Source organism: Manihot esculenta, chromosome 4 (assembly GCF_001659605.2).
Source record: "Manihot esculenta cultivar AM560-2 chromosome 4, M.esculenta_v8, whole genome shotgun sequence".
Taxonomy (NCBI): Eukaryota; Viridiplantae; Streptophyta; class Magnoliopsida; order Malpighiales; family Euphorbiaceae; genus Manihot; species Manihot esculenta.
The window spans coordinates 7752295-7824383 of NC_035164.2; the positions used below are offsets into that span (position 1 = coordinate 7752295).

Below are 72089 nucleotides of genomic sequence, written 5' to 3' on the forward strand. Positions count from 1 at the left end.
TTAATAAATTTTTTATTTTTACATTTTATTTTTAATATTTTAAAATTTAATTAAAATATTTTAAATTTAATATGATCTAATATTTATATTATTGAAAATAATATATTATTATCACTAATCTGTTCGATTAAATTTTTTTTTCCTGATCAAAATTGAACCGAACTGAAATAACAAAAAATTTTAAAATTAAAATCTGAACTGAAATGAATAAAAAATTAAACTAAAATTTTAAATTAATTTAATTTGTTCGATTTTTTTCGATTTGAACCAAATATTGCTCTATCCTATTTAAAATATTTAATAATTAATGTTGAAAATGTAATTAGTTAAAAATTGATTAAAAATCATTATTCTTTTAAAATAAATAATATTTATTTATATCTAATTACCTGTGCAATTAAATAATTACTTAGCATTATTTATAATATTCAACAATCAATAATGAAAATTTTCATTAATTTTATTTCTATCAAATATTTAATAATTTATTTTAAAAATTAATTAATTTTTATATTTTACTATTATCTTACTAAAAAACCTTAATAAACATATTAATATTTAATCCTTCATTATATGTAACAATAAATTTTTTAAACTCTTATTTTATATATTGAAAATTTTTTCTTTTATTTCTAAATTAAAATTTAAGTACTATTTCAAAAAAAAAATTAAAATTTAAATAATCATTTTAAATAGCAAGTATATAACATAATTTAATAGTAGAATTTAATAATAAAAATTTATTAAAAATAAATATTTTATTAATAAATAATTTTATCAATTAATTAAATATAATAGGTGCGGAAGAAATAAAATGAATAAAGAATTCGTAACTTGGAAACCTGCCACACTAGGTTAGGGTAATTTTTTTTAAATAAAATTAAAATTGAATGATTTCATTAAAATAATTTAAAGTAGATAAAAAATTATCTCCAAATTATACCTACGTATGAATGTCGGACTAATTTAATTAAAATTTAAATATTTATATTAAAATATAAAATAATATAAAGGTTAAATTTTTTTATTAACTAACCTATAAAAATAGAAAAAATGAAATTAATAAAAGACAGAAATAAAGGAGTAATTTTATTATTTTAGTATATAGTAACAAAAACAACAATATTAATTTTTGTTGTTCCTCCTTAATCGGTTCTTATCCGTTAGGCCATTTCCAACACTGCACACTATTTTTATATTATTTTAATATAAAATATTAAAATAATACAATATCATCTCTAATTTTGTACATTATTTTTAATATAAAAAAATATTTTATTTATATTCTTCACTTTCCTTAATATTATATTATTTATTTTATTTTAATTTTATTTATCTATTTCACTCAAAAATTTCATTCATTTTATATATACATCCCATATATATATATTTTATATTTTAATTCAATATTCAAATATTCAATTATATTAGAGATAAATAAAAATATATTAATTATAAAAAGCATTAATTAAATATTAATTATAAAAATATATTAATTAAATATTAATTATAAACATACATTAATTAAATATTAAATAGCAAAATTCAAAATAAAATAGAGTCATACATATTAAATTATCAATAAAAAAAATACAAACTAATTTAGATGATCATTTAAATTCGTATATTGCTCCAACAAATGCTAAATTAATGCATTATAAAGTGCAAAATGAGCATTTTTATTCTTAATTTTTTTATGTCAAGCTAAAAATTGTTAGAATCGAGTAGTTTTATCGACAACCATTTCAACGGTTGGAGCTGAAAATTCTCTATTGTCTTTAATAGGTGCACTAAGGTCATGTTCATCATCGATTATCATATTATGCATGATAATACATATAGTTAATATATCATGCAATACTTTTTTTTTTCTAAAAACGTGATGGCTCTACAACTATTGCAAAACGTGACTGCAACACTCTGAAAGCACGTTCAACATCTTTTCGACATGATTCTTGTTTCATTGCAAAATACCTATTCTTCTTTGTTTGTGGTTCACGAATAATTTGCATCAGATTTGACCATTTTGGATATATACCATCAGTCAAATAATAACTCGTATTATATTCTTTTCGTTAAATAACATAATGAGCAGGAGGAGCAATACTTTTAGTAAGGCCGAAAAATAAATGCAATATCGTTATTAGAGCCAGGCATTCCAAAATATGTATGTCATATCCAAATGTCATAATCAGCTACAACTTCTAAAATAATTGTTGGTGATCCACTACGACCTGTATACTAGTCAGTCCATGCAATAGGACAATTTTTTCATTTCCAATGCATGCAATCAAGACTACCTAACATTCTTGGGAAGCCACGTTGGTCACCAATATAAAGAAGCCTAGCAACATCCTCGGCAGTTGGTGATCTCAGATACTGCTCACCAAATACCTCAACGGTAACTCGATAAAATCTCTTTAGATTGTCAATTGCAGTGGACTCTCCAATTTTCATATATTTGTAGGTAGCATCCACCGGCAAACCATACGCTAACATTCGAAATACAACTGTGATTTTTTTTTAGAGTAGATAATTAAATTTTACCTACTGCATCTCTTTATTGTTCGAAATACGTATCATGCACTTTTATTACATCGACAATACAAAGGAATAAATTTCGAAATATTCTATATCATCGACGAAATATTACATTATTGAAGCGTGGATTATCTGAAAAATAATTCAGAAATAAATTACGATCAGCTGCTTCATGATCTCAATTAATTACTGGAAGACTTGGAACAGAGTCACCTCTAGAAACTCAGTGTTGATCTTGTATTTGCTGCAAAACCATCTTATTTCTAAGAAATTGTTGATTAACTGCTTGTGCTTCCACTTCAAACTCATTATCATCTGAAATATAATCATCAATATCTAAAGAAGATGATGATGAATTTTCAGCATCATTATTTGATGTATCTCCAACATAGAAATCCATTTTAAGTAACAATCTGTAGAATTTTTTTGACTCGAATTTAAGAGGAACTAGAAAATATGAGTTATGTTGATATCTTAGAAGAATACATTATTTAATAGGAAAATGTGGGGATAGAGATGCATACCATTCGAAGGTGGAGATTGAGATGAAATCCATCCAACGGTCGATTTTAATATGAAATCTATCAGGATACTGTTGGTTTAATTATTGTTTAAAATTTTATTTGACTTTATTGAAAAATGTGGGGATAGGGATGCATACTATCCAAAGGTGGAGATTGAGATGAAATCCATCAAATGGTAAATTTTAAGATGAAATCTATCAGGATACTGTTGGTTTAATTATTATTTAGGATTCCATCTGACTTTATTGAAAAATGTAGGGATAGGGATGCATACTATCCAAAGGTAGAGATTGAAATGAAATCCATCCAACGATCGATTTTAAGATGAAATCTATCAGGATACTATTGGTTTAATTATTGTTTACATCTGACTTTATTGAAAAATATGGAGATAGGGATGCATACTATCCGAAGGTGGAGATTGAGATGAAATCCATCCAACGGTCGATTTTAAGATAAAATCTACTATGATACTGTTGGTTTAATTATTGTTTAAGATTCCATCTGACTTTATTGAAAAATGTGAGGATAGGGATGTATACTGTCCGAAGGTGGAGATTGAGATGAAATTCATCCAACGGTCAATTTTAATATGAAATCTATCAGGATACTGTTAGTTTAATTATTGTTTAAGATTCCATCTGACTTATATATATTAGAATGCCAACATTTACAACTTACATAAGTTAGCCATACCCTTTAATATTTAATCACTTTGTAAACTATGACTTCAAGATCTGTAGAATATTCTACCAATGAAGATGTGCTATTATGCATAATTTATCTAGATGTTTCACAAGATCCCATTATAGGTAAACAACAATCTAGTCAACGCTTTTGGAGTCGGGTGGCGTATGAAGTTGCAAAGAATGAGTTTTGGGAGTCCCGCAACCCACGATCTTTTCAATGTCGAATACAAGTTATTGAGAAGGCTAAAAGAAAATTGAACGATTGTCATCGACAAGTTGAAAACTTACATCCTAATGGTGCTTCAGAGCAAGATCTGGTGAGTATTTATTTGGTTATTACTTTGTATATAAATCTTAGAATTTTTCTTAACATTTTTCAAATTATACAGCTCAATCAAGCAAAAACTTTACTCATGCAAGATTCAAGCTACAAATAGAGATTCAAATTTGACCATGTTTGGAGCATGATGAAAGATGCTGAGAAGTTCAAAGATAGTAGCTCTAAAAAAAATAGTTCCAAATCAAAGCTCTTCTTATGTGTTCTCAGAGTCGGACAATCCTATTCCTGACTCACCTATGGTACCATCTTCAAACTTATCATCATTTTCAATTCATTTAAATGAGGATATTACAGGAGATTATACATCATCGGATCGACCTCTTGAGGTCAAAAAAGCAAAATTGAAGAAAAAACTTGATGAATCTTTTTCATCCGCTCTGAAATGCTTACATGCTGATAATGAAAAGCTTGTGGCATTGTTGGCGAACGCAACTGCAGAAAGGGAGAAGGGAAGGCTAATGAAAAGCAGAGCTTTGGACTTAAAGGAATTTAAAAAAGAAAATAAAATTTTACCGCTCGATTTAAATTTTATTTCTGATCCAATTGCTCGTGAAATGTTTCGCTAAGAAAAAATTTGAATATTAGAGAAAAGAGATCAACGTCAACAACCACCACTGTCATCCGCCTCATGTGTATGATCAATATCTCAATGATATTGTTGGATCCGGGTACGACCTACCAGAATATTAAATATTTAGTGTATTGTTGCTGATTGTATTTTCAATTAATATATATTGTTCAATTATAATATATGTGTCACTCCACTTATACTATATAATATATTATAAATAAATTAATTTATTATAAATAATATTTATAATTGAGAATATATTAATTTAAATTAAATTTTTATAATTATAAAAATATATTAAAAAATAAAAATATAATATATTATGAGAGTGAAAAAATAAGAATCTAATTGAAAAGTTTTTAATATTTAAATAGTAAGGAAGAACTTTTATAAAAAAGACTATAAAGTTTTGTACTATATTGTAAATTAATAAAAAATTAAAAAAAATTAAATAGCATTGTTATAGTGTCATGCCAAATATGGCGTGATACTGTAGCAAAACACCAAAATCCCGCTGGATTTTGGTGTATGGCCTCCAACGCTAAAATAAAATTTAATGCAGCGTGGGAGATGGTCTTAGTTTGTAGTTACTTTGCTTTTGATTATATCTTGTTTGTTTGAGATTCTCCATATTTTTTCACTTAGCATGCAAATATTTAGGTTCGAATCGTTAACTTTGAAAGTTGAGTTAGTGGTATGTGACATATTAAGTTTTTCTGAATTATTAATAAAATTCATATTCTTATAAAAAAAATGTGGGTGCAGCCGTTGGATCAGCTGTCATTATTGAATTTCATACAGTTCTCTCTCTTTTGCAGTAATGCTATTTTTCATATGCAAATGTGCAATTCTTATTACAAATGAAAGCAGCTGCTTTATATATATAGCTCCTCTCAATCTATCAAGTCATTAATGTGAATTGGTGGTTTTAACCCTTAATGGAAATAAGTAGTTCTCTTTGAAGAGAGAGTTTTGAGTTTCCTGAGGTTTAGCCTCATCTTTTTCGAGAGTTTTTATCGATTCTTTATCTTAGTAGGAGGTTTCCATCTATCTCTTCGGGTGGAGAAAATTTTCTCTCATGCTCGATCATTTTCTACTTTTTAGTTTTTCTTGTTGTTTGTGTTTTGAATAGATTTAGAGAACTCTCCTCGTGATCCATGCAGTGCGTGGTGGTTCGACCGATGTGTCCCCTCTCTCTTTATACCTGCCTTCATAGCTTTGCAACCGTTCCGATGAAGGCTTATTTCCTTGCCGTGGAGTTGAATTTTTCTATCTTCTTTCTTGTTTGGTTTTTGGGATATTTCCCTAGTATCTCAGTATGTTTGCATATCTTTTTTGGCCTATGATTTGCGAGCTACTCGTCAATCTTATTTGAAGCCAACAATGATGAGCTTCTCCAACAACTATAGGCGGCGGTGCTTTGCTTCCAATCCGGTTGGATGGGTCATGTATTATGGGTTAGAGTTCTAGGATTTGTTCTTATGTTGGGCTTCCGTCTATGGCCTTAGAATCCTATTTTGTTATGGTTTGTAGGCCTTAGGCTCTTCAATCAATGAAATTTCTTATTATTGAGAAAAAAAGCCATTAATCTTATGTAAATGTATTATCATTATGCAGGACTATTATAAAATATCATCAAGTCATTAATTAACTCTAGTATTTAGGGCAATTTAAAAGGATACAATAGAAAGAACATTTATGTTTCACCTTTTAAAATGGAAGTCTACTCTTTCAAAGAGTGATATCTTAGCTTTTCCATGTAAAACTAAGCATAATATTTCCCTATTGTGTCCTTTGATCTAGATTTTTAATCGATCTTCTCGATTCTGTAAAATCATTTGACATTAATAATAATTCTCGCCAATTTGTATTTACAGAATCTAGAGGAAATAAAGTAGGTCTGGGAGGTACTTGTAGGCTTTCTAAATCTCCTTCAAGCATCTCTATGACTTTGTTCATAGCAGGATGATCAAAAGGTTGAAACTGTACACACTATAATCCTATTATAATCATTTTCCTTGCTTTTATTTTTTCTTCCTCTGTTATGTCTTCTATCGGTAAATTTCCACTAGACAGTTGGTCATGAAGCCGATATGGACTATAAACTTCACTTAAACTTTCAATAACTTTATTATTTTCTTTCTTCCCTCTGTCTGCTATTTGTAACACCAATTGTCCAAAGCTATACACATCTGCTTTATATGAAACACCCCCCATATTCTTGTAGAATAGTTCTGGAGCCATATATCCTTCTGTTCCCCCTTTGACGGTAAGAGATGCAATGCTCCCTTTGGTTGGGTAAAATTTTGCCAGCCCAAAGTTAGAAATCTTTGGAATGAAATTTTCATCTAGCAGAATGTTATCAGGTTTGATATCAAAATGAAGGATTTGCATATCACACCCTCGATGTAGATATTCAATACCATAAGCCACTCCAAGAGATATCTCATATAATTTTTCCCAACTTATCAAAATGGATCCTTCAAGATCAATATATTTTCTAAGAGATCCTTTAGACGTAAATTCATATACGAGAGCTTGTTTTGATGTCTCGGCATAAAAACCAATTAGTTGAACCACATTAACATGATGAATCTTCCCGAGAGTAGCAACTTCATTGATAAAATCTTGTATATTAGCTTTAGATTTATCCAATATCTTTATTGCACTAAACTGGCCACTATGGAGCTTTCCTTTATATACAGAACCAAAGCCTCCTTCTCCTAACTTTTCTTTGAAACCTCCGGTGATTTTCTTAATTTGTGAGTAGGAATATCTTATCGGCATAAGGTTATTGTGACTCTGTAGGAATTCTTCGATTGTGTTATATTCCGACATATGTTTCCTTCGCCAATTGAATATAAGAAAAACAATTACACATGGAAGTCCTAGTAAAGCTCTTACAAACCAAAAAATTCCTGCATGAAATTTTGGAAAGCTTTGAAGAGAGACAAATTCTTTAGTTGCTTTAATTTGTTGGCAAAGAAATGCAGGCGTTACTTAGCTATTTTTGAAAGAAAGTAGTTCTTGTTTCTTACCAATATCAGTGAATATCGTTGAGTATTCAGCCGTAGAAAATGTACAGAAAATTAATGAGTGTTTATATTCTTAAAAATAAATAAATAACTAATTAGTTAAGTTAAATACATAATTTAGCCACTACATTTACAAAAAGTTAGTTAATAACCTAATCTTTTTATTATTAACTTTTAATACAATAGTATAATTATTTAACACATAAATTTTATAAAATATAGCTATTCAACTCTTACGCGCTTAAATAGTTTACATATGCTTTGATTACATACTTACATGACTTATTTACGCCTTGAATTTATATACGCCCTGAATTTTTAAGGGAGGCATTTTACAAAATTTAAAGGTTAAATAATATAAAAATCAATTATCAAAAGTTAACACGAAAAAATCATCGTGTTAATTGATTTTTCAAGTAAACTTTAAGTGGTAAATTATATAATCTCCACTTAATTACGATTACATAAATGGTGAGAAAACTTACATTCGATTGTTTCGATGATCAAACTGATTCCATATATAAACTCATTGAAGAGTGTACTTATACCTATATGAAAATCAATACAAAACTATGAGTCAATAGAAAATAATGAAACAATTACAATAAATCGAATTATGTGATCGGCTATGAAAAATAAATGAATATAAATTATGAGATTATAGCTACTTATAAAATTGGGGAAAAACTATCCATAATTATAATTTTTAAAGATAAATAGTAATTTAATTTAAAAAAAAAACTATTGGTAAAACAGATTGATATAAGTATATGAGAGAAGTAAAAGTGAGATAAGATTGTGTTTATTTGTGAAAAAAAATTTATATTTTAAAAATATAAAAATTATTTTTCTAAAAATATATTTTATTGTTCAAAATATATAGACTAAATTATAATTAGTAATAAATTATAGGGACTAAATAGTAGATTTTTCAATAGTAACCACTTACCACTGATGCGGTTATCAACGTCCAGGAAGATTACCGAGCTGTTGCTTTGCCAGTAAAGCTGAAACCCAAATGCAAGTCGCCTGTGAATTTCAACGCAGGATCTATTATTCTTGTTCTCCAAGCCCAATTCATGTGGAATCAAAGATATCGTCTCCAAGCTGCACAAATCCATCAAATCAGATATCCAATTCGATTCATCTATAATCATCGCATAAGTATGCATCTTCAAGGCAGATCCTCCATTGATGCAAGCAGAATAGTCCAAGTAAGATGGAGAGTGAACTGGACTTGGGCACTTGATGAAACAAATCATACGCGTTAAATCGGAAACCAAGTATCCATGATTTCCCAAAATTAAGTTGTCGAAAGTAAAAGGAAAACGAGGAATGGAGGAACAATCATATTGATTGACGCCGGCATCCACCAGTCGGATAGTGAAGTTATCGTAGTTGATGGCCTGAACATAGTATTTTCCTCCGAATAGACTCAACACTGTCAGATTATTTTCACAAGCAAGCTCATATTGTGGTCTCCGCAATTTTTTGGATCAGTATGTAATCGAAAAGGGTAACTAATGTTATGGATATTTCCACATGAAGAAGCTGCACACTGATCATTTATTTCTGTAGAATTGCAGGTTGTTTGGGAGATAAGCAGGAAAAGAAAGATGAGACTTTCTATGATCATGGGAGAGCAGAGAGATGGATACACCATGTGTTTGTTTTCCTGCTTCAGAGAAAGAGAAATATTTCTGTTCTCAATTGGCTTCCCATATATGGACCAAGCAAGAAGGTATAGTGGGCATTTAAAAAAAAAAAGATTATTTATTTCAAAAATTTTATACTACGCTCTGTACTACTCGCTAATAATTAAGGCTCAAATATTTACGATAAATGTCGAGGAAAAGAAAAAAAGTTATTTTTTTTTTTTAAATAAACATTTGCACTTCAGCTTTTTATAAAAAAAAAAAAAAAAAAACAATACATGATGTTTCCACTAAACATAAAAGTTCAGAGTTTAATTAGTAAATTTTTAAAATTCAAGGTGCAAATATAAATTTTTTATATATTTTTTTAAATTAAAATTTATGATATTAAAAATCATTTATATTATTATTATTATTATAAAATTTTTAATTTTATCAATAATTTAGTATATCAAATTTATTTTAATGTAATTTTAAATTAACTCACGTTTTTATTTTTTATTTTTGAAATTCACACCGATTATTATTATAGTTTAAAAAAGTATAATTAATACTACGGTTGGAAGTAAAAAAATTACTATTTAAGAAAATATATTAAAAATAATTATAACTATTTTATTATTTTATATTCTTAAAAATAGATTATGCGAAATATAATTTTATATTTCAAATTAGGAAATATAATTTATATATGTGGTTGATCATACACTTTTTTCAACTAATATAATAATAATTAGTATAGATTTAAAAAAAATTAAGAAGTAGGTTAATTTGAATAAAATTATTGATAACACTAAAAAACTTATAATAATAATATAAATTATTTTTTAATATTATAAATTTTAATTTTGAAAAAATAATATCACCATATTTAAAAAAAATTATAATTACACTTTAAATTTTAAAAATTAAACTATAAATTTTTAATTTTTAATTAATTGTATTATGAATTTTACTGACTGATAATGATATATCAAATAATGTAATAATTTAATTAATTTTTAATAAAATTCTAAAATTTAGATTCAATTAAATTAAATATAAAAATATAAAATTTAATTAATGAAATATAAAATAATAAAATTCAATTACAAATAATAAAAAGGGTAAATTTTATTATATATTAACTCTAAATTTTATTGTATATTTTTATCGTCTTCTTTTCCTTTGAGTCAAAGTGTCCCGCTGGAGGAATAACTCAACATAAGTCAGTCTCTCTTATGAAGTCACTGTCAAGTAGCGACAATGCTATCCCCTTAGGATGAGAAAAATAAATGAAGGGAAAGTTCATATAAACAACCTATAATACTTTTATAATTTTTGTCATTTCATTCTAAATATATTTGTAATCCGACCGTTTAGTATAAATAATTTTATAAAAAAAATTAATAAATTTTTATAAAATTATAAAAAAATTATTTTAAATTAAAAAATCAATTAAATTAAATGCTTGAAAAATTTTTAATTTAAAACTGAGAAAATATTCCATTAAAATAGATTTTCAAAAACTACATATAATGGTTATACATCACATAACAAAATGTTAACTACTATTTTTAACTTAAAATTGGATTAACATTCCCTCTTTAATTAGAATAAAAATTTGAGAAAAAAATGATAATTAAATTCTTATAAACTATATATAAATTTTTTACTTTTACATGAAAAATTTTATAAATTAAAAAATTAAAATCTTCACTATGAATATAAAAATTTTTAAGAGTCCGCCATTTATCCAACTGATAAATGCGGAGCAATAATAAATAGGATTTTTTTATGAGTCAATTGTTTTATTTTAAATTTTTTTTTCTCTCTCTAACAAAAAAACGATATAATTACTATGTACGTGAGCACTACTCATGCACATATATTATTTAGGTGTAAAATTTTATAAAATGTGAATCTTTATTAAATAAATTTTGTAAACATTAAAATACATATCTTAATATTTCCCTAACTTGAAATTTAAATTTTATTTTCAAAATTTCTATAAATTATATTTTTATTTTTAATTATTATTAAAAAAAATTGGATGTTACATCCACATTGTGCATGCATTTATTTTTCATTAGCATTTCTTCTTGGGTATTTTATTGTTGGAGCTCAGTAAGACCCACAAAATAAATGAATTTGATGAATTAATAACCTAAAAATAAATAAATAAATAAATAAGCTCAGTGAGACCCACAAAATAAATGAATTTGATGAATTAATAAAAATATAATTTATATTATTATGGAGGAAAACAAAAAGTATATTAAAAATTTCAAATGCAATTTTATGAGAAGTGCTATTACATTATGGAGAAAAATTAAAAAAAAAAAATTCTTTAATTTCATAGATTTTTTATTTCAAGATATTTGTACTTTAATTTTTGTCAAAACAGTATCTTGGTATTGTGTCATTAATAAACAATGACGATTTTTAGATGCCATAAGAAAATAACAATGACGATTTTTAGATGCCATAAGAAAATATTAATCATTGCTTATAAATAACAAAAATTTCTAAGAATATAAATATAACCGCTAAAGGTATAACGACTGAATGTTAATTAATAATTGTGATAGGATCTATACTGAATCTACCATGATTAAGGACTTGGATTACATGTTAAGGAGCAATATCCACAAAGGAAAATTAAACTCAACAAATATTGAAGCAAAATGCAAATGCATTATCATACATTGAAGATTATGTAAATAGGAATAGCTTAAACTCAACAAGTTAAACACATAGAATTATTACAACATATCATCAAGTCATCACTAATTCTATAGAGCAATTTATAAAGGTAAAAAAAGTTGCAGGACATTTTACCTTCTCTTTCAACCAAACAATATTCTGAATCTATTTTACTTCGCTTGACATTGATGATGATTCTCCTTCATCTATAGTCATTGATTCTACAGGATATAGAACAGGTCTTGGGGGCAATTCTAGGCTTTTGAGATCTCCTTCAAGCATGTCTAGTACTTTGTTCATTGGAGGACGATTACAAGGTTGCATCTGTATACACCATAATCCTATTATAATCATTTTTCTAGTTAATATATTTTCCTCCTCTGATGAGTCTTCTATTGTTAACTTTCCACTTGAGAGTTGGTCATAAACCCAGAATGGATAGTAAACTTGACTCAAATTTTCTGCCAATGCATTTAGGTTTTTCCTTTTTCCTGCAATTTCCAACAACAACATTCCAAAACTGTATACATCTGCTTTATATGAAACACGCCCAATATTTTTGTAGAATAACTCTGGTGCCATGTATCCAATTGTTCCTCTTGCAGCTGTAAGAGATGCAATGCTTCCCTTAGTTGGATAAAGCTTAGCTAATCCAAAATCAGAAATTTTTGGAGTGAAATTTTCATCAAGAAGGATGTTATGAGGCTTGATATCAAAATGAAGGATTTGCATATTGCAACCTTGATGTAGATACTCAACGCCTCGTGCCACTCCAAGAGATATCTCATATAACTTTTCCCAACTCAAAGAAATAGGTCCTTCTTGACAAAAAATATAATTATCAAGAGACCCATTAGACATAAATTCATATACAAGAGCATGCTTTGATCCCTCAACGCAAAAACCAATTAATTTTACTATGTTGGTATGGTGGATCCTCCCAATTGTAGCAACCTCGTTGATAAAATCTTGTCCATTAGCTTTAGATTTACCCAACATCTTTATTGCTGCAAATTTACCACTACGAAGTTTTCCTTTATACACAAAACCAAAGCCTCCTTCACCCAACTTTTCCTTGAAACCTCTAGTGATCTTTCGAATGTCTGGATAAGAATACCTTATTGGCATAAGGTTATTGTGACTCTGGAGGAATTCTTCAATAGTTTCATACCCAGATAGATGCCTTCTTCTCCATTTATAAATAAGAAATGCAATCACACATGGAGCCCCACATAAAGCTCTTGCAACAAAACACATTCCTGGATAAAATTATGGGATCATATTCAACAAAGAGAAACTCATTAATTAGTTATTGCCCTTAAAATGTTACCTGAGAAATGTGAGAGATATGCTTCCAAAAACATAAGATAAAGTTAACTAGATTTAATATGTTACAGATTTTCATGGTGTCTCTTCATATAAATAGGCAATTATGTTCTCTAATTCATTAATGGAAGGAGTTCTTACCAAGATAAACAAAAGTCCATACAAGTAACCCTGCATGAAGTTAATGTAGAGAAATTTATTGATGCTGGTGCTCTTTTAAATAACAATTAATTAAACATGATCACATTATATAATGAGAGAGAGACATCTTACATATGATATTCCAGAATATCGAATTCCCTTCAATAATTGAGAAAAAAAGAGCATTACATATATATATATAATAGAAAGAAAATATTTATGTAAATGAAATATTTGGGTTTGAGTTAGCTATATGCATGTGCGTGAGAGATTATTTATATTTTGTGTTAGGAAAAAAAATAGTAAAACATCCTATTGAATAAATAATGAAATAGACATTGCACATCTCTCATACTCAAATGATTAACAAAATACTTTTATTTAAAATTATTATCAAACAAATAATAAATAATTAGTATATAATTGAATTAACATAAATAATTTTAATTTTATTTGGGTTTTTGAATAAAGTTAAAATATTAAGAAGTTATTGCCAATTCGTAGAAAAGACAGATACATTTAAAATTTTCAGTATTAACAAAATTCTAAGAATTTAAAAAATATTTTTTCTTTTAAAAAATTAAGAGCGTGTTTGAAAAAATATTTTCTTATTTTTTAAAAAATTAAAAAAAAAAATGTTATTTTAACCTTTTTATTCTAATAGGAAAACAACAAACAAACAACTTTTCTGATTTCTAAATTTTATTAAGGAAATGGAATACTCTGAAACAATTATATTTTTTATATTTTATTTATTATATTGAAAAATTGAAAAAACAATTATATTTTATTTATTTATACGAATAGATTGTATATAAATAAAACATGATTTTAATAATTATATTTATATATTTAAATAAGCATAATTTTTTTATTTTAAATTAATATAAAAATTAAAATGGAGAGTATTATAATAAAACAAATATATTTTTTAAAATTTTGTCTCTACACATAAATAGGTTTTATGTCTACTGATTTGTTAATAGGAGTTCTTACCAGGATCAGGCAAACGTAGAGAAAATTTTGCTATATATTGGAAAGGTAGCTCCAAAAAGAATACGAGAAGTCCTGCATGAAGTTGATGTAGATAAATTTATTGATGTTAATGCTGCTCTTAAAAGAAGTAATTGTTAATTAAAAATAACCACATGTTACTTAAGTAGAGATAGGGATCTTACTTATGATACCAGATAACATATTCCCTTCATTAAACAAGAAGAAAATAAATCAGTATTACACATATATCTTATAGATTGTATCAGATATATAATCTTAGGGAACATAAAATTCAGTACTACTTATTAGTTTCATAATTTGAATTTATGTAAAAATAATAATTAATTATTCTTACGATTTCCCTTTTTTTTTATTAGGATCGACTAAAATTCCATTTAAATCAAAATAATATAAATTATATCAAATTAAAATTTTAATTTGATTTATTAAAGTTTGTTACGTTAATCTCCAAAACGGCATTGATGCAGCCTGAGTTAGATGTATTATATATTTTTTGTATTATATTAGGATTTGTATGAATTGTATGTGGGTTTTTTTATTGTATTTAGGTTTGTATTCAGTTAGATGTTGTGTTTTAAGTTGAATTTGGATTTGTGTGTAGAAAAAATAAAAAAAAAAACTTTTAGTTTCATCGATTTTTCATTTTAAATCTGTAAATTAATTTGTGTTAAAATAAAATTTTAGTTGTTAATAAATAGCAATAATTATAAATACTGTCAGAAAATATTGATGTTCAATATATTAATTTGAGATAAATTGAAGTATAAATTTTAGAGTAAAAAATTGATCAATTAAATTATAGAATATTTTTTCTATTAAAAATATAAATTAATAATTATATTTTACTTTAATATTTCATAATTACATTTAAAAAATTACCTTTATTTGTTAACGATACAAATATCGCAACTACTATAAAGAAAAAATGGGTCAAACTAAGATAATTTTTTTTTTTAATTTACCTTATATTTATTCCTTTTGTGCATTTTCATTCCTGAATTAGTTGTACTGGGATTTGTATCTGAGGCTGGTTAATTGTGAGGCTTGATAGACTTTTACCCTGTAAAGTCTTATAAAGACATCGAAAGCCTTTACTTACGCCGATAATCAGTATTAATAAGATTTTCAAAATTTTAAGTTCATCTTTATTAGAAAAGATATTTTCCGGTGATGAATTTTTCTAAAGCTCCAAACATAATAAAATATGAAAAATATTTTATATTTTTGTATTATAGATATAATTAGAATGGTGGAGAAAGAATATATTATTAAGAAAAGGAAAAAGACTATCACAGTGATTTATTAATCAAATAAATTTGTGTGTGAAAGTAATCAATTATTAATGATAAAATGGATGAAAGCATTACTTACACCAGTAATCATTATAAAGGCATCGAATGCCTTCTCTGCTGTCCAGATAGCAACCACCATCACATTGTCCACAGTGGATGTTGTGCCAGGAAAGCTGAAACCCAAATGCAAGTTGCCTGTGAATTTCAAGAAACGACATGTTCTTCTTTGCCGGAAATAATGGAAACAAACTAATCATCTCCACGCCGCACAACTCCATCAAATCGTTTGCCTTCATGTCTCCTATATTTACATAAGATGAGATAAGACAAGGAGCTGTTTCCACGTAAACAGGAGACTTCACTGGATTTTGGCACTTTATGAACATAATCATCTGCGACAACTCTGGAGGCTGTCTTAACTTTGCCCATTTGCGTTCATCTGTTTCTGACCATTGGTATCTATAAGTGGAATATGTATCAAACATTTCGAATGTTATCAATGGAAAACGAGGAATGGAGGAGCAATTGTCTGGATGGACGCCGGCATCCACTAGTCGGATAGTGAAGTTATCGTAGTTGATGGATTGAACATAGTATCTTCCACCGTTAAAATTTAACACCGTCAAATTTTTTTCACAAGAAAGCTCATATCTAAGGTCTCCGCAATTGATTGGATCGGTTTGTAATCGAAAAGGGTAACTGATGTTGTGATTCTTCCCACATGAAGAAGGTGGACACTGATTTGAATCCCCACCCTTGCAAGTTTGGGAGATGAGCAGGAAAACGAAGATTACAATTTCTCCAATCGTGGAATTAAGGTAGACGGAGATTGACATTGTTTCTGTGTTCATTTTACATGAAAACCTCTTCAGGCGGCTCTAGCCATTAATATATTATTGGCACACTGATATTTTTTAAATTATATAGGTGTGTTTATGTAATTTTTTTTTAATTCTAAAAAAGATAAGAAAAATTATTATTAAGTCCTTAAATCTTTAAAAAATTTATTAATTCATCTCTATCTAAAAATTACACTATTGAATATTTATATTTTTAATCTATATAATTTTAAATATACATATTATTTAGTACTTATAAATTTAAATATTTATAATATTTAATTTTTTTTATTAAAATCTAAAACAAATTCATTATTAATTTTTTAATAAATTACTAAATAATTTAATATTATAAATTATAGAGATATTTTTATTCAAATAGTTTTGATATAACTAATGAATTTCTATAAACTCAAAAATTTAATAATTATTCTCTTATAAATAAAATTGCAATGTTAAATATTATTTTAATAACAATAAATTATTTCAATCAGTGCTATCCAAAAAAAATATTTTTAATTCTCCATATTTCAACTATAAATGTACTAATATTTTTATTTTTTAAAAATATAAAGTTAAGTTATTTATATTTATTTTTTATAATCACTTTTTAATAATAATTAATAATAATTATTTTTATTTATATAATTAAAATTAAAATTATATATTAAATTATTTAAATTTATAAAAAATAAATTTTAAATTAAAAAAAGAATACTATAAATAATGATTAGATTATTTAATATTTTCATAAATTATTTAGATATAATTAAATTAATTTTAATCATAAATATAAATAAAATTAAATAATAAATTAAATTATTTAAAGTAAAAAAAATTAATTTAACTTACAAAATTTTATCTATATAAATTCTCTCTAATTACTTTTAACTCTCAAAATAAAACACAGGGTCTCATTCACTTTTGACATTTCAGACATGCAGTCTCCTTCGTCACTTGTAAGAAGTTATCAATAAGCTTATCATCACCAGTGTTGTCTACATTTTAGCCAGTCCATGGCCTACGGCTTCTGCTTTGCTGTCTCCGTCTTTGCTACTTTAATTTCAGAATCCTATTCATTGTTCCTCTCTGACGATAAAGATGAATTATTAGGATGTGACTCAAAAATTTTAGTGCTTGTATGTTTTTTTTTTTTAATTTAAATATAATTTTTATAATTTAAGAGAAATTTTTAAAATAATTAAATAATTTTTTTAATTTATAATTAAAAATTAAAAAAAATAAAATTTAAAATCTCCCATAATTATTTAGATATATTTTATTATCAAATATAAATTGAGCCTCTCTGAAGATAAAATGAATTATGAGGACATGGCACAAAAATTTTAGTACGTATATGTTTTTTTTTAATTTAAATTTATTTTTTATAATTTAAGTGAATTTTTTAAAATAATTAAATAAATAAATATTTTTTTTAATTGATTTAGACTTTTATTATTTCCCAAATTTTTATTGAGATTATAACATATGATATTAGTAAATTATTGGAGTAAACTTCCCAAATTTTAATTGACGTTTCACATTTGCAGTCCCTCTCATTACTTTGAAGAAGCCATCAAACTCATTATTTTCACTTCTTTCTATGTTTACTAAATATTTTTTTAGAAAAATTACTATTTAATTTTATAATTTAAAAAATTTTTAATTTTAAAAAATATATTATCATTCTTAAAATTTTAAAATATTTATTAATTAATTTCGTTAAATTTTATTAATTAAATATTATAAAAAATTTAAATATTTTTTTATAAAAAAATTAATTAATAAATGTTTATATAAAACTAATTAATTTTCTTGTATCATAGAAATTATATAATACTTAATTGTTAAAATTAATAAAAGTATTAATTAACATATTTTTTAACAACTCATAATGTATTAATATATTTTTTATAATTAAAAAATCAGTTAATTAATTTTTTATATTATAAAAATTAAATAATAAATTGGTTCTGTTTAACTTTTATATAAATTTTAAAGTTAATAGCTAAAAAGATTTATATTTTTTTTCTATTTCTACAATTCCACCTTATCCTTTTACTTTTATCAATTTAATTTCATATTTTTATACTTGTTTCAATTGCAATTCAATATTAAATTTTTTGTTAAAAACTAATAAAATTGTCATTTCAATAAAATTTAGAGTACAATTAATTAAAATTTAAAAGTTTAAAATTTAATTAATAAATTTTTAAAATTTAAGGTGCAATTATAATTTTTTTAAAAAAATTAAGATTTTTTTAATAATTTGTCATAAAATTAAAATTTATAATATTAAAAATCATTTATATTATTTAGGCAATTACATGAGAAATCAAAGTAAACAAAAATGAGAGGAGCTTGGTGTTTTTAATAGTATCTCTCTTTTTAGATTTATCTCTCATATGAGGTTTATATTAATTGATAATGACTATTTTATAAAAAATATATATATAAAAATAAATGTGTTTTTTTATAAAAAGACTTGTCTCTTTAAAAAAGATGTATGTAGCCTATCTCCAATAATGAAAGACCCCACACTACGAGAAATTGGTTATCTCTTTATAATTAGGCATCGATTGATCCATTTATGCAATCTCTTTCAAAAAGTTACTACCAATATTATTTACTCCTTAGAATGGGAAAGAGAATAAAAAAAAATTATAGGAAAAATAGATAAAATTTTTATTCATAATCATTTAATTTTGAGTTTTTTTAAAAGAAAATAACATGGAAAAATAGATCTGTTCAATACACTTGTTAAGATGACTACATACCATGTTATTTTCTTTTAAAAAAAGTAATAAATCTCTTGAGATACGTAAAATATATAAAATTAATATATAAGTGCTTATTTTATAAATAAGTGTATTGAACAGACCAAAAATCCATATAAAAGTAATCTATGTCTATGGATTATTCAAATTTTTAAAGATGAAGTCAAATTATCGTTTGATCCTTATAAATTTTTAAAGATTTTCAAGTTGGTCCTTTTTAGGCTGAAAAATAAAAATAAAAATCATTCCTTAAATTAAATGGCTATTTAATTTAAAACAGTTTTGATTACTTTGGGCCACTGAAATATTTTTCAGTAATTAAAATTAATTTTAGTGTATTTTCTAATTTAGAAACATGAATAAACTTGTTTATTCATTAAATTAATTTTAGAAATTAATTATATTAAATTTAATTTTATAATTTACTATTAAAATTAATTTTTAAATATGATTAGAGGTTTGAATAAAATTATTTTATACATAAATTATTTTTTATTATCACCAAAATTAAAATATTAAATTTTTTATTTTTTAATTTTAGCACACAAAACTAATAATAAATATAATATAAAATAATGATTAATTTATATACATTTAATATTATTTATTTGCATAATGAATGGTTATAAGAAAATTTTAAAAAGTTCAATATGTATGAATGAATGGTTGGATCTTTTTGCTAATTTTTAAATAAGTCTTGCGTGTTGTATCTTTTCTTATTACTCTGAGATTGTAAAAAAAAAAAAAAAGAGATGTTGAAAATTACATAAGCATTGGAGGAGCCCTTTTTTATTTCTAAAAATCAAAGAAGTTATCACGTATGTTTTTAAATTATCAAGTTCCCTTTATGCCTCAAGTGATATGTAAGATATACAACAATAATGTCTATGCATGAGATCTTAATAGAAATTTTAGAATTAAAATTTCTAATTAAAATTTTAAGTAAATGTTAAGGACACAATGACTTATCACCTATTGTTATAGCATAAAATTAGAATTTGGTTTTTATTAACTTGTTAGGCAAATTCAAGATTGATTTTATTCAAATATGTTGAAATATTTGATATTTTTTAATATGGTTTTACTTAACTAAATTATTTGATTTGGATGGACAAACGCTTGAGCATATAAGTTTAGAGTAAGAGTTAGTCATAACATATAAGATATGATAAAGACAAAGAGTTATTACCTAACTGATATAGGAGTCACATAGAAATGTGATTGATAAATTATATTATCTACCTAATTTAATTTATAATAATTTGTTACGCAAACTCAAAATTATTTAAATTAAATGAGATCCTAGCCTATTAAGAGATTTACCACTGAATTTTCTAAATTAATAAATAGGGCTATTAATTTGAATAAAATAATGAAAGACTAATTAAAGATGAAAGACATTATCCAATAATTAGAAAAATACATGAGACTATTAATTAAATATCTCTGCATGAATAGAATCTAATTCTACTATGAGTAATTATCTATTCTTATGTAGCATACTTGATGCTAACAAATTAACTAAATTAAACTTCTTGGACCGCTATCGCATTTTGAGAATTGTTCTTAAAAGAGATTGTATATTTTCGATCAAGAAGCACCTAGTATTCCTAATGAGAATGCTAGTAATGTTGTTAAGGTTTAGTATATTCGTCATATTGATGATGATGTGCAAGCTACATGTATGATTAATGAGTTGCAAAATTCATTATTTTTTTCTTATTAAAGTCTATGATTTTGATATAAACAATTGATTTTTGTTTGGAATTTGATTTTGGGATAGCCTTTGAGCCAAAAATGAGAAAAGGAACCGAAAGATGCGGTTTTAGAGTTTTTTTTTCTAACTGGAGGTATAGTTTTGCTCAAGGCTATAACCTAAGCCGAGGGATAGATTACAGATCTCGATTTTGCCAATTGTACAAAATTTAAAATTGTTTCAGATAAATGCAAATATAATCAGATCATAATTAGTATAAGAGTCATCATAAAAGTAGTAGATTTATTTTACTTTTTCTTTTAAATTGTGAATAATTATCTTTTTATTTGAAAAAAATATATATATAAAGACTGTTTTAGAAGTAGAAAATTATCTCTTTTGATCACCTCCTCTCTCTCTCTTTGGATTTCACTTGGCCAAATACTTTCCCTTCTTTTTTTATTTTTTTATTTTTTATAATTTTATTATAACTCTTATAAGTTAAACTATTTTAATTAGTTGAAAGTTAATCAAATTAAAATTTATTCAAAATCGTGAGGTTTTTCATTCAGTTTCGAAGCCTTAATTGTAATAATGGAGTAAATTGGCCCAGTTTGACGTTTCAAGCTAGCCATTACTCATCACTTGCAGGAAGTCATCAAGTCTTCACCACCACACCCGTCTACGTCTCAGTTAGCTAGTCAAGTACATGCACTTATTTGAAATTAATAATTCTCCAAAAATTCAATTAAATTGATTTTAGTAATTTATTTTTTTAATTTAAAAATATTTCACTTTAAAAGAAAATATAAATCATAAGTAATTAAAAAAAATTATTTAAATTATTTTCTGATAAAATAAATTATTTTAAACAAAACTAATAAATAAATATCTTAACTATGAAAATAAAAAATTAAGTGTCAAAAATATATCTATAATCATTTAGACAATTAGATGAGAAAATTAAAGTAAATATATTAAAACTAAAAGAAATTTAGCTAAATCATTCTTCAAACAAATTTACATATATATTTTATGTCAAGTGTCCGTCGAAAGGGATAGAACTGCATAAAATAATTTCCAATAAAGGAGAGATTGATTTGAGTCTCTCTTGTGATTCTAGTGATGCCACATGAGAGCATGAAAAAAGAAAAAAACTTATATTTCCAATAGAATTCTCTCTTTTTGGATCGATTTCTCACATGAATTCACATTGATAATTTTGATGGCTACTTTATTAAAAAAAAAAAATCAATGTGTTTCTTTTAAAGAGTTTCTCTAAGAAAGACATATATAGTATCCCTTTAATTGTGACTTTTCAAATATGTGATCTCTCTCAGAAAGTCACTATAATACTGTTTATCCCTTAGAATGAGAGAAGGGAATAAAGGGAAAGTCATATGTACCATAAATAATTTTCATCTAATAGTCATTCAATTTTGAATATTTTTTATTTATGTTGCTCGATTTTAATTTATTTCAATAAAATATTTAATTTTAATTCTATTTTAATAGAAATCATTTTAATTCGCTATTCTAAATTATCAAGCCATCCATCTATTATCCATCCGTTCTTATATATTTATATTCAATTAATTGATAATTATTTATTAATAAGATTATATTATTTTTAATATACTTATTGTTAAATTTTATAATCAAGATATATTAATTTGCTATTTAATTTGAATTTTTCTAAATTTTTTATTCTAAATTGGTGCATATTTATTCAAACTTAAAAATCTTAATGCCAAGAAACCATTCCTTCTTTTGTTTTTCAAATAAGTAATAGAGTACAAATATTTAATTTTATGGTAAGCAATAATTTAATCTTTTTAATTTAATTTTCGTATTAATCTTTATCCGAGAAATAAGATAACTTCTGTTGTAGTATTATTTATTTAAGTCTTATTAAACATGAATACTTAAACATATTTATAAATTTATATTTGTATTATTATCATTTTTTTATTAGATAATAAGGCTCAAAATTTAATATTAATAAGTATTTTAATTAATATTAACTAAAACTTATTTAATTTTACAATTCAAACATTTTTAAAAGATTATAAATTAAAAGAAAATATTCTTTGCTGGCTTCAGCTAAGAAGCAAAAGCGAGCAAATAAGATTGTGGATATCTAATTTCAAAAAAACAGATTGTAGAAAGCAATGGCAGAGTAATTCGAAAGAAATGAACGTTTCTTTGACTTCCTTGTTGTGGTTGATTGTATTCCTTGCAGATCATGGATTATGTTTTGAAGATTGCAACACAACGAGATGTGGGAGCTACGGCCCAGCCGTCCGGTTTCCGTTCCGAATCAGAGGCAGGCAACCACGCCACTGTGGCTATCCTCAACCTGAGTTTCACCTTTCTTGCTCTGCGAAGAATGACACCGTTCTGGAGCTGACTACTTCATGGAAACTCTTCATCCAGAAAATTGACTATAAATCTCAAGTTATTTATGCTAATGATACAGAGGGTTGCCTTCCAAAAGGGCTTTTGAATTTCAATATTTCTCTTTCTCCCTTCCATTTTATGGGGGATAGTTATGAACGCACCTTATTCAATTGCTCTTCAAGCGGAGGTTGTGAGTCTTATCCCCAAATCCCATGTCTCAGTAGTCCACAATATCAAGTCTGTGCAGTTTATTCCGGTCGCTCTGTTGGTGACTTGGACCTTTTGTCTTGCACTAAAATACGTGACATTCCATATGATTATCTCTATTCCGAGGAAAGTATTATTGGTTTGAGATGGGTCAATCCCAAGTGTACACCTTGTGAAGTTAAAGGCAAGTACTGCAGATTGAACACCAACAGTACTTGGTCTGAAACTCAATGCTACGGCAGGCTCAAGCCACGCAAAGGTAATACTTTGTTTTTGCTTCATGTCAATGAATTACTTCAAAATTTTATATAATTTCTTTTATAATTTATAAATACTAAATCAATCTCATTTGCATCTTCAACTTCCAATTTCTGAATTTTCCTCTAAACATCAACTTGCAGCCAAAATTCATAAAGTTAAAACATGAGAATCTAACGTTGCCGTGATGTTTTTGCAGGGCAATCAACCAAATTTATAGAAACAGGTGACCTGTCTTCCCTCTTATCTTCACTTCTAACATGGTTCATTAGTAATTTAGGACATGGGTTTTCTTGATTATGAATGTTTTTATACATCGGCAGGTGGAATCCTAGGTTCACTTCTTCTTGTAGTAGCATCCATTCTACTCTACCGCAAATACAGGTTCAACAAAACAGAAAGAGAATATCAGTCCAAGATTGAAAATTTTTTAGATGACTACAAATCCTTCAAGCCTACTAGATATTCCTATGATGATATTAAGCGGATGACTAACCAATTCAAAGACGAATTAGGCCAAGGAGCTTATGGAACTGTGTACAGAGGAAAGCTATCAGACGAAATTCTGGTAGCTGTTAAAGTCCTCAACAGCTCCACAGGAAATGGAGAGGATTTCGTCAATGAAGTTGGAACTATAGGTAAAATCCACCATGTCAACGTGGTTCGCTTGGTTGGATTCTGCGCTGACGGGTTTCGAAGGGCTCTAGTTTACGAGTACTTGCCAAATGATACCCTACAAAAGTTCATCTCTTCGGCAGACACCAAGAACCATTTCCTTGGCTGGAAAAGGCTGAAAGATATTGCTCTTGGAATTGCTAAAGGAATTGAATATCTTCATCAAGGGTGTGATCAGAGAATCCTCCATTTCGATATCAAACCACACAACATCTTGCTTGATCATGACTTCAATCCCAAGGTCTCAGATTTTGGATTGGCTAAGTTATGTGCTAAGGATCAGAGTGCAGTGTCCATGACAACAGCTAGAGGGACCATTGGCTATATTGCACCTGAAGTGTTCTCAAGGAACTTTGGTAATGTATCCTACAAGTCAGATGTTTACAGCTTTGGGATGTTAGTGTTAGAAATGGTCGGAGGAAGGAAAATCGTCGATGTAACAGAAGAAAATGATGAGCAAATATACTTCCCGGAATGGATTTATAATCTCTTAGAAGAAGGAGAAGATCTTAGGTTCGAGATCGAGGAAGAGGGAGATGATAAAATTGCAAAGAAACTTGCAATTGTGGGACTCTGGTGCATTCAATGGAACCCAACAGATCGGCCTTCAATGAAAGTTGCAGTTCATATGTTGGAAAGGGAAGGAGAGAATCTACCAATACCTCCCAACCCATTTAGCTCTGCAGTTCCAACAAGAATGAATGCAAGAAGAACAAGGAGACAGCTTCACCAAGAGTTGGAGGCCATCTCAGAAGCAGAGTAAATTCATAAATTGAGTGTTTGGCTTACTAGTTATGACTTATTTAATCTGCCTATGAACTTGTTTACCTAAAATTTAGCAATTACAACCAGCCTACCAGCTGAGCTCATAGACTGATTGAACTGAAGCTGATGCATATATATATACTTTCGGAATTTTGGAGTAATAGACTGTAAATTTATGCATGTAATCTCAAAATCCCATCAACTGATATGTTGATTTTTAGATTTTCTTGAATGGTGATAAGGATATGAAGGCCTTATAATCTAAAGTTGGAGAATTAGTTGAGTCAACTATGTGGAAGAATTTATATAGTTGAAAGCAGGAGAAAATTCAGCTTGTTTAGCTAATTTTTTTTTTTTTTACCATTGAAGGCTCAAATAAAAGAAACTTAAAATTTCGAACTAAAAAACTCATTAGCTAACTGTTATTGTATTTGAGAGACCGTTGCATAACTGCACAAAGTGTTCGGTAACTGTATCGATGTAATTGAAACAAGTTATGGTGAATTTTAAAAAATTTGAATTTAATTTATAAAATTTTATAAAAAAATCAAATTTAACTCTTTAAAATTTTATTTAAATAGTATTATCTTTTAAAAAAATATAATTAAAATAAAAATAATTTTAAATTTATAAAATATAAAATTAATATAAATATTTGCGTGAATTATAAATGATTTAACCTATTTAACAAGTTTATAAACGAGTGTATTATTGAATATGTTTATGATCTTGCTTTTAAACTTACTTACAAACTAACTCACGAACTTAACAAACAAATTTGATCAATGAATCTGCTCGTAAACTTAAAAATGAGCTGAGATTATGAATTTTAATGAGTTGAATATTATTGAATTCAAATTTAACTTATTTACTAAACGAGTTTAGGAATTAAATTAAAAATTAGCTCATTTAGAAAGTAAATCGAGTTTGGTCGTACTTTTATTAAGTTTATTCTTAAATAATTCATGAATAATTTGATTTGTTCACATCCACTATATGAATATATATAAAAGATTCCCTTTTGTAAGGTAGAACTCTTGGTATTTTTAATGGTATTACTTATATTGTTCTTCTTCAATCATGAACGCACTATTTATATTTAAGGGTCAACGCGAAAATTATATTTAATTTATTAAAGTATTTATTAACACAATAATTATATTTAAAAAAAGCTAAACTATGGATTTAATAATTTTTTTTTAAATGAAAATTAAAAATTGAGATAGTAGAACTGAAACCTCTCAAATTTATTTAGATGTATTTACCACTAAACTAAACCTATGAGTGCTACATTTACATTTAATAAATTTTAATTCAATATAACTATTCTAATTTAATTAAAATTAGATTTTAATAAAGATATAATTCTAATTATTAAATTTTTATTTATATTTATATTCAATCTACTTGATATTGTAGAAATTAAATTGATTATTTAGTTGGAATAAAACTATATTATGATTGATTAGACCTAAAAAAAAGAATGGGAGATAGTGGATGTCCACGACAACTATTTCGATACTCAAATTAGTATACTGAAAAAGAGAGTGAATGTAATGAACTACTTAAAACTTTTATGTGAGACAATAATGTACCTTTATTTCTGTAATTATTCTCCATTTATAATGTAAAAGATAAATATAATATTTTCTGATAATTTAAGAGATGTAATCAACTCATTGATAAGAAATCTTCACTGAATAATTGATCGAAAATTCTGTGTGATCGCAGACATAAAGAGGATCTGTGGGATTGTAGCCGTTAATGGTAACTTTTTTATGGAGTCTTACTCTGAAATTGAGAGGGCGAGTCTATCCGACTTAAGGCTGATCTGTCTTGAAATGTCTGAATCTTTTATTTTACGGGTGAAACTGCATATTGATTTATTATATTTTTGTCACGTAATCTTATTTTATAGTCATAATTCACTGCCTACTTTAAATAATTATAGTGTAATACCACTATTAGTATTTAAAAATTAAAATTTCAAAGGGTACGGCTACCAACCTCTTTAAGTACATTATTCTTCTTTCTTCAAAAATTAACTTAATAAAAATCACTGCATTTCAGGTAATTCAGGTAATTCTTATACCGTAAAATAATGTTTAATTCATGTTAAATGACTAGTTTTAAAAAATTAATTTAATAGAAATCATTGCATTTCAGATAATTCAGGTAATTCTTACACTGTATATACATGAATATTATTTGTTAATTGTTTCAAAAACTTCAACGCTGAATACATAAATAGAACAATAATCTCTTTTAAATACTATACAACAGTGGTTATTTATCATTTGTGCAACGCTAAGAAGATTTTTATTAAGCTCTGGAATTAGCAAAATATTAGAAATTAATGAGCATCATACCTTTTTTTATATGAAATGCAATTGAACATTTTCCTTGAACTTCAATAATTTGTCACTATTTTCTATTTTCACTTTAATTAGCATTGATAGATTTATCCAAAGAGATTGACAGATTTATGGCAATGTAAATAATTGTGCGACTATTATCCGCATTCTACATAGGAAAAAAAAAGTTTTTTTAAAAATTTATTAATTAATTGTTTTATTATTTTTAATCATTAAATATTTTATTATTTAATACTCATGTTTGAAAAATTTATTAGTTAATCTTTTAATTTTATAATAATATATATTAATTAGTCCTTTTGGGTTGAGAATATTTTAGAATTTTTTATGAAATATAACAATTAAAATTGATAAATTAATTAGTAGTCTTTTTAAAATTCTAAAAATATTTTAATATATTTTTTAAAATTAAAAAAATTAACTAATGAGATTTCATATATCTTAGAAATTATTTTTTATTTTAAATATATATTTTCTTTAATAAAATATAAACTCGAAGACTTTTAAATTTCTTGTTGATGGTTTTAAATTTTATAATAATATACCTATCCTATGAGATGACTGGCATATAAACTGAATTATTTTTAATAATCATAAAATTATTAAAAGGTTAAGCTCTATCAATATTTGAACTCTTGACCTTATGATTCTAATATTCTTCACCACTAAGGTTAAGCTCTTGAACTCTTGATCCGAGAATTAGCCAATGCCCATATATATATATACTGATGATTCTAATATTCTTCACCACTAATATTTATAAGTAACTAATATAATCAATTCATTTGCCTTTTTTCCTCTCAATGCTTTTGATCTCCCATGCCACTATGGAGAACCACCATCCTCCTCCGGTGGAGGAGGATAGAGCAATTAAGAAGGTTAAACATCGAGAGTTTAGATCAGCTCTTGAGGTCTTAGGCCCTTCCTTTAAGGATCTGCTGACCAAAGCGTCTTAGAAACTAGCATGGATGACATCATTGAAGATGTGGATGTCATGCTGGAAGATGGGGACACAGTAATAGATAGATCGGATTCATGTATAATCCTACATAATCTCGAATGGTATCAATTTTGGTACGTAGACCAAATAATACAATACAAGCCAAAGTTCCTAGATTTATGGAGATATAGAAGAGCGACGTAATTTTTGTTTTTCTTTAAACGAATATGATATTGAGATTTTTTACCGGAGCGTGATTAATTTCTAAGATCGCTCCTGACTCTAGACCTTTTTTTTTTTGAAATAGTTCACTTACTCATATATAATATTTACGCCTGTAAAAGAATCATTTCATTTATATTTTTCATTTATGTTTGAAGAGAGCAGCCAGTATTCAGCACAAGATTTTTTCTTAAGTTGATCCCTACTCCCATGCAAAGCATAAAAGGCTTTCCGCTCAACAATAAAAGACTTTTTTTTCTTTCAATTACTATTTTTCTTAGGCTTTATACTTTATAAACCCTAATATGAATCTAGATCATTTGCAAGATAATAATTTGTGAGAAAAAAAAGGAAAGCAAATCAAATAAAGAACAGGTAGAGATATATCAGAAATTTTGAATTTTTTTCCGTATCAGACATTTTGAGAGAACAAAAGGAGAATATTGGGGTGAATCATAAAAGTTTGGATAGAGCCAAATCTAAATATTGATTAGATAAGCGTCCTATAGTAAAAGGAGTAATTATGAACCTATAGACCATCCCCAAGACCAACGAAGTTAAAGTGCTGGACATAGAAAATAGTTTTTTTCTTGTTAACTTTCGAAATGATACAGATTTTAACAATGCAATATCAGAAAGTTCATGGACTATTTTGGGCAGTTACTTATTGCTTCAACCATGGCAACCTAATTTCAGCATTAACAGTACGGATATTGATTGTACAACAGCGTGGGTAAGGCTGTCAGGCTTGCCTTTTTGCTATGTATCAGAAAAAAGTCATATGAAAAATTGGTAATTCTCTTGGAAGAGTTGTCAAAGTAGACTACAACACTAGTGATGTTACAAGAGGCAAGTTTGAAAGGCTAGCAGTGTATATCTCACATTACAAAACAAAAAAATAAATAAATAAAATTAAATTTACAAACAGTTAAATATATTTGTAAATTATAAAATTTTATTTATAATTTAATTTATAAACTGATCACAAATGAATTTTTGTCTGTCCGTTTGTGTGAATCTTGTTTATAACTTTTTTCAAACAAAAAACAACATGTTTATATTACAAATGGATTCATATTGTGTATCTATTTGTATTTTTTTTTTATATTCTCTCTTATATGCAAATGAAATTTTGCATACAAATAGACAATCTGTTTGTAAATCCATTTATAAATTTATTTATAATAAAAATAACAGTCTATTTATAAATTTATTTGTAATTTTAAATCTAATTAGAGGTATAATCGAATCGAATCGAATCAACCTTTTCAAAGTTTAAATTTATTTATTAAAAAAAATTAATAAGTTCGAGCTGGAATCCAGCTCTGTAGGGAAGGAGAACTCCTTATCACTTATAATTTACCTATATAATCCATTTGTAAAATTATATAGTACAACCGAAATTGTAAACAAATATGAAATTTGTTTGTAAAATTAAATGGATATAAATGACTTCTCAAACAAATGTATGATTCATTTGTAAAATTAAATGAATGCAAATGGATTTACAAACGGACGTATAATTCATTTATAAGATCCGTTTATAAAATTAAATAGATAGAAATTAATTTATAAACAGATGTATAATCTAATTGTAAAATTAAATGAACATAAGTGGCTTTTTAAATGAACGTATAATCTGTTTGTAAAATTAAATGGACACAAATAAATTTATACATGAAAGGGAAATCTTTTTATAAAATTAAATGGCTATAAATGGATTTACAAATGGACGCGTAACCCAATTATAACATTAAATGGTTCTCAAACGGATAGGTAATCTGTTTATAAAATTAAATGTTCAAGAACGAGAGAGAGAGAGAAAACATTCTGGTTTTATTTCAAATGGAAAGAAAAAAATGTCATTACATACATTTCTGGAAGCTTGTATCTTCCTTATAAGACAAAAACCCAGCTCGTGCACATCATGTGCAAGAGACTCAAAAAAACTGTCCTAAAACGACACTGTATAAACAACATACATAACCAAAGTGAAACTAACAGAAAACGATGTAGTTTTGACACCCCCTCCTCAAGTTGAAGCTGGTAAAGGCAAAAGGTTCAACTTGTGAGTGAGATTAACATGGCGACATGCTGGCAAGGCTTTTGTAAAGATGTCTGCCAACTGTTCTTCAGTAGGGAGATAATGAGGTAGTATGAACCCCTGTTGAAGCTGATCTCTGACGAGGTGACAGTCTATTTCGATGTGCTTGGTGCGTTCGTGAAACACTGGGTTCGCAGCTATATGCATGGCCGCCTTGCTGTCACAGTGTAGTGGGATTGGCAACGGGACAGTGACCTGCAAATCCTGCAAAATGTAGCTAATCCAGAGGAGCTCACATACTGTGTTAGCCATGGCACGATACTCAGCCTCAGCTGAGGATTTAGAAACAGTAGGTTGTTTCTTAGTCTTCCAAGAGACAAGGCAAGGTCCCAAATATATGCAATAACCAGAAAGTGATTTTCTGGAGTAAGTACAAGCAGCCCAATCAGAGTCACAATATGCATTTAGTGACATATCAGCACTTACAGGAAAATAAAGGCCTTGTTGTGAGATTAATGTAAAGCAATCTGCCAAGGAGCCTTCTATACATGTCAGGTGTATCAAAAGGCTCCCCTGTATCAGGAGATAAGTGTAAACCTTGAGGTAAAGGACAGGAGGCAGGCTTACAATTGAACATACCTGCATCCTTCAATACATCTGAAATGTATTTAGTTTGACTAATGAAGGTTGCTTGACTGCATCCTCTCATAGGTACTAATTTCAGATCTTGGAGCAGGGCTATTAGAATAGCGCTGGGTGCCAAGATGAAATTAGGTTTTGTCGAAGGCACAACTTCGGCACCTAGTAAAGATTCTGAGGGCTATGAACAGTGGAAAAGATGTGACTTCATGGTCACATCTTGGATTCTTAATTCCATCTCTAAGGAGTTGGTTGATGGTTTCATATACACTGCCTCTGCCAGAGATCTCTGGTCAGAGATTTGTGAGAGATTTGGAGAGTGCAACGGACCTATGATCTATGAGTTGCACAGAAAGATCTCTCTTATATCTCAGGAAAATGCTTCTGTGTCTGTTTACTTCACTAAGTTGAAGAGGTTATGGGATGAACTTGAGTCAGTAGAAACGCTCCCAACCTGTACCTGTGGAGCATCTAAGGCTATGGCTGACATAGCCAACAGAAATAGGCTCATGCAATTCCTAATGGGTCTAAACGAAGTCTTTGGGTCTGTAAGGGACCAAGTGCTAGGAATGGATCCTCTGCCAACGGTAAACAAAGCATACTCTATGGTAGTAAAGTTTGAGTCTCAAAGGGAAATCTTAGGAGCCATGAATGACAACACTGAATCCCTTGCCTTATTAAACAAAACTCAATCTGAAAACCTGAATAGACCAAGAAGGTCTGAGAATAAGAAGGGACATTGCACCTTCTGTAACATGAATGGTCACACCCGGGAAGGGTGTTTCAAGTTGATTGGGTACCCGGATTGGTTCAAGGGTAAGAGCAAGGCTGGGACACAACCAGTCAAAAATTTTAGAAGCACCAAAATTATGGCTGCTATTGATGGAAATAATCCAGAGGAGGACAGTCCTCTGGAATATCTGGATACATCAAATAGAATTCTTGAATTGTCTTCTATGCTGAGCTCCCTGAAACAAGAAGTCTCCCAACTTGCAAAAGGGAAAGGAGTTCTTGGCCCAAGCACTTCTCATGGTCCAGAACCACACTTTATGGACTTTGCAGGTAAATCTACTATCTATAAGACTTGTAATGCACAAATACACGACAATGTTAGTTGGATCTTAGACACTGGAGCCACAAACCACATGTGTTCAGATAGTGCTCTCTTTACCACTCTACAATCATCACACAAACACATGTCTATTTGCTTCCCAGATGGAAGAACCACTCAAGTTTCTCAATCTGGAAAGGTCAATCTTTTTGGGAAATTGTTTCTTGATGATGTCTTATATGTGCCTCACTTTCAGTATAATCTGATCTCTGTTAGTCAGTTGATAAGTAGATATGGCTACTGTATAATCATATGTGATCATTACTGCCTCATACAGGACCCACTGAATAAGAAGGTGGTGGCCATAGGCAAGAAGCAGAGAGGTCTTTTCAGACTTAACCAGATGAGCTTTTCTCATTCTGACATCAGACATTGTTTACTTGAGATCATGAATTTTAATGCTGATCTTTACAGCTTTGTAAATAGTACTTTTTCTCTAGTGGAATTAAATAAAGAATGCTCAATGCAATATGAACAAGCTCATAACTGTCTTGTAACAATGAATGACATGCATGATAGACTAGGACATGCATCTGTTAGTAAGCTCAAACATATTAAAGGGATGAATATGAGCAATGAGTCTATGCAATGTTGTCCTGTATGTCCTCTAGCAAAGCAAGCAAGGTTACCCTTTCCCAGAAGTCATACCTTGACTTCAAGACCTTTTGAGTTAATACACATCGATATATGGGGACCATATAAGACCAGCTCTATTACTGGGGCTAAATACTTTCTCACCATTGTAGATGACTATAGTAGAGCTGTTTGGACCTTCATGATGCACTTGAAAGATCAAACCTTTAGCATAACTAGACACTTCATTCATATGGTAGAGAACCAATTTAATACTGGCATTAAGGTCATTAGAACTGATAATGGGAAAGAGTTTCTAAGTCAGAATTATAGATCTTTGCTTATGAACAAAGGGATAATACACCAAAGATCCTGCCCATACACCCCACAACAAAATGGGGTTGTGGAAAGGAAACATAGACATATTCTTGATACTGCCAGAGCTTTGAAAATGCAATCACATGTTCCCATTGAGTTTTGGTCAGAATGCATTCTTACTGCCACTTACCTAATAAATAGAATGCCCATGGAACACTTTGATTGGACCACTCCCTATGAGAGACTCTATGGGACATCACCTAACTATTCCCATTTGAGAAAATTTGGCTGTCTATGCTATGCAACTTCTGTGGGAACACAAAAGGATAAATTCCAAGAAAGAGCTGTTAAAGCTGTTATGATAGGTTATGCTAACACACACAAAGCCTATAAATTGTATAGCATGAATGACAAGTCCTTCTTTGTGAGTAGGGATGTAATTTTCCATGAAAATATCTTTCCTTTTCAAGGGACTGATATGGTAGAAAGACCTGTGATTCCTCTTCCTATGGTTGAGGATGATAAAGTAGCTCCAGATTCCTCTACTCCCAGTCACACCAATGAGGATCTTCAAAGCTGCCCTTCCATTAGAAGGATGCAAAGGCCAAGAAAGGCCCCTGCTTGGATGAAAGACTATGTTAACTCTTTAGAAACATCCTCCATGTCTTTCCATCCTATGCATAAGTCTTATATTTGCAATGTTAACAAGGTTACTGAACCTGGTACCTATGCTCAAGCATCCAAGGATGCACAATGGGTAGAGGCCATGAATCAGGAACTTCAGGCCTTGGAAAACAATAGCACATGGGTTCTTACTAGCTTGCCTAAGGGTAAGAAAGCAATAGGGTGTAAGTGGATATATAAAGTGAAGTTTAAACCAAATGGGGATGTAGAAAGGTATAAGGCTCGGCTGGTTGCTAAAGGATACAACCAAATAGAGGGCCTGGACTACAAGGACAGATTTTCTCCTGTGGCCAAACTTACCACTGTGAGAATTTTCATTGCTCTTGCCACATTTAGACAGTGGCCTATTTTCCAACTAGACATAAATAATGCTTTTTTGCATGGACATTTGGATGAGGAGGTGTACATGACACCTCCACAGGGATATCACAAAGCCCAGCCTGGGGATGTTTGCTTGCTAAAAAGGTCCTTATATGGGCTTAAACAGGCCTCTAGGCAATGGAACATTGAATTCACCAACTTCCTCAAAAATTTAGGCTTTGTGCAATCTCCTCATGATCACTGCTTGTTTACACAGCATACTGATACTATAGCTCTGATACCATGTTCAAGAACGAGAGAGAGAGAGAAAACATTCTGGTTTTATTTCAAATGGAAAGAAAAAAATGTCGTTACATACATTTCTGGAAGCTTGTATCTTCCTTATAAGACAAAAACCCAGCTCGTGCACATCATGTGCAAGAGACTCAAAAAAACTGTCCTAAAACGACACTGTATAAACAACATACATAACCAAAGTGAAACTAACAGAAAACGATGTAGTTTTGACATTAAATAGATAAAAACAGATTTACAAACAGATATATAATTCGTTTATAAAATTAAATGAATACAAATGGATTCAAAAATAGATGTATAATCTGTTTACAAATTTAAATGGAAACAAACTGATGTAAGTACAACCAACAATACTAAAAATAATGAGCTAGCATTGTCTCACTGACCAATTACAAGGTTGAGATCAAGAGGTTGAAGGAAGTACTTCAAGGATTCATGAATGAATATTTCAAACTTTGCAAGTTCATTTTGAAGTTGAAGATCAATCTGACCATTCCAAGTCAATTAGGCCAAATGTGTCTTGACGATTCAAATTTTGTATTTATAGTGGGTAATTATTAGTAGTGGGTAGTTATCCAGTAGTGGATAGTAGTGAAAAGTGGCAAAGATTATAAGTCTTTATTTAGGTTTTTACTTATTATTATTATTATTATTATTATTATTATTATTATTATTATTATTATTATTATTATTATTATTATTATTATTATTATTATTATTATTATTATTATTATTATTATTATTATTATTTTAATTAGGCTAGGGTGCCCTAAGTATATAAAATATATCTTTTTCTATATTGTACACAGATTATCAATTATTCAATACAATTGTTTTACACAATTCTTCTTTGAGAGTTTAAGAGAAATATTGGTTCTTGACATAGCATCACGAATAAGGTTTAATACTAACTTGTATGATTCTTATTTTTGCTACTTTTAAAATTAATTAATTATAAGTGTTCTTAATTGCATGTTAATTAAGGGTACTTTAGATTCGAGAATTATTTTCTGAACTAAGTTCTTTTTAGTAGGGCATATGTCATTTCAGTCTCTAATAAACTAGGGTTTCGCACATATAATTTATTTATAAAACTAAATGAAAACAAACGAATCTGCAAATAAATTTATATTATACTTGTAAAAATAAATGGATATAAATACATTCGCAAATAGACATATAATCTGTTTGAAAAATTAAATGGATACAAACAAAATTGCAATTTGTATTTTGTTACATTCTTGTAGTATCATGGAACCTTTGATCTCAATATTTGAAGTTAAGGATAGAGTTCAACTCGTTGAGTATGAGATATCGAAAATTTGCTATAAATGCGGTAGGTACGGTCATTTTGATAACTTTTGTCTAGAGAAGATAATGCAGGACACCACAAAGCGGCCAACTATGGCTAACTCAGGTCCGGTGGGTACCTCTTAGAGAATGAAAACGGTCAAAACCACCTCCTTTCCTTCTAAGGAAAGTGCGTGAGATTTTGTCATGGATGGTGGTAGAAAAAAGAGGAAAGGGAGGAGCGCGTAAGGAGAATATTAATGTCATAGATTCTAATAATTTGGTGGATCCATATTTGATGTTTTAGAGGAGGAAGTTAGGAAAAAGAAAGGGAAAGTCTAAGCTGATAAGAGAATCTTCTAAAGGAAAGGCTACTTGAGAGGGAAGTGCTAAGAGTGTGGAGCATAACCTTGATCCTCCAGTTGAACCACTAGTGCAATCACATGGAATTTCAACCATGCAAAACCATGTATGTGAAACACTCCCATGAATAATGCAGAACACTCTTTAGCAAAGAACTTTAATGTCTGAAAGTTGTCTACCACCTGTAATCCAGTATGCCACTCTATGGTGGGAAGGGAGGCTAATTAAACCCCAAAACTCAAATTCAACTCCAGTTTTATGAAAGTGGATAGGTGTAAATGGGTAGCAATCATCTCCCATCTTACAAATCACCACACTGAAAAAACTCCGGATTAAGGTATTTCAGAAAAAGGAACAAACCCTACCTCTCTCCCAATGAGAATAGCGAGGAGCAAGGCTTTAATAGTATTGAAGAGTTAAACAACTGAGACAAGGAATATAGCCCCAGGGAGGACAAACCATTTTACTCACACATGCAGGACTGATTCAAGTCCTTTCCTTTGCTTTTTATTCTTAAAAAAATTACTACTTAATCTCTATAATATGGAAAAATTTATTAGTTGATCCATCAATTTTGAAAAATATATGAAAACATCTTGACGCTTCAAAAGTCTACTCGTTAGTCTCTCCGTTAATTTTAACAGTTAACTAGTTTACTATTTAGTTTATGTGATTTTGAAAAACTTATTAATTAGTCTTTAAGATTTTTAAAAATTCTACTAATTAGTCTTTTCGTATCAGAGATATTTTAGAGTTTTTTGTAATATTTAAGGGTTAAAGTTAATAAAAAGACTAATTGGTAAACTTTTTAAAATTTTAAAGATATTTTAATATATTTTTTAAAATAGAGAGACCAATTAATGAGTTTTTTTATAATACAGAGACTAAATAGTAAAATTTTTTAATTCTTTTATAATGACTTTCTTATCTTAGAATTGCCAAGAAGTGAGCAAGGCTCAATTCATTAGGTATGTGAACATGTTAAGGGCACAACATAAACCTCACATGCTAATCCTAGTGGAACTATTAATAGGGTGAGCACTATTCGGATTAGACTGAAAATATCGATTGAATTGATGCAATTCTATAATTCGGTTCGGTTTACATGGTAAAACGGTTTGTTTTGATTTTAATTTTTAAAATATTCGATCTAATCAATTTGATTTTGAGGAATAAAATTTCGATAAAACTAAATCGGCCTAATAAATATATTTAAGGATATCCAAGAACATTCTTTCTCTTATGGCTTAGTGGTGAAATTCTAATGTTAGAAGCTTAAGGTCTAGGCTTCAAATATTTGTCCGCATAATTTGCACTTTTTCTTTTTCTTTTTTATTTATTAACTTTTAATCCTAACCATTTTTTTTTTTTTATGAATCTCAGCCATTAGTTCTACATATATATTCATTCTTTTAGAACTGAAAACCCTAGCTGTTATCTGCTCCTCCCCTTTCTCCTCAATTTCCCCTCATCTATCAGGTTTATTGAAATCAAACGCATGGATCAAGAACATAGCACTAGCATAGCACGAAGCACGACTCCTCCAACCCAGTAGTTTCATCAGACCTCTAGCATCGCTGCATGGCCTCACCTCCAGTGCGCAATAACGCCGATCTGGCGCTGCAACACCGCTCTCCATTGTTGCAGCCCCACACTCCATTGTTGCAGCCCCACACTCCAGCGTTGCAGCCCCGCATTCCAGCACCACAGCAACTAACCTCCAGCGCACAATAATCTCTCTCTTACATCGCTGCCACACAGCCCCTCTCCAACACCGCAACCCTTCACTCTAGCGCCACAGCCTGCATTTCAGCATCAACGGACAAGATCATCGTCTCCTATTACTCATCATTTTTAAATTTTACTTTGTAATGTTGCTATTAATTTTTTTTTTCAATTGTAACCTTGCATTTGTTTAATTTAGATATGAATGACTGAGATTGAGTTAATATTGAATATAAATTTAGTTTTGGGATTTATTTAATCAAGACTCTAAATCTCTAATCACAAAAGGAATAGAGAGGAGAGAAAAAGTAAAGAATAGATTTGGAACTGATTTATTTCAGTTTGATTCAGTTTGATTGTCTATGTAATTTGCTTCAGTTCAATTTTAAATATAAAAAATTTTGATTTTCAATTAACCAACCAATTGCTCAGCCCTATATATTAATGCTATCAAGAAAATTGACTTTCAAATCTCACATCTGTCCGAAGCCCAAGGGTTTACATGTAGGATTTGGATTATTTGGGATAGTAGTTAGATGTTATTGAAATAACTTCCAGTATATTCATATGTGTATGCATGATAATAACATTTTTCCTATAGATCTTTCTATAGTATTTAATCTTATCGTTGGTTGCTATTTTTTGTGTTGCCTGTTTGCTGGATTTTTAGTTGCAGGTTTTCATATTGATTAGTTTGATTTTTTTGATATAGCATTTTTTGTTAAGTGCATTTGTGTTGGTTAGTCATGGGTTTGTTGGAGCAAATCTTTAGAAATGTAGAACTTAACATGACATTTTTTTCTGTATTTATTCTTAAAATTTATTGAATAAAATTGAGCGAAGAGAAAAGCAGTGTTGTTGTTACAACATTAGAAAAATTTGATCAAAGTGATCTTGTTCATCTTCTTTATCAAAAACGAGTGTTTGTTTTTAGAAAGTCTTTGCATGGGTTGTGTATCTGACATTTGATATCAGAGCGTTGCTCTTGTATGGCTAAGTACATGCCGAGAAGAAGAAGCAATTCGCCATCAAAGTCTGCCAGGACCGACAGCTGCAATTTGACCAACGCTGCGGCATTGCAAGTGACATCACGAGAAGGGAGTGTTACTCTCCAGTACCCGTTGCTCACCAAGAGCAACTATCCGACATGGGCGATAATGGAGGTGTACATAGAGGCCTAGGGTGTGTGGGAGGTTGTTGCATCCGATGATCCTATAGAACCGTGCAAAGATAAGATGGCGTTGGCAGACATCTATCAAGGAATCACTTAAGAGAGACTACTGCAACTAGGTGTGAAGAAGATCGCAAAGGAAGCATGGAATTCCTTGAAAACCATGCACCTCGGCACAACTCATGTGATGGAGGTGAAAGCACAAACTCTCATATGGGAGTTTGAGAGCCTTCGCATGGATGATGACGAAGCCGTTGATAATTTCGCCAGTGGGTTGTCTACCGTCGTCAACAAGCTGCGTGGCCTTGGTGAAAAAATAAACGAAGAGTACATAGTGAAGAAGATGCTGCGTATGGTGTCACCAAAATTCATCCAAATTGCCTCTACAGTTGGGGAGTTTGGTGATCTAAAGAGCAAGACAATGGAGGAAGTGATTGGTTCACTTAAGGTTCATGAAAAACGCCTGCACATCTGCGACATGAAAAGAGGCGAGCATGTACTCCTAACACGCGCGGAGTGGAAGGCACTCGAGGAGGCGGTAAGCTCGAGAGCTAGTTCACCTGGAGAACATGCTGGTGGACATGATAATGGCAGTACTAGTGGATGCAGTCGCGGGCATGGCCATGGTGGTTCAAATTGTGGCCGTGTATGAGGACGCGACAACGAGAGAATTGGCGATCTCAGAAATTTGACATAAAAAAGGTACGGTGTTTTAATTGTAATGAGTTTGGGCATTTTGCGTCTAACTACAATGCAAACAGGAAGGAAAAAAGTTCATCTTGTAGAAAACAAGATGATAATGAGCCTACAATATTAATGGCTAAGGCATGTGAGTTAGTGCATTCTGATGATCCGACATCGATTGATGTTTTGTTGAATGAAGAGAAGATGAAACTTGAGTTTGGGAGTGAAGAGTACGAGAGTAATGTATGGTACCTTGACATTGGTGCTAGCAACCATATGACAGGCTGTAAGAAAAAAATTGTTGAACTTGATGAAGTTGTCCATGGCAAGATGAGGTTTGGTGATGGATCAGTTGTGAACATCTGTGGTCGTAGAACCATGTTGTTTCAATCTAAAAATGGAGAACACATGGCACTCACAAATGTTTATTACATACCAAAATTAAAAAAATAATATTATGAGTATTGCGAAGTTGGATGAATATGGAGGAAAAACGGTGACTGAGGGACACTTTCTATGTCTCTTTAACAAGTAGAGAAGATTAGTTGCAAAAGTGAGGAGATCCAAGAACAGATTGTATGTGGTGAACATCATACATAAAAAGCCAGTGTGTCTTATGATTAGTTATAAGGAGGATGCGTGGCTTTGGCACGCCCGTTATGGTCATTTAAATCTTCAAGCTCTCAGGAATCTTACTAATACAAAAATGGTGGATGGAATGCTATATATTGAACAGGTGAACCAGTTGTGCAGCGAGTGTGTACTTGCTAAGCAACACAACCTCCCGTTTCCTCAGTCAGCTAATTATCGAGCTAGCAGACAACTGGAGCTCGTGCATGGTGACATGTGTGGGCTAATCACGTCCACAACACTGGGAGGTAACAAGTAATTTTTATTACTGGTTGATGATTTCAGCAGGTACATGTGGATTGAGATGCTTAAGAGTAAAGACGAAGTGTTTGGGGCATTCAAGAAGGTAATGGCATGTGTAGAAAGGGAAGTAGAGCACAAGCTGAAAGTATTTCATAGTGATCATCATGGCGAGTTAATGTCAATGCTTTCATTGAACATTGTGAGCAGTTTGGGATCAAGCAACATTTGACGACACCATATTCTCCTCAACAAAATGGTGTCGTTGAGCATCGAAATCAAACAATCAGGGCGATGATAAGAAGTTTCTTGAAATTCAAGGAGATGCCTGCTATGTTCTAGGCAGAAGCGGCACGAACTGTTGTCTACCTTTTGAACAGATCTCCAATGAAGAGTATAGAAGGGATGATGTTGTATCAAGCTTGGACAGGACAGAAGCCCAATGTGCAACACCTGTGTGTGTTCGGATGCCTGGCACATGTAAAAGACACCTCTCCACATCTCAGGAAACTGGAAGACAGAAGTAATAAAATGGTCTTTCTCAGTTATGAACCCGGATCTAAGGCCTACAAAGTTTATAATCCAAAGACAGGAAGGGTATATGTGAACAGAGATATCCTATTTGAGGAAGACAACCAATGATGTTGAGAGTTCAGTCCAAGTGAAACTATATTCAATTCAGGTGAAAAACTGTCTATATATAATGAGTTTGAAGGTGTAGGAAATGGAGCTAAACGCATTGCTCATTTTGATGGACGATCTGAAGAAGACGCGAGCCCAGCAAGGAGTGTGCCATGGATGCCGATGAGCTGCGATCCATAGATAACTTGCGATCCAATGTCTACAACACAAGCCACTGCAATAGGAGCAACGTCCTCATCGATGTCTTCTTCCTCAAGTGAATGCAAAGATGCCCAGCGATACCACTCATTGCAAGAAATCTATGATGAAACAAAGGAGATAGGAGATGAGGATGGGCTTTGTTTTTTGTCACTGAAAGAACCTACAACATACGAGGAAGCATCCTGCAATGAAAATTAGAGACAGGCTATGATGGAAGAAGTATTGGCCATTGATAAGAATGGGACCTGGGAGCTGACAAAATTGTCGAAGGGACACAAATGCATAGGTCTGAAGTGGATTTTCAAAATTAAGAAAAATCCATTTGGAGACATTGTCAGGCACAAGGCTTAGTTGGTGGTAAAGGGCTACGTATAGAAGCATGACATAGACTTTAATGAAGTTTTTGCCTCGGTCCTGAGACTGGAAACTGTGAGAATGTTCTTGGCACTTGCAACACATAAGAGGTGGAAGGTACATCACATGGATGTCAAGTCAGCATATTCAAACAGTGAACTTGAATAAAAAGTATATGTGGCACAGCTGACCGGGTTTGCAGAGAAAGGTAAAGAGGATAAAGTATTAAAGCTAAACAAGGCTTTATATGGTCTGCACCAAGCTCCCACGCGTGGAATTTAAAGCTATATAAGAGCTTACATGAGCTTGGTTTTGTGAGATGTCCAATTGAATATGTTGTGTATACAAGATCTATGGAGGGTGCGATCACACTGGTGGGTGTCTATGTGGATGACCTTATCATTACGAGGTCGATAACAGATGATATCGCATACTTCAAGGAGCAAATGAAGAGTCTGTTCGAGATGAGTGATCTCGGTTTGCTGAGCTATTATCTAGGGATCTAAGTGTTGCAAGAATGACAAGGTATTACTTTTTGTCAAACAGTCCATCAATGGATGCAACTCTATACAGGACTATAATAGGCAGCCTGAGATACTTGGTAAACACAAGACCTGACTTGGCATATTCAGTTGGTGTTGTTAGCCATTACATGGAAACACCAACTACAACACACATGGCGGTAATTAAACAGATTCCAAGATATTTGAAGGGTACAATCAATCATGGATGCTACTATACACATATGAAGGATTCAGGTCTAAAGCTGACAGGATACAGTGGCAGTGATCTTGCAGGTGATGTTGACGATAGGAAGAGCACCACAGGTGTGATTTATTTTCTTGGGGATAATCCAATTACATGGGTGTCACAAAAGCAAAAAGTGGTGACTCTAGCATCTTGCGAAGCTGAATATGTGATCAGGATTGCTGATGCTTGTTAGGGAGTGTGGCTAGCAAGATTACTGAGTGAAATGCAAGGGGACAAGCAGTGTTAAAAATTGATAACAAATCTGCACTCACCTAGAACCCAATTCATCATGAGAGAAGTAAGCACATTGACACAAAATTTCATTTTATATGTGACTGTGTGTAATGAGGAGATATAGAGGTGGATTATGTGAAGACATAGAAAACAGTTGGCTAATATCCTAACGAAGCCTCTTGGTCGCCTGAAGATGGAAGATATGCGGCTCAAGATCAGAATCAATAATGTCAAGCAGCCGCCACAAGATTAGGAGAGTGAATGTAGTGTTTAATCTTATTACTGGTTGCTATTTTTTTTTGGTGTGTTACATGTTTGCTGGTTTTTTAGTTGCACATTTTCATATTGATTAGTTTGTTTTTTTTTTTTTTTTGCACAGCTTTTCTTTTGTTAAGTGCGTTTGTGTTTATTAGTCATGATTTATACATAGATTAGTCATGGGTTTGTTGGAGCAAATCTTTAGAAATATAAAGTTTTACATGACATTTTTTCTGTATTTATTCTCCAAATTTATTGAATAAAGTTGAACGAAGAGAAAAACGGTGTTGATGTTACAGCACCAAAAACATTTGATCAAAGTGATCATGTTCATCTTCTTCATCAGATAAGAGTGTTTGTTTTTAGAGAATCTTTGCGTGGGTTGTGTAGCTGACACTTTCTAACATTTATGAGAGCCCTGCGGATAGCAATAGAAGTTTGCTTTGGAAGGTTCTCTAGAATTTTAATATTAACATTTATGAACCCTGGATCCTCATTAGTGACTTTAATGTTATTGTTTCTACCACTGAAAAATAAGGGAATCACCCCTTCGTTTTGGTGTTTTCTCTCTTTTTACAGATTGGTTCCATAATTTAGGGCTTTGATAGAGCATAAATTACTCCATTTTATATTAATATTATTGATAAATATTTACATGATTTCTGCTTAATTTATTGCTTTTAATATTATTTTGCAGAAAATGGTATAAAATGACATTTTGGAGAAAATCCCTCTAAAACTGCCTTATTTGGAGCAAAAGAGAGTAAGTCTGCCAAGTTGGATTCAAGTCAAGCTAAATAAAAGGAAAATATTTTGAGGCTTAAATATTCAAGAACATGGACCAAGCACTTGAAGCATATGGGCCCGCCAAAGCAACACTTCAATTCAATCCACGAAAATGGGCCACTGCACTTTCACCACTCCAGCACATGGCTGCAAGTTCACCATTCCCTCCAGTGGACCAGTCCACGCACAATCACAAGCACATGGGCCCGCACATCCACCCACGCAGTGCACATGACCGGTGCATTTCACAATTCCAGCGCACGGGCCAAGATCACAAATGCATGGACCCGCCGAAGCTCCCGCACATGGCCCACACTCTTGCACATCCAACACGCGCATGGGACCCACCGAGGCTTTTCAGCAAATTCATGCTCAAATGGCCCATTCCCGCGCTTCATCACTTCGCTGTGGACTGCTCCTTCATTTGCACATGGGCTCGTGCTTCGCCATTCACTCCACATGGACGTGGACCCAGCTCTTGCAACCATGGACCGCGCTACAGCCTACACGCTCCCACTCCAACTCCAGCGCTTCACGTGGACAGCATTTAGGGCGTCTCTCCAGCTCTATTTAAAGAGCTTAAAGCGGCCAGAGACAATTCACTTTCAATTTCGGCAATTCCGCAGCTCCTTCGGTTCCTTCTTCCTCTTTTATTTTTCTTTTTATTTTATATTTTTAATTCAGCTATGAGTGGCTGAATTCTTTTCATCTAGTTGAATATTGGTTGAAATTTTAGTTGGTTAATGGGTTGTGAGACTTGATCAAATATTGTTTAATTTTTGGGAGTTCAATATTTATGCAATTTCATATTTAATTTTCTTATTATTTGGTTATTGAGATCTACGTTGATTTTTTATTGCAAAATAATTATTTGTTAGTTTGAATGATTTAAGTCCGTAATTGCTTAGATTATTCTTACATGAGAACACTTGGGATCAAACCCAAGGAAATTGCACGATCTAGCGTTATCTCCATACGTTTGGGTAGTTAGGATTGGATCTCTCTATTTCTTAATGCAATTGACAATTGTTTTGATGCCTAAGGTCCAAAGACGTTCCTTGGCAATTTGTTAATTAGTAATTAATTAGAGGACGTTCCCTAATTAATTTAATAATAAGGAGAGATGATGGTGGTGAGAAGCGTCTTCCATCTCCATAACTAATCTATTGAATCAACCCAAAAGAACAAAGTGTCTGTAATCAATCCCAACAACTAAAGTGGATCCAATACTTCAACTAGAGCTTTCTTATTATTTATTTCTCTTTTATTTTATTATTCACTTATTTTAATTATTTTCAGTAGTTTGTTAATCAAATCAATTTCAAACCCCCCCATTTTACTTTTACTGCAATTTATTTTTATTCCGCTTTCAGTTTATCTTGCTTTCAGTTTTATCTCGTTTTAGTTTATTACTCTTTCAATTTTATTTCTGTTTTAGTTTATTTTTTATTTCAGTTTATTTTATTGGTCTTGATAAGGGAAATAGATAAGTATTCAATTCCCTGTGGATTCGATCCTTTCACCACTATCTGCAGTTGTAAATTGTTGATAAACAGAAAGGTTATTTTTGACCGGCTTCGACAACCGCGAGTCAGGCTTCTTGACCTTGGTTTTTTAGGCCCGAAGTTCGCCTAGAAGCGTGGAAATTTGTATAAGAGACTGGATAGAGCACTAGCTAAACCTAGCTGCAGGGTTAAGTTCCTAAATGCTTCAATGTACCATTTGTCTCTGAGTTCATTCAGATCATCAACCCATTCATATGAAGCTTGGTAGCTATTCTCCACCTTTACATAATAGACCTTTTCGTTTTATTATAGCTTGGCTCACCTATGATTAGTTTACTAATTTTTATTAATAATGAATTCATTATGGTAATAGGAATACAACTTATTTCCGTCTTTGAAGAAATTAAGCTTGTTATGCTGGTTGTTAAGCCAGCTGTTACATGTATCCACTTTGCACCCACTTTGCACGTTATTTCCAAATCTGTTTCTGCATGTTTATTTTCTGAATTGGTCAGCGCTTGATCTTCGTTCAATCCGAGATTTACGTATTGTGGCGTGATGCTCGGATTAAAGCTTGCTTTTCAGTTTTTTTTTTCCAGTATAAATAAGCCAATGAAATTGTAATGGGCACAGTGAAGTTTTAAAGGAATCTGAATAAATTTCCTTTCCTCTGTTCCAAATTTCCTTTCCTTTGTTTTTCCAAAATTCTGCAGAAAATTCCCAGAAACTGCAGAGGCTTCAAAAGTTGCAGAACCTTCAAAACCAAAGATCCGCAGCATCCCTTACATCTTTGGGTGATCATTATTCTGAGTTTACACTTGGTATCAGAGCCCGGGACCTAGTTTATGCCCAAATACATGCCACGACACGAAGCTTCATCGTCCAGTGTTGTCCGTAGTGGTAACGGCGGCAATGGTGGTCAGACGACAGAAACTGGACAGACGGCAGAAACGGTAGTGAGAGCACCCGTAAGAGAAGGGGGTGTCTCTTTGCAGTATCCGCTCCTAACAAAGACAAATTATGCGGCTTGGGCAATCAAGATGCAAGTATATATGCAAGCTCAAGACGTTTGGGATGTGGTTGAGTCAGAAGATCCAGTTGATCCTCGTTCAGACCAGATTGCATTGGCGGCAATCTTTCAAGGGATCACCGAAGATACCCTGTTACAGTTGGGGGTAAAGAAATCAGCTAAAGAGGCATGGGATGCTCTCAAGGTTATGAACCTCGGTGCAGAGAGGGTCAAAGAAGTACGGGCGCAAGCTCTCAGATGGGAGCTCGAAAGCATGAAGATGGAGGATGGTGAATCCGTCGATGAATTCACTGGAAAGAATGCTACAGTTGTCAACAAGCTCCGAGCTCTTGGTGAAAGGGTTGATGAAACGTATGTAGTGAAGAAAATGCTACGTTCAGTGTCCCCTAAGTACCTTCAGATTGCCTCAACCATAGAGGAATTCGGGAACTTGTCTATTAAGACAATTGAAGATGTAACTGGTTCTCTCAAAGCTCACGTGGAGAGGTTGCGGAGTTACGACTCCAGAGGAGACGAATATGTGCTACTCACTAAGGGAGAGTGGAAAGCACGAGCTGAGTCCTTAAGATTCAATGAGAAGCGCCCACAGGACGTGATCAGAGGCTGGGGACGCGGACGTGGACGTGGTAAAGGATGCGGCAGAGGTAGAGGATGCGGCAGAGGTAGAGGAGGAGGTCGCGGCAGGGGTCGTGGCCCTTTTGGAACAGGCCGAGGTCATGATGATGAAGGACAACACCGTTAGAAGTTCGACATTAAAAAGGTCAGGTGTTACAATTGCAACGAATATGGCCATTTTCAATCCGATTGCAAAGCTAAAAGAAAAGGAAAAAATGAAGCACATTTAGTGGAGTAATTCGAAGAGGAGTCAACGTTGTTGATGCTAGAAACTAGTGAGCTGATTCACATTGGTGAAGAGAAAGAAAAAGAGCTACTGCTGAATGAAGAACAGTTGCATGACTTTGAAAGTGGAGAAACAAAAGGAATCATGTGGTACTATGATACGGGGGCAAGCAACCATATGACTGGTAACAAGCTAGCCTTAACCAATCTCGATGAATCAATCAAAGGAAATGTCAGGTTCGGTGATGGTTCAGTCGTCAAGGTAGAAGGCCGAGGCACCTCAGTGTTTCAGTGCAAGAATGGAGATCATTTTAAACTAACGAATGTATATTACATTCCTCGATTAAAATCTAATATTATAAGTCTTGGTCAACTCGACAAATCAGGAGCAAAAGAGGTAGTGAAAGCAGGGATTCTGAGAGTATATGATGCAAAGGACAGGTTGATAGCCAAGGTGCAGAGAGCGGAAAGTCGCCTTTACATGATGAGAATGACACAAGCAAAATCAGAGTGCCACCTGACAAGGCTGTCTGAAAAGTCTTGCTTATGGCATGCTCGCTACGGGCACCTCAACTATCAAGCATTACGCAAGCTTGCACAAGAAAGCATGGTAGAAGGTTTACCAGAAATAGAAACAGTGAAGCACATCTGTGAACAATGTGTGATCAGCAAGCAGCATCGCACGAGTTTCCCGAAAGCAGGAGAGTATCAAGCAACCAAACCTTTGGAACTCGTGCACGGTGACTTGTGTGGGCCGATATCACCTACCACATGCGGCGGAAACAGGTATTTTCTCTTGCTTTTGGATGATTATAGTCGTTATATGTGGATTGAGATGCTCAAAAGAAAAGATGAGGCTGTTAGTGTTTTCAAGAAAGTAAAAGCTCAGATCGAAGTCCAGTCCGAATGTAAGCTCAAGATGTTTAGAACAGACAGAGGAGTCGAGTTTACATCAAATGAGTTCAACAAGTTCTTCGAGTTACACGGCATCAAACGCCAACTCACTGCTCCTTACTCCCCACAGCAAAACGAAGTAGTAGAGCGGAGAAACCAAACCGTAGTGGAGATGATAAGGTGTCTCTTGAATAGCTCCGGAGTGCCAGCTACATATTGGGGAGAAGCTGCACGTACTGCAGTATACATATTGAACAGATCACCCACAAGAAGTGTCCAAGGTATGACTCCGTATCAAGCGTGGCATGGAAGACTTCCAAGTGTTCATCATATGCGTGTTTTTGGTTGCATTGCATATGCCAAGAACACAGCTCCACACTTGAGAAAGTTGGATGACATAAGCATGAAGCTGGTTTTATTGGGATATGAACCAGGGTCCAAAGCATACCGGTTATTGAACCCAAATACTAATCGAATTGTGGTAAGTCGAGATGTTGTGTTTCAGGAAGAAGAGAAGTGGGAATGGCAAGGCCAGACAACAACCAACTCCACAACAGAAGGACCACTTATCATCATATACAAGGAAGCACAAATGGAAGAAGACAAAAACCTCCAAAGTCAGGAACTGACGCCGGCTTCCTTATCACCTATAGCCGGGTCAGGTCCAGAACATTCAGAGACAGGAGAAAGCAGCTCGGAGGGACCAAGGAGGTTCAGGACTCTTCAAGAAATTTATGACAACACAGTGGAGGTCGACCAAGACTACGATCTTTACCTGATGTCAATTGAAGAACCAGCATCTTACCATGAAGCTGCCTGCAGTGAACATTGGCGACAAGCAATGATAGAAGAAATGGAGGCTATCCGGAGAAATGGAACGTGGGAACTAGCAGAACTCTCAAAGGACCAGAGAGCTATTGGTCTGAAATGGATCTTCAAAGTAAAGAAGAATCCGGAAGGGGAGATCATTAAATATAAAGCGAGACTTATTGCAAAGGGGTATGTGCAGAAATAAGGCATAGACTTTGAAGAAGTCTTTGCTCCCGTAGCCAGACTAGATACAGTGAGAGTGTTACTCGCTGTAGCCACACAAGAAGGATGGATAGTACATCATATGGATGTCAAATCTGCGTTTTTGAATGGTGAGATAGAAGAAGAAGTGTACGTATCACAACCAGATGGATTCATTGAACAATGAGAGGAAGGAAAAGTTTTGAAACTACGAAAGGCCCTGTATGGTCTTAAGCAGGCGCCTCGGGCATGGAATATAAAGCTAGACAAATGTTTCCGAGAGCTAGGGTTTCAAAGATGCATGATCGAACATGCAGTCTACAAAAAACACATTGGAGATGAAGTGCAGATTGTGGGAGTGTACGTAGATGAACTGATAATCATGGGCTCAAAGCCGAGAGGTGTGGAGAATTTCAAAGCCAAGATGAGAAAGATCTTCAAGATGAGTGATCTTGGGATGCTAAGCTACTACCTGGGTATAGAAGTCAAGCAAAAGCCGTATAGCATCACCCTTAACCAGTCAGGGTATGCTGAGAAGATGCTCGAGAAGCTCGGCCTGGCTGAGTGCAACCCATGTCGGGTTCCAATGGATACACGGGTGAAGCTGAGCAAGTCAGATGGAAGTCCTCCGGTAGATGCAACACTATACAGGAGTGCAATCGGAAGTTTGAGGTATTTGGTGAATACTCGACCCGATCTTGCATATTCAGTTGGAATTGTAAGTCGTTTCATGGAAGCCCCAACAACGAAACATCTAGCAGCCATGAAACAGATATTGCGTTATGTGAAAGGCACCTTACATCATGGGTGCTTATACAACAAGGTGGAAGAGGAGGAGTTCAAGCTAGTAGGTTATAGCGACAGTGACTTAGCCAGAGACATGGATGATAGGAAAAGCACGATAGGGGTAATCTACTTCCTCGGCCAAAGCCCTGTCACCTGGATTTCTCAGAAGCAGAAAGTCGTAGCCTTATCCTCTTGTGACGTCGAATATATTGCTGCAACAGCAGGAGCTTGTCAAGGCATATGGATTAGTAGGCTGTTACATGAGTTAATCGGTTGGAAGACAAACAAGTTCGTGTTAAAAGTTGACAACAAATCTACAATCGCTCTCACAAAGAATCCCGTCCATCATAACAGAAGTAAGCACATAGATATTAAGTTTCATTTCATTCAGGAATGTGTCCAGAGAGGAGAAGTCAAAATCGAGTATGTAAAAACTGAATCACAACTCGCTGATATTCTGACAAAGCCACTGTCCCGAGACAAGATGGATGACTTGAGCATGATGATTGGGATCAAAGATGTGAAGAACAAGCTTACGGGGGAGAAATGAAGAAATTAAGCTTGTTATGCTGGTTGTTAAGCTAGCTGATACACGTATCCACTTTGCACCCACTTTGCACGTTATTTCCAAATCTGTTTCTGCATGTTTATTTTCTGAATTGGTCAGCGCTTGATTTTCGTTCAATCCGAGATTTACGTATTGTGGCGTGATGCTCGGATTAAAGCTTGCTTTTCAGTTTTTTTTTCCAGTATAAATAAGGCAATGAAATTGTAATGGGCACAGTGAAGTTTTAAAGGAATCTGAATAAATTTCCTTTCCTCTGTTCCAAATTTCCTTTCCTCTGTTTTTCCAAAATTCTGCAGAAAATTCCCAGAAACTGCAGAGGCTTCAAAAGTTGCAGAACCTTCAAAACCAAAGATCCGCAGCATCCCTTACATCTTTGGGTGATCATATTCTGAGTTTACAGTCTTAAGGCTATCAAAAGAAGGAAGAGGAATAGAGTTGAAATGCTTCAAGACGGTAATGGGAAATGGGTCGCAAAACAGGATAGGTTGGAAAGCATGGCAGTGAATTTCTTTACTTCCCTATTTTTGGAAAGCATCACTGATGCGCCGAGTTATCCTAATAGAGATTTGTTTCCAGTGTATCCCCCTGCTAATATGGCCAATCTAAGCAAATAGGTGGAAGATAATGAGATTCACCTAGTCCTGTTCAGTATGAAACCTTAGAAGGCTCCTAGAAATGACAACCTACAAACAAGTTTTTACCAGAAATATTAGGAAACCTACGAAAAGGACATTTGTGATGAAGTTAGGAGCGTGCTTCAATAGGGGGACTGGATGAATCAACTAACAATACTCTCCTAAAATTGATTCCTAAAGTCCAATTCAGACCTATAGCCCTTTGTAATGTCATTTATAAAGTTATCACAAAGGTCATTGCTAACAGATTGAAAAGTATCATGCCTTCTATAATCAGGCTCACCCAGTCTAGATTTGTTCCTGATCACCATATCACCAACAATATCATTAGTACGCAAGAGATTATACACTCGATGAGAGCAAGGCAGGGAAAGAAGGGTTAGATGGCAATTAAAATTAGCTAACTAGGGCTTCCTATTAGACACTATGGTCAACATTATCATTCCTTACAATCTTGTTCAGGTTGTTACGAAACGCGTTATGAATAGTTCCATGCAGGTACTTCGGAATGGTAGAAAGCTGCAACCTTTTCATCCTTCAAGAGGTCTTAAACAGGGAGATCCTTTGTCCCTATATTTATTTGTACGTTGTATGGAGCAATTATCTCATGGTATTCAGAAGGCGGTGAATCTCAAGCAATAGAAGCCTATCCAGCTAAGTAGAGGAGGTTTAGGTATTACCCACCTTTTTTGTTGATGTTCTAGCTCGGCAATATCACTATCACTACCTCAATATGAGGATGATGTGGTCATTTGGAGATGAACAAGCTCTGGTAAGTTTTCTTTAAAATCAGCTTATAATTCCTTGAATGCTAATATTGCTCCCTCTATGAATACAGGATGGAAATTTATTTGGCGTAGGAAAGGAGTTCAGTAGAATATGTTTCTTTGTCTTGATGTTAGTGGAAGACTCTTAACCAACTGCAAAAGACAAAGAAGACATCCGTGTAGCTCCAACACTAGTCCGTTGTGCAATGATCGTGTCAGTAGCATGTTCTCCGTGACGGTTTCTATGCTTCTAGCTTATGGAATTTTTTATCCCTTTGAGGGATACTACTGCTTTCTATGATAATACCATCTCCATAGAGAACTGGATTGTTCACAATGCAATGGGCAGTACTCATTGTTTCATGGCATAAACTAGAGTGTAATTTTTGGAACTGCATGCTGGATCCTGTGGAATCAAAGGAAAAATTTTGTCTTCAACCAATCAAGAGCTGATAACTCCAAGCTAGCCAAGGATATAATTACCCAGTCAAGAGCATTTGAAGAAGCCATGAGCAAGATTGACTCATTTAGAGCACCCTTGTCCAACCCAGGACGCGAGGTGTATTTAAAAATAATAAAAAAATTTAAAATTATTGCCTGTCGTATTTTTCGGTCTCTGCCACTGCCATAATTTTTTTTATTTTTTATTTAAAAATAATAAAATATAGTATGGCAGAGACTGCCACAATGTATTCTTTTAAAATTTTTTGTTAAAAAGTTAAAATTTTGTGGCAGACACTGCCATAATTATTTTTAAATAAATTTATTTTTTGAAAAACAATAAAAACAAATTCTGTAAGGCTGGCAGAGATTACTCTATCAGCATTGTTTATCATTTTATTGTTTTTTAAATTATTATAAATATAATATTATGTTTTATTATATTATAAAAATGTGATAATATTATTTATAATATATTTTTTTTTGCATTTGTCATATTTTGTAGATAAATTTTTTTAATAGGCAGTTATTAAAGGATCTTAAAACATAATTGTTTAAATTTTTATATTTTTAGTTTTTGTAATTTCAATTAGATGTAGTATTTAGTTAGTGCAATTTTAAGTATTCACATTATGTTTTTGCATTAAATAATATTTAACTTTCTCATAATTCACAATACCATTTTTTTTATCGACTTCCATAAATGATTTATAGAATTTAAATTCTGACATGTGGACAGTCGATCCCTTATAAATTCCATTCATCATCGACTTTTGGGTACTTCTCTGAATAGTTTTGAGATAATGAGAAATGAGACATTTCCGCGTGAGATTAAGAATCCACTCTTAAAAAAGAGAGAGTTTCAGTAGAAATTACTTTGCGGACAATTTCATATTATATTTTATTATTTTTAAAAATTAATTTATAATATTCAAATTAAATAGTACCAATATCATATATACTAATAAACGATTATCATATCTAATGTAACACAATTATTCTTCAAATTAAGATATGAGCTGTCACCTTAAAATAAAGCCATATAGTAAAGGTCTGATCAAATGATATGTGGTATCACCTGTGAAAAGGAATATCCAGACACCGTATTTTTTGGATTTTCGTCAAAACTCGCCCTCTTAATAATAGGATGAGACTTCACAGAAAATTACTATTGGAGAGTACAATCTAGCAGATCTCTGTCACACCTATAATCGCGGGATCTCATATTCACTAGCCGGTACTAGTCAAATTTCCAAGAGTAACCAATTCTATTTTCTTACAGTATAAAAGCAAATGAACACAGAGATCAACGTATGCATTCTTACGCAACTACTCTTGAGTTTTAAGCAATTCATTACACTCCTCCTTTTATTCAATTCACTGATTTGAGCGTTGGAGTAGCTGCTGTAGGCACCAACCACCTCACTTTCTCTTTCTTGCAGATTGACCAATTGCAATACAATTTCATTTTAGCCACATTATTTGGTTCTATTCCCGGGATATTTTCATTGATTTCTCACTGTTCAATTGGATTAGAGACTAGCCTCTTATTCATTTTCTCCTAAAAGAAAACCTTTTTCCTCCTCTATTTTCTAAATGGCTAATAATTCACGAGCTGCTGCCAACAAGGGCACTATCATTTCCTCCATTGTTGGCAGTGGATAAAATATATTCTTAATGGTTAATGAGGCTGATTTGAATAATTTAAATAATGAATAAATGCTCCAATATATAAAAAAGTTAAAGGCCACTCTCGAGCAGTATAAAGTTCGGGAGGAGGCCTCATTCATGGCTCCCAAGATAAGAGAGGAAGCTTCCATCGACATCGTAAGGACCCAGATAGAAGCGATCTAAATGCAGTCCAAAGGGAAGGCCAATGTAATACCCGGCTAGACTCTGGTATCGGAATTCCTACCGTCCGGTGGAATCTCGGATGTCAGAAACCTCTAGAAGGGTAAAATCATATTTTTATAAAATGTTTTAAGGTATCTTATGGTTTTAAGCAAAAAGAAAATTGAGTTTTAAAAGAAAAAGACCAAGGAGACATTTCCAGGTTCGGCCGCCGAACGTGGGATGGTTTAGGGGGGCAAGTTAGGCTTCCGAAAGTTTCAAAGGTTCGGCCGCCGAACCACATGTTCGGCCGCCGAACTTGCATGAGTTTTGGAGGCACTTTAGGCTGCCGAAAGGTGGTCTGCCAGCCCCTATATAAGAGCTCCATGGCCGAAACGGGCGAGTTTTCTCCCCATTTTCGGCCACGGTGAGTTCTTGCTCTCCCATGGTTCATTTTGGATGTTTTTCCTTCGATCTTTCATGTTTTAACAAGCTTTATGTTGATTTGAAGATATTTGAACAAAAGAGCGAGTTTTGGAAGCTTGGAGACCAAAGAGTTGAGATCTCTCCCATCTCCAAGTTGGATCGTTTCTCCTCTCGTTCTTCAAGAGGTAAGAATAGATCCATATGTCCTTTAATGTTTTAAGTAAGTTTTATGAAGTTTTTGAGGTAGAAATGCATGTGTAGGTTTATGTGAAGTTTATGGGTTTACTGTGCGTTTATGAACAATGTATGTTGGTTATGCATGTTTGATGTGTTGTAGATGGGGTTTAGGATAGTTTGAAGCCCCTAGGAGCTTGTATACTTGAGTATGCATGTTGTAGAATAGGAAAATGCATGATTGAATGAGTTGGGAGGCGTTTATGCATGTTGAGCTGAGTTTCTGCCCTTCGGGAGAAACTCAGGTTCGGCAGCCGAAGGCTCTTTCGGCCGCCGAACCTACCTGTGGTAGCATGAATCGGCTGTCGAACCCTGCCCCTGAAAGATGACTTTCGGCTCTGGAAGGGACTTTCGGCCGCCGAAGGTGCCGCCGAACATGCATGAGTTTCGTCTCTGGAGGGAACCTTCGGCCGCCGAAAGTGCCGCCGAAGGTGCATGACTTTCGGCTCTGGAGGGACTTTCGGCCGTCGAACCTGCTGCCGGAAATGCCCTGTTCAGCCCTCCTTTGCATGATTTATGTGATTGTTTTAAGGTGTTTTAGGGAGTTTTTGGGGAGTATTTTAGAGTCATGTTTATGTATGTTAGGTCCCTCATTTGAGTCCACCTGTGTAGGTTCGGACCCGAGGAACCGAGGACCCCAGCAGTGAGTTTAGCTGCTTCCGAGTCAGTAGAGCTTCAGCCAAAGGTGAGTGGAACTAAACTTAATGTTTTAAATTGAGAAATTAAATGAAAGTTTTAGCATGATTCATGCATCATGAATGCCATGAGATACATTAGGGTGTTTGCATTAGAATTCACAAATATGTTGCATTGCATAATATGTTGTTGATGTGGATGAATGTTGAATGATCCATTAGCCCTCATATGTTATGACATAATGATATGATATGAAAGTCTAGGCGTGCCTGCACTACGCCCCTGGCACTATGTAAGAGAAAGACCGGGTGTGGCCTGCACTACGCCCCCGGTACAATTGGTTATGTATGCTATGTTATGTATAAGAGAAAGACCAGGTGTGGCCTGCACTACGCCCCTGGCATGATTGGAATATATAGAGGGCTAAATGGTGACAAGTTCATTCTTGATATGATTAGTTGTGATGTGATGCATTCCATGAAAGTATGAACCTTTAATATAAATATGTTATTATTCTGCTCACTAGACTCTAATAGCTCACCCCTCTCCCTTAACCCCCAGGCTTGCAGGTACAGGGTAGACCAGGAGGTCAGCAAGAGTAATGAAGTTATAGTCATGTAATAGCTAGTGTGGACATGAAAAATGTTGATATGTAATGTAAAAAGTATAGTATAGAAATGTAATGTAATGATGTCTATTGAGGTTTATAGTTGTGCTTGACTCTAGTCTATTGGTAATCCCTTTGAGTACATGATTTTAATGATGTTTATGTAACCAAACTCAATATATGTTATGTCACCCCATTGAGGCAGTGTTGAGACTCCAAGAGGGGTTAATGTTTATGATTATGTATATGTATAGTGTATGCACAGGTTGAGTTTGGTGAATGAACGAAAGAATGAATGAATAGAAAGAAAGTTCAAAATTTTTATGTAAGTTGTTGATCATGTATGGGATTAAACAGGTTCACAGGATGAATGTGTGGCTTGCTACGGGTCCCGGTGGCCATAAGCCGATCTGGATCCTAGCGCCAGTAGCGGTCCGATTTTCGGATCGTTACAGATTGGTATCAGAGCCCTAGGTTCATATGGTCGGACCTAGAGTGTCGGGCTCATAGATGTTCTAAAAGGTCAAGCACAATAGGAAGATCATGTCCATTAGGATAGGATAAAGAGTCCTGTCTTGAATGATGATGTGAAATGCCATGATTTTATGCATGTGCATTAATGATATGCTATGTATGTGATGCGGGTTCATGTGTTTGCACATGAACCATTCGATGCTAATGTTTATGTGATGTGTGCTGTTTTCCAGAAAACAGGATGAGAGGAACTCGTCGATCTGCACGATTGACTGGAGTACCACCCCAGGACGAGGGCACAGATACCCGTCCTCCTGCATTGCCTAGGGCAATGTCAAGTAGGTCCAGCAGAGAAAGAGCAGTAAGAGACCCTAAAAGGTCTTTGGATCTGAGTAGAAGCAGATCAGTGAGGGGAACAGTGCAAGGGGATATGTCAGAGGATGTGGGGGATCAGATGGATGTGGATCAGAGGAGGGATGGCAGTCTCGGAGTAAGTATGTCGGAAGAGGGAATGGGAGAGTCCCAAGGAGGCACTCAGGCCTCGGGATTTGTTCAGCCACCTTATTACCCACCCTTTTCACATAATCCCGGGTATTCGATGGGAGGTACATCGGATTACCCCAGTTTTAATCCTTATCACTCTCAGATGTCATACCCACCTTTCTACCTACCGTACCCACAGTACCCTATGTACCCACCCCCATCATTCTATCCAGGTACAGCGAACCCTACCCCAGGGAATGCTGCACCTCCTCCACCACCAGCAGCACCTACTGTCCCAGAAATCCAAATGCCTAAACCTAGCTCATCTGGAGGGAGCAAGGTCAAGATGACCGATTACATAAAGCTGGGTGCTCCCCAGTTTGAAACCGGTGGTGATCCGTTTGTGTACCTTGAAAGGGTCAAGACAATTACAGATGAGATAGGAGCTGATGACAGTAGAGCCATTCAGATGGCTGGGTTCACACTAAAATGCAAGAAGGCCCGAGAGTGGTTTAAGAACTATGTGAACCCGAGGTTGGACAGCCTATCATGGGAGGAGTTTGCAAATGAGTTTGCAGGATGGGCTTTCCCTGACAGTTCAAGAGAATTGAAGATGATTGAGTTCGAGCAGCTGAGGCAGACGGATGAGATGAGTGTGGATGAGTATACGGACAAATTCTTGGAGTTGTTGCCGTTTGCTGGGCAGAATCTGGATATAGATCAGAAAAAGTCAAGGAGGTATATCATGAAGCTCCATTCCAGGTATTCCTCCTTGATTCAGTCAGCAGAGAGGGAGAGTTTCCATGCCATAGTGGATATGGCTCGGAGGATGGAGGCTAGTGCTATCATCGAAGGGAAAGTTAAGCAGTCAGTGGCACAGCTTTCTGGTTCCAAGACCCCAGGAGGGGGTAGGTTAGACCCTTCTTCTCTGAGTTCAGGCAGTAAGAAGTGGGACAGAGGCTCCCGAAAGTCCAAGAAGAACAAGTTCTGGAGTAAGATCAAGTCAAGTCTGGGATTAGGAGGTGGCTCGAGCTCAGGTGCAGATAATGCAGTATGCAGGAAGTGTGGGAAGCTGCACAAGGGAGTATGTCTGGTTGGGACGACAGCCTGCTTCAGATGTGGGCAGGAGGGACACATGGCACGGGAGTGTCCCAGAGCAGCTTTTATGGCACAATCTCAGCAGACAGCTTCTAGTAGTGTGGCTCAGCCAGTAGCTCTAGCCGCGACTCAGGCTAGTGGCAGAGGCAGAGGAAGAGGGGCAGCCTCTTCTTCAGCGGGTTTCAGGGGTGAGGGCCCATAAGCTCCAGCACGGATCTTCACTATGACTCAGCAGGAGGCAAACACATCCAACACCATGGTGTCAGGTAATCTCATCATTGGTTGTTCTGATGTGTATGCATTAATGGACCCTGGTGCATCTCATTCTTTCATTGCTTCGAGGGCCGTCGAGAGGTTGGGATTGATGGTTTTTGGGTTAGAGTGTCCCCTATGGGTCAGTGGACCTAAGTGTGACCCGTCAGTGGCAGAGTCAGTCTGTCAGTGTAGTCCAGTTTTTGTAGAGGGAAGATGCCTGTCCGCCGACCTTGTGGTTCTAGAGTTGACAGATTTTGACGTCATTCTAGGGATGGATTGGCTATCTACCCATGGTGCTACCTTGGACTGCAGAGACAAGGTAGTCAAGTTCAGATGTCAGGATGGGTCAGAGGTTGTCTTCAGAGGAGACAGGGGGAGTACACCTAGAGGTTTGATATCAGCCCTTCAGGCTCGTAGGCTACTCAGGAGGGGTTGTCAGGATTTTCTAGCTCATGTGAGAGAGCTGGATAGTCATGTCAGAGAGCTCGCCTCAGTGCCCGTGGTCAGTGAATTTTTAGATGTGTTTCCAGACGAGCTGCCAGGTTTACCACCTGCTAGGGAGATAGAGTTTGAAATTGAACTGATGCCTGAAACTAGACCGATCTCTATCCCTCCCTACAGGATGGCACCAGCAGAATTGAAAGAGTTAAAAGAACAGTTGCAAGAGTTGGTAGATAGGGGATTCATCAGACTGAGTACCTCGCCTTGGGATGCTCCAGTGCTATTTGTGAAAAAGAAGGATGGATCTCTCAGACTTTGTATCGACTACAGGCAGTTGAACAAAGTCACTACCAAGAACAAGTACCCGTTGCCAAGGATCGATGATCTATTCGACCAGCTAGCAGGAGCAGGTTGTTTCTCCAAAATAGATCTGAGATCTGGGTACCATCAGCTGAGGATAAGGGAAGAGGATGTACCGAAGACAACTTTCAGGACCAGATATGGGCATTATGAGTTCTTTGTGATGCCGTTCGGGTTAACCAATGCCCCTGCAGCATTCATGGATCTCATGAACATAGTGTTTAGTCAGTACCTGGATCACTTTGTTATTGTCTTCATAGATGATATCTTAGTGTATTCCAGGAATGCAGAGGAGCATGCCCATCATCTGAGGTTAGTTCTGCAAACCTTGAGGGAACATGGCTTGTATGCCAAGTTCTCCAAGTGTGAGTTCTGGCTGAGGAGTATTTCATTCTTGGGGCACGTTGTGTAATACCCGGCTAGACTCCGGTATCGGAATTCCTACCGTCCGGTGGAATTTCGGTTGTCGGGAACCTCTAGAAGGGTAAAATCATGTTTTTGTAAAATGTTTTCATGAATTTTAGTGTTTTAAGTATGAAATTAAATGAGTTTTTGCATGAAAAGTCCTTGGAGGAAAACCCAGGTTCGGCCGCCGAAAGTCAAGTTCGGCCGCCGAACATGCATGCGTTTTGGAGGCACGTTAGGCCCCCGAAAGCATGAGTGAGGGAAGTCCAAGTTCGGCCGCCGAAACTCAAGTTCGGCCGCCGAACATGGCATGCATGCGGAAGCACTTTCGGCCCCCGAACGTGGCCTGGCCAGCCACCTATAAAAGGGTCACTTGGCCGAAATGGGCGAGCTTTCTCCCATTTTCGACCACAGCTAGCTTCCGACCTCCCTCTTCCAAATCTAGTGTTCTTCCTTCAAATCCCCACCATTTTTCTTGAGTTTTAAGCTTGCATTGAAGGTTTTGAACTTTTGAAACAAGTTTTGGAGCTTTGGGAACTCAGGAGCTCATTTTCGTGGATCTCCAAGTTTAGGTCGTCTCCCTCTCGATCTTCAAGAGGTAAGAGCCGATCTTAAGCTCCTTATGTGTTTTAAATAAGTTTTATGCAAGATCTATGGGTAGAAATGCATGTTAGGTTATATGTTGAGTTATGGGTTAATATTGATGTTTTGATCAATGTGTGTTGATTGTGTGTGTTTGAAGTGTTGTAGTTGGGGTATATGACTGTTTGAGACCCCTAGGAACTTGTATGCATGTCCTAGTTGAGCCTTATGCATGATTTGAGGTTTTGGGAGGCAAGAGGCTCATGTGAGCCAAGTTTCTACCCTTTTGGGAGAAACCAGGTTCGGCAGCCGAAGGAACTTTCGGCCGCCGAACCCCCTTGTGGAGGCAGCATTCGGCTGCCGAAGCTTGCCCCCGAAAGAAGACTTTCGGATCTGTTTGGGACTTTCGGCCGCCGAAGGTGCCGCCGAAAGTGCCTGACTTTCGGCTCTGGAGGGGCTTTCGGCCGCCGAACCTGCCGCCGAAAGTGCCCTGTTCAGCCATTTCTTGCATGTTTTTATGTGATGTTTTCATGATGTTTTAGGGGGTTTTTGGGGAGTAGTTTATAGTTATGTTCAGGTATGTTTGGTCCCTCATTTGAGTCCACCTGTGTTGGTTCGGACCCGAGGAACCGAGGACCCCAGCAGTGAGTCCAGCTGCTTCGGTGTTGTCAGAGTCTGCCAGAGGTGAGTGGAACTAAACTTAATCTTTTAAATTAAATGTTTTATCATGTTTCATGCATCATGATCATGCAATAGGGTGATTGCATTAGTTTCACGAATATGCCGCATTGCATCATGTGTTGTTGATGTGGGTGAATGTTGGATGACCCAATTAGTCCATGACAGGAAGACCAGGACCCCATTCTACGGCCTGGCACGGAAATGAAAGACCAGGACCCCATTCTACAGCCTGGCACGATTGTGGACTCGAAGACCAGGAGCCCAGAGGAGGCCCTGGAATAATGGTAAGTAATGTATGTATGACAGGAAGACCAGAACCCCATGCTATGGCCTGGCACCATGTTAGCTTGGACTAATTGGTGACAAGTTCACCCAACCCTTATGTGAATTGTCTGTGTTATGATGCATTTCATTAAAGCATAGTGTTAATATGTTTTATAGTTCAGCTCACAGGGCTTTTAGCTCACCCCTCTCCCTTTACCCCCAGGCTTGCAGGTACAGTATAGGGCGGGAGTCCGGATAGAGTAAAGAAGTCATGCTTATGTAATAGCTAGCAATGGACATGATCAAATTGTAATGTAAAAGTACAGTATAGTTATGTAATGAGGTTTATGGATGTTAGAGTTGTGCTTGACCATAGATTGTTGTTATCCCTTGTTAATTACATGATCTTAGAGATTTTTATGATGTTTATGTAAACCAACTCAACATATGTTATGTCACCCATTTGGGGACACTGATGAGATCCCACAGAGGGATCAATGTTATGTTAATTTTTATGCACAGGTTGAGTTTGGTTGATGTTCATGTAAAGAAAAGTTTTAATTTTTTTATGTATGTTGTGGATCATTTATGGGATTACACAGGTTTACAGGTTATATGTCAGGCTTGCTACGGGTCCCGGCGGCCTTAAGCCGATCTGGATCCTAGCGCCGGTAGCGGTCCGATTTTCGGGTCGTTACACGTTGTGTTAGAAAATGGAATCGAGGTAGACCCCAAGAAAGTAGAAGCTGTAGCTAACTGGCCTAGACCCACTACAGTGACAGAGATCAAGAGCTTCTTGGGTTTGGCAGGTTACTACAGGAGATTCGTTCAGGACTTCTCTAAGATTGCAACTCCCATGACCAGATCGACTAAGAAGAACCAAAGGTTTGTGTGGACCGACCAGTGTGAAGAGAGCTTTGAAGAGCTCAAGAAGAGGTTGACTTCAGCACCAGTGTTAGCGCTGCCAACTAGTAATAAAGACTTCTCAATGTATTGTGATGCGTCCCGTGTGGGACTGGGTTGTATGCTAATGCAGAATGAAAGGGTGATTGCTTATGCTTCTAGGCAGCTGAAGAAGCATGAGTTGAATTACCCTACACATGACCTAGAAATGGTAGCGGTAATCTTTGCACTCAAGATGTGGAGGCTGTAACAGCCCGGAAACCGGTACCCCTTTGTAACGGCTCCAAACTGCTCGGCGCTAGGATCCAGATCGGCTTAAGGCCGCCAGAACCCGTAGCAAGCCTAACCTGAACTCCAAACATCCCATACATGATCCGACTCGACTACTAGCCTTCTAAACTTTTTCTGTAAAACTACCAGACTTTAACCTTAAAAAAATCAGATATACCAATCTGAAATAGCCCCCAGGGCTTACACCAGTAACTCTATCCGTAGAGTCACGGGACTCAAACCCGATCTTCCCTCACGGTCTGGTCTTGGGTCAAAGGAATCAAACCCTATCTTCCCTCACAGTTAAATTTTACTGGAGTTTTCGCAACACAATATTTATTAAGCCTGATTTGACTCATTTCTCATCAAGAAACTGACAACAGGATACATGCATACACAAGGGATAAACAATCACTAGGCAAAGCACATTCTAAACCATATCATACTGACTTACTAGCTATTACATGCCTTTACATATATCTCTTTAATTTACATCATGTCCACACTATTCTATTACACATGCAGGCCTTTAATCAACACTCTGCTGCTTCACTTCCCAGCTAACTCTGAACCTGCAAAACTGGGATTAAGGGAAAGGGATGATCTTCTAAAGCCCAGTGAGTAGAAACATTGAAAAACAGTTCATGAATACACACTTACATGAATGTGGCACAACACAAACATTTCACATCTCGGATTAGACATGACCTCAAAACTCCCTCTGTCGGCACCCGATTCCCGAAGGAACTCACACAGGTTTTTCACTGCCATGACAGATCGTGGGCTATTGATGTCGCCTTGGTCCAATCCCCATTATCAGTAAATAATGCAATGCACCATATTCGTGATTCTAATGCAAGCACCCTATGTACATAACATGGCATCCATGATGCATGAACGATGCTAAAGCATTCCATTTTCTCAGTATCAAAGATTAAGTTCAGTTCTACTCACTTCTGTTCCTCTAGCAGAAAATTGAACTGACTCTGCAACACCTACCTCCGGTGACCTCCTCGATCTCTCGGGTCCAATCCTATACAAATGGACTCACATGAGGTGTCAAACATACCCTAAACAACTCATAAACAACTCTTAAACCGCTTCCCAAAACCCCTCTAAAAGCTCATAGAACAATCACATAAAGTATGCAAAAAAAAGCTAGACAGAACACATTCGGCGGCAGGTTCGGAGGCCGAATGTCCTGTCCAGAGCCGAAACTCGCATACTTTCGGCGGCCGAATCTCCACTTTCGGCTGCCGAACCCTTTCGGGGGCAAGGTTCGGGGGTCACAACACACTCCAGAGACGAAAGTCTCTAACCTTCGGCGGCACCTTCGGCGGGCGAATCCCCTAAACAGAGCCGAACCTCAAAAACACTCGGGGGCAAGCTGTGGCAGCCTAAGCCACCAAGCAAGGGGTTTGGCGGCCGAATGCTCCTTCGGCTGCCGAACCTGAGTTCTTCAAGAACTCAGCTTCTCCCGCAACCTAGCTCCTCCATCCATTCCACCTCTCTAAACATGCATAACATAACTCCTTAACTCACATATACTCAAGTATATGCACAAAGGGGTCCAAAACTACCTTACAACCCCAACAAAACAACAAACATAACACATAAACATACTTTCATCATCAACACATCAAAAACATACTTAAAACCCTAAAGATGCATTTCTACCCATAACCTCCATAAAACCTTTATAAAATCAACAAAAGGAGCTCAAGATCTTCACTTACCTCTTGATACAAGAAGCTGAACGATCTGAACTCAAACCTAGGCACCAACTTCGTCTTCACCTTCTCCAAACCACCAAACCTCTCTTTTTCACTCAAACCCTTCACAACCACAAACCAACTCAGTAAATCTTTACACACTTTAATAAAACTATACAAGTGACTCATGGAGGACGTGGCCTCACCTCAGGAATGAAAGGAACTGAAATCTATCCATTTCACCGACTGGAGGCGCTGAAATAGAGGGCTGGCCGACTCACCTTCGGCTGCCAAACCTGCATGCAAAACCATGCAACGTTCGGGGGCCGAACATGACCTTCGGAAGCCGAATCTATAGCACTTTCGGCGGCCGAACATTACCTTCGGCGGCTGAACATGGAAAAAGTCCCCATAGTCTTTTCTCTTCAAAAACTCAAACCAAAACTCATTCAAAACCTGTAAAAACACTTAACACAGTTTAGAAAACCATTCTCTTACCCTTCTGGACAACTCCGACATTCACGAATTCCACCGGACGGTAAGAATTCCGATGCCTGATCTAGCCGGGTATTACAATCTTCCCCCCTTTAAAAACATTCGTCCTCGAATGTTAAAAACAAACAAATAAACACGTAAGACCTCAACTCACTCCTAAACTCCACAGCTTTCGCTGCGCACTCTGATCCCTATCCTATTTCTCTTTATCTTTTCCTCTTCTATCTTTCACATTCTAACTCTCAACAGATCATACTCACAGCTAGGAGCTATCTAGGAAAACCATAATCGATTCTTACTCATTGTTCTACGAGATCAATCCTAACTAGGAATACCTAGTAACCACTTACAGGTACTAATAAAGCTCAAAGATTCATCCTTCGTTTCCCACCACAACTCTGGAACATTCTAGGGTGAGGTACTAAGTCAGATAAAACCTCTTAGCTACCAAGCCTCTGTACTACCCTTTACTCTCTCTTTCTCTCTGCAGGTGCCATCCTGTAGGGGAAGGAAAGAAATGGTTTCGCGTCCAGACACCACTCCTATTCCATACTCTGATTCCCTGACAGATGGTAAACCTGACAGCTCGCTTGGGAAACATCTAGTACTTACTAGCACCGGCATTGAGGCTGATTCCCTGACTGACTGCTAAAATTGCTCACAAGAGCGAGAACCCTCTGACAACCTGTCTTAAAAAAACTATGAGCCTGCGGGGCTGACACTAACTTCTAGGCACCCCTATACTCTGTCCTTTCTAAGGACTCACTCTGATCCATCCTAGCCTCTATACTCTGAACTCTCCTACCTTGTCTCTGCAGACACAGGTAGTACTGTGAGTAGCTAGCCAATCCGCCCTAGATTGACATCACACAGTCAACTCTAGAACCATAAGGTCAGCTGGATTGCATCCACTACTCTCAACACACTCTGAACTAAACCGACAGACTGACTCTGCCACAGATGGATCACACTCGGGTCTACCAACTCAAAGAAAACTCTCTAAGCCCAGAAGTCATCAAACCCACCCTATTACCGGCTCACAACTAGCAAGGAAAGCGAAACACTAGGGTCCAAAACAAAGCATACACATCCAAACACGTCCAAGTGAACGTGTCTGCCGTCACCGTGTTTGATGTGTTAGCCTCCTATGATATCAGGGGGAAGATCCAAGCTAAGGCTAACGAAACTTCCCTCGGGAATCTACAGAAGAAAAGACTGACCCTTTCCTCTGTCCCTCAACGACTACCTAATCCCAGACCAGCTCTACCCTCTTTCTGACCTTACTCTTACTGTTTGTTTCTCTGTTACTTTCTCTAAGCTATCTCATTTACTCTTCTTATTCTCTTTTACTTTCTCTCTATACTATGAGATGAAAAGATTAATCTCACTATATCGGCAAGTATCAAACTCACAGTTACTACATCCCATATACCTCCTCTTTGGTTCACTGACCTCTAGCTATGACCGCTTTTCTGAATTTCTATCTCTTCCTACCTACTCTGAACATCTTACTCTGATATCCTCTGCTACTCTCCTAGTAGCCACTACCCTACTAAGTCCACAAAACAGACACATCAAAAGTGAACATACCTGGCACCACTGGGTCTGATGTGGCTGCCTCCTGCTGAACAGCTCTACCCGAAAATGTCCGCTGGGACTGAGCCATCCAAAGCGCAGTAGTACACTCACGTGCTATGTGCCCTTCCTGTCCGCACGTAAAACAAGCTGTTGTCCCTGCAAGACAAACTCCCTTATGCATCCTTCCACATCTCACACACGCTAATCGCAATCGCTTCCACAACCTGCCCTTCCTAGTCCTACCCCACTCCATTTTCTTTGACCTTCTAAGACCTCTGACCTTTTTCTTGCTAGTACTCCCCCATTTCACTCCTTTTGAGGTAGCTGTACTCCAAGTAGAGGGATCATTCTCTCCTATGCCTGAAATCTTAGAATCCTTGGTTTGAACATCGTCTAACGACTCTTCATCCATATTCACCTGCAAACCGACCTCCCTTTTCTGCACATCTAACGCTACTTTGCTCCTATCTCCAGATATTCTCCCTAGATCCATTCTTTCCCTGCTTTCAGCAAAAGACCCTTCAGACGGATCTGAATCAATCTGAGGACTAACACCACTCATCTTAGCCCTTCTGAAAACACAAAACACAAAGAGACAAATATTAAGACACATATAGTTCATATGACAAACACATGAACGTACAACATATACATGTATAGCATACATCATGGCATTTTACATCATCATGCAAAACAAAACTTCACACCCTAGTGGACATGATTTTACTTGTTGTGCTTGCCTTCTATGACTGAATCAACCTCTTTCCGATGTGGGATCTCTAATCCTTGAACAAAAATGCTCACACACCGTACTATTGAGGAAACCTATGCTCTAATACCATCTGTAACAGCCCGGAAACCGGTACCCCTTTGTAACGGCTCCAAACTGCTCGGCGCTAGGATCCAGATCGGCTTAAGGCCGCCAGAACCCGTAGCAAGCCTAACCTAAACTCCAAACATCCCATACATGATCCGACTCGACTACTAGCCTTCTAAACTTTTTCTGTAAAACTACCAGACTTAACCTTAAAAAAATCAGATATACCAATTTGAAATAGCCCCCAGGGCTTACACCAGTAACTCTGTCCATAGAGTCACGGGACTCAAACCTGATCTTCCCTCACGGTCTGGTCTTGGGTCAAAGGCATCAAACCCTATCTTCCCTCACAGTTAAATTTTACTGGAGTTTTCGCAACACAATATTTATTAAGCCTGGTTTGACTCATTTCTCATCAAGAAACTGACAACAGGATACATGCATACACAAGGGATAAACAATCACTAGGCAAAGCACATTCTAAACCATATCATACTGACTTACTAGCTATTACATGCCTTTACATATATCTCTTTAATTTACATCATGTCCACACTATTCTATTACACATGCAGGCCTTTAATCAACACTCTGCTGCTTCACTTCCCAGCTAACTCTGAACCTGCAAAACTGGGATTAAGGGAAAGGGATGAGCTTCTAAAGCCCAGTGAGTAGAAACATTGAAAAACAGTTCATGAATACACACTTACATGAATGTGGCACAACACAAACATTTCACATCTCGGATTAGACATGACCTCAAAACTCCCTCTGTCGGCACTCGATTCCCGAAGGAACTCACACAGGTTTTTCACTGCCATGACAGATCGTGGGCTATTGATGTCGCCTTGGTCCAATCCCCATTATTAGTAAATAATGCAATGCACCATATTCGTGATTCTAATGCAAGCACCCTATGTACATAACATGGCATCCATGATGCATGAATGATGCTAAAGCATTCCATTTTCTCAGTATCAAAGATTAAGTTTAGTTCTACCCACTTCTGTTCCTCTAGCAGAAAACTGAACTGACTCTGCAACACCTACCTCCGGTGACCTCCTCGATCTCTCAGGTCCAATCCTATACAAATGGACTCACATGAGGTGTCAAACATACCCTAAACAACTCATAAACAACTCTTAAACCGCTTCCCAAAACCCCTCTAAAAGCTCATAGAATAATCACATAAAGTATGCAAAAGAAAAGCTAGACAGAACACATTCGGCGGCAGGTTCGGCGGCCGAATGTCCTGTCCAGAGCCGAAACTCGCATACTTTCGGCGGTCGAATCTCCACTTTCAGCTGCCGAACCCTTTCGGGGGCAAGGTTCGGGGGTCACAACACACTCCAGAGATGAAAGTCTCTAACCTTCGGTGGCAACTTCGGCGGCCGAATCCCCTAAACAGAGCCGAACCTCAAAAACACTCGGGGGCAAGCTGTGGCAGCCTAAGCCACCAAGCAAGGGGTTCGGCGGCCGAATGCTCCTTCGACTGCCGAACCTGAGTTCTTCAAGAACTCAGCTTCTCCCGTAACCTAGCTCCTCCATCCATTCCACCTCTCTAAACATGCATAACATAACTCCTTAACTCACATATACTCAAGTATATGCACAAAGGGGTCCAAAACTACCTTACAACCCCAACAAAACAACAAACATAACACATAAACATACTTTCATCATCAACACATCAAAAACATACTTAAAACCCTAAAGATGCATTTCTACCCATAACCTCCATAAAACCTTTATAAAATCAACAAAAGGAGCTCAAGATCTTCACTTACCTCTTGATACAAGAAGCTGAACGATCTGAACTCAAACCTAGGCACCAACTTCGTCTTCACCTTCTTCAAACCACCAAACCTCTCTTTTTCACTCAAACCCTTCACAACCACAAACCAACTCAGTAAATCTTTACACACTTTAATAAAACTATACAAGTGACTCATGGAGGATGTGGCCTCACCTCAGGAGTGAAAGGAACTGAAATCTATCCATTTCACCGACTGGAGGCACTGAAATAGAGGGCTGGCCGACTCACCTTCGGCTGCCAAACCTGCATGCAAAATCATGCAACGTTCGGGGGCCGAACATGACCTTCGGAAGCCGAATCTATAGCACTTTCGGCGGCCGAACATGGCAAAAGTCCCCATAGTCTTTTCTCTTCAAAAACTCAAACCAAAACTCATTCAAAACCTGTAAAAACACTTAACACAGTTTAGAAAACCATTCTCTTACCCTTCTGGACAACTCCGACATTCACGAATTCCACCGGACGGTAAGAATTTCGATGCCTGATCTAGCCGGGTATTACAGAGGCATTACCTTTATGGGGTAAAATGTGAGATCTTCACAAATCATAAAAGCCTGCAGTACATCCTGAGTCAGAGAGATTTGAATTTGAGGCAGAGAAGATGGGTAGAACTGCTCAGTGACTATGATTGCAAGATCCAGTACCATCCGGGTAAGGCGAATGTTGTGGCAGACGCCTTAAGCCGGAAATCACTTGGCAGTTTGTCCCATATTTCAGCAGAGAGGAGGCCAGTAGTGAGGGAGTTCTTCTGTAAGACCCCGCTCGTTCAGACATCGGAATTCCTACCGTCCGGTGGAATCTCGGGTGTCGGATCCTCTTTGGGGGGTAGAGCAAGGGTAAAGGAAAGGTTTTCTAAAATGTTTTTAAGTGTTTTATGGTTTTAAATAGAAAAGAGTTGAGTTTTTGAAGAGAAAGGCCAAGGAGGGAAAATCAGAGGTTCGGCTGCCGAAGGTTAAGTTCGGCCGCCGAACATGTGAAGGCTTCGGGAGCGCCTTTGGCCTCCGAAAGTCTTGTGGGAGCAAGCCAAGGTTCGGCCGCCGAAAGTGAGGTTCGGCCGCCGAACATGCATGAGTTTAGGGGGCACGTTAGGCTGCCGAAGGTTGATGACCAGGCCACCTATAAAGAGCCCTCAGATCGGAAATGGGCGAGTTTTCTCCCCATTCTCGAACTCAGGTGAGTTTCTGCCCTCCCTTGGTTGCTTGTGTGTCTTCTCTTCAAAATCTCTCAAGTTTTCATAAGATCTACCCTTGGTTTGAAGATTTAAAGCGAAAATAGAAGTTTTGGGAGCTTGGAGCTTTTGGAGCTTGGATTCTCCACACCTCAAGCTTTGGGTCGCACCAATCCTCAATCTTGAAGAGGTAAGTGTAGATCCTTGTTTTCCTTGAGTTTTAATAAAGTTTTAAGTTTTGTGGAGGTTTTAATGTTTGAGTATGGGTAGATATGCATGTTAAGGTTTTTGTGGGTTTTATGCCCAATGTATGTTATGTGATGTTGTGTTGAGGAGTTTAAGCTAGTTTCTTTGCTCTCTTTGCTTGTGGGAGTGTGTATGCATGCTTGGGAGAGAGTATGTGAGGTTTGGGGTTGTTTTGTGAGGTTTGGGAGGCTGGTATGCACGAAGGCTGAGTTCTGGATGAACTCAGGTTCGGCCGCCGAAGGTGGTTTCGGCCGCCGAACATGCCTATGGATGCATGGTTTGGCCGCCTAACCTTACCCCCGAAAGTTGAGTTGTGGCTTGAAAGCAGACTTTCGGCCGCCGAAGGTAATGTTCGGCCGCCGAAAGTACCTGACTTTCGTTTCTGGAGAGAGGGTTCGGCCGCCGAAGGTGCCGCCGAACCTACCCGAGTTTCGTCTCTGGAGGAGACTTTCGGCCGCCGAAGGTGCCGCCGAAAGTGCCTGTCCAGCCTTTTGAGGTTTATAGTTGTGCTTGACTCTAGTCTGTTGGTAATCCCTTTGAGTACATGATTTTAATGATGTTTATGTAACCAAACTCAATATATGTTATGTCACCCCATTGGGGCAGTGTTGAGACTCCAAGAGGGGTTAATGTTTATTATTATGTTTATGTATAGTGTATGCACAGGTTGAGTTTGGTGAATGAACGAAAGAATGAATGAATAGAAAGAAAGTTCAAAATTTTTATGTAAGTTGTTGATCATGTATGGGATTAAACAGGTTCACAGGATGAATGTGTGGCTAGCTACGGGTCCCGATGGCCTTAAGCCGATCTGGATCCTAGCGCCGGTAGAGGTCCGATTTCCGGGTCGTTACAGCCAAGTTGGAGAAAGAGGAGTCGTCGGACAAGGCTCCGACAGATATCGAATGGAGGCTGATACGAGCCGTACAAAGGTACCAGAAGGAGTAAGAGGAGGACTATGGCTATCTGATGTCTAGCCCCTCTCAGAAAAGATCTTTGCAAAGACTTTTCCTACCAAGTTTAAACTCCCAAGTTTGGACAAATACAACAGAATAGCAAATCCCAAGAGTCACTTGGCGATCTTTAGAATAATAATACAGCTTCAAGATGTTAACGACTTTGTATTATGTCGAGTGTTCTCATCCACACTCACAGGTTTGGCTCAGAAATGGTACCAACATCTGAGCGCAAGTTCAATTTAAAAGTTTATACAATTTGCTATATTGTTTAAGTCTAGGTTTATTACTTACATACCTTCTAAAAAGCTCTCCTCTAACTCACAGAAGTTCCACTGAGGAGATGGCGAGTCTTTAAGGAGCTTTATCTCACGTTTTAATGCAGACAGCATGTGAAGAGTTGAAAAAAGGAACGCACAATATCAAGTTCATGGATTCTCTAATCAAGAACCATGCCGCTACCTATTAACAGCTGATGGATAAGGATTCAAAATACATATGGCTGGATGATGAAGTTTAAGTGTTGAGAGAGGATAAGAAGCTAGGCTAGAGTAAGAGTCAAAATTTAGATAAGTAAAGCTATGAAAGTG

General features: G+C 34.8%; 5 protein-coding genes and 1 pseudogene across 6 annotated transcripts; 2 read left to right on the forward strand and 4 right to left on the reverse strand.

Moving 5' to 3' along the window:
• Positions 1-1714: 1714 nt before the first annotated feature.
• LOC110612531 lies at positions 1715-3759 on the reverse strand (annotated as a pseudogene).
• A 1494-nt stretch (positions 3760-5253) lies between these two features.
• LOC110613336 (rust resistance kinase Lr10) lies at positions 5254-7721 on the reverse strand. Its single transcript, XM_021754412.2, has one exon. It carries the CDS (start codon positions 7501-7503, stop codon positions 6658-6660), a length of 846 nt encoding a protein of 281 aa, XP_021610104.1. The 5' UTR covers positions 7504-7721; the 3' UTR covers positions 5254-6657.
• A 386-nt stretch (positions 7722-8107) lies between these two features.
• Positions 8108-9482, reverse strand: LOC110613337. The gene is made up of 2 exons (XM_021754413.2): positions 8650-9482; positions 8108-8248 (listed from the first exon to the last, which is right to left on the reverse strand). Exons 1-2 carry the CDS (start codon positions 8960-8962, stop codon positions 8151-8153), a joined length of 411 nt encoding a protein of 136 aa, XP_021610105.1. The 5' UTR covers positions 8963-9482; the 3' UTR covers positions 8108-8150.
• Positions 9483-12011: 2529 nt separating this feature from the next.
• LOC110613175 (LEAF RUST 10 DISEASE-RESISTANCE LOCUS RECEPTOR-LIKE PROTEIN KINASE-like 2.1) lies at positions 12012-16712 on the reverse strand. Of its 2 annotated transcripts, XM_021754181.2 has the most exons (6): positions 15896-16712; positions 14686-14709; positions 14504-14575; positions 13640-13666; positions 13508-13537; positions 12012-13299 (listed from the first exon to the last, which is right to left on the reverse strand). In XM_021754181.2, the coding sequence occupies exons 1-6, from the start codon at positions 16665-16667 to the stop codon at positions 12206-12208; spliced, it is 2019 nt and encodes a 672-aa protein (XP_021609873.2). In that variant the 5' UTR covers positions 16668-16712; the 3' UTR covers positions 12012-12205. The 2 variants fall into 2 exon arrangements, with proteins under 2 accessions (XP_021609873.2, XP_043811663.1); XM_043955728.1 differs by lacking the exons at positions 13508-13537; positions 13640-13666.
• Positions 16713-23252: 6540 nt separating this feature from the next.
• LOC122723490 (rust resistance kinase Lr10-like) lies at positions 23253-25653 on the forward strand. Its single transcript, XM_043955724.1, has 3 exons — positions 23253-23994; positions 24193-24219; positions 24317-25653. The coding sequence occupies exons 1-3, from the start codon at positions 23322-23324 to the stop codon at positions 25429-25431; spliced, it is 1815 nt and encodes a 604-aa protein (XP_043811659.1). The 5' UTR covers positions 23253-23321; the 3' UTR covers positions 25432-25653.
• Positions 25654-46647: 20994 nt separating this feature from the next.
• LOC110612533 (DEAD-box ATP-dependent RNA helicase 24-like) lies at positions 46648-47562 on the forward strand. The gene has a single exon (XM_021753309.1). It carries the CDS (start codon positions 46648-46650, stop codon positions 47560-47562), a length of 915 nt encoding a protein of 304 aa, XP_021609001.1.
• The last annotated feature ends 24527 nt before the right edge of the window (positions 47563-72089 follow it).

Bases quoted from the DNA above. Each gene is read 5' to 3' on its own strand.
- LOC110613336 (XM_021754412.2), bottom strand. From the start codon at position 7,503: ATGTCGGAATATAACACAATCGAAGAATTCCTACAGAGTCACAATAAC.
- LOC110613337 (XM_021754413.2), bottom strand. From the start codon at position 8,962: ATGATTTGTTTCATCAAGTGCCCAAGTCCAGTTCACTCTCCATCTTAC. The intron at 8,249-8,649 runs GTAAGTGGTTAC...ATTTTCATATAG, and splicing joins CGTTGATAACCGCATCAGTG to GTATAAGTACACTCTTCAAT.
- LOC110613175 (XM_021754181.2), bottom strand. From the start codon at position 16,667: ATGAACACAGAAACAATGTCAATCTCCGTCTACCTTAATTCCACGATT. The intron at 14,576-14,685 runs GTAAGATCCCTA...AACTTCATGCAG, and splicing joins TATGTTATCTGGTATCATAA to GACTTCTCGTATTCTTTTTG. The intron at 13,667-14,503 runs GTAAGAACTCCT...CAATTATTGAAG, and splicing joins TCTACGTTTGCCTGATCCTG to GGAATTCGATATTCTGGAAT.
- LOC122723490 (XM_043955724.1), top strand. From the start codon at position 23,322: ATGAACGTTTCTTTGACTTCCTTGTTGTGGTTGATTGTATTCCTTGCA. The intron at 23,995-24,192 runs GTAATACTTTGT...ATGTTTTTGCAG, and splicing joins CAGGCTCAAGCCACGCAAAG to GGCAATCAACCAAATTTATA. The intron at 24,220-24,316 runs GTGACCTGTCTT...ATACATCGGCAG, and splicing joins AACCAAATTTATAGAAACAG to GTGGAATCCTAGGTTCACTT.
- LOC110612533 (XM_021753309.1), top strand. From the start codon at position 46,648: ATGCCACGACACGAAGCTTCATCGTCCAGTGTTGTCCGTAGTGGTAAC.